Source organism: Nycticebus coucang, chromosome 23 (genome assembly GCF_027406575.1).
Source record: "Nycticebus coucang isolate mNycCou1 chromosome 23, mNycCou1.pri, whole genome shotgun sequence".
NCBI lineage: Eukaryota > Metazoa > Chordata > Mammalia > Primates > Lorisidae > Nycticebus > Nycticebus coucang.
Genome location: NC_069802.1, coordinates 11,445,001 through 11,498,596, shown reverse-complemented (window position 1 = coordinate 11,498,596; position 53,596 = coordinate 11,445,001). Strand labels below are relative to the sequence as shown.

Sequence of the window (53,596 nt, the reverse complement as noted above, 5' to 3'; positions counted from 1 at the left end):
GAGTCTCACTCTTGTTCAGGCTTGTCTCCAACTCCTCAGCTCAGGCAATCCACCTGCCTTGGCCTCTCAGAGTGCTGGAATTATGAGTCACCTTGCCCAACCACCTGCCTTGGTCTCTCAGAGTGCTGGGATTACGAGTCACCTTGCCCGACCTTGGGTCATCACTGTCATTTTTCATGATGTCCTTTGGAGCACAATAATTTTTCATTTGTTAAAATCTTTTTTTTTTTTTGGAGACAGGGCATCAGGCTGTCACCTTGGGTAGAGTGCTGTGGCATCACAGCTCACAGCAACCTCCAACTCCTGGGCTCAAGTGATTCTCCTGCCTCAGCCTCCCAAGTAGCTAGGACTACAGGCGCCCTCCACAACGCCCAGCTATTTTTTTGGTTGCAGCCGTCGTTGTTTGGCGGGCCCGGGCTGGATTCGAACCCGCCAGCTCAGGTGCATGTGGCTGCCGCCTTAGCGGCTTGAGCCACAGGCGCTGAGCCCATTTGTTGAAATCTTATTTTTCTTTTGTTGCTTAAGCTTTTGGTGTTATATTGAAGAAAAACCGAGATCATAAATATTTATTCATGTTTTAAGAGTTTTATAGTGTTAGCTATTGAGAATGTCCTGTTGTCCCAACACCATTTGCTGAAAAGATTTTTTTTTTTTTGAACAACAGCTCACCTCAAGCTGTTGCATTAAGTAGATGCTGTGGCATCACAGCTCAGAGAAACCTCCACTCCTGGGCTTAAACGATTCTTTTGCCTCAGCCTCCCAAGTACCTGGGACTACAGGCACCAGCCACAATGCCCAGGTATTTTTGGGTTGTAGTTGTCGTCGTTGTTTGGCAGGTCGGGGCTGGATACAAACCTGCCAGCCAGATCTGGTGTATGCGGCTGGCGCCTTGGCTGCTTGAGCTACAGGCACCCAGCCAGAATTTTTTTTTTTTTTTGGAGACAAGACTCCCACTCTGCTGCTCTGGCTAAAGGGCAGTGGCATCATCATAACTCACTGCAACCTCAAACTTGTGCACTTAAGTGATCCTCCTGTCTCAGCCTTCTCCTCCACATGCCACCAGGCCTAGCTGATTTTCCTAATTGTTTCTTTTTGGTAGAGATGAGGTCTTGCTCTTACTCAGGCCAGTCTTGAACTCCTGAGTTCAAGTGATCCTCCAGCATGAGTCAACATGCCCAGTTGAAAGTCTTTTCTCCATTAAATTGTCTTGGCAGCTTTGTAAATAATCAATTGTCTGGCTTGGTGCCTGCAGCTCAGCAGCTAGGGTGCCAGCCACATACACTAGAGCTGGCAGGTTCAAATCCAGCCTAGGCCTGCCAAACAACAATAACTACAACAAAAAAAATAGCCAGGCGTTGTGGCAAGTGCCGGTAGTCCCAGCTACATGGGAGGCTAAGGCAAAAGAATCACTTAAACCCAAGAGTTATAAGTTGCTGTGAGCTGTGACGCTACAGCACTCTACCCAAGGTGATAGCTTGAGACTCTGTGTCAAAAAAAAATCAATTGACCATAAATACAATGTTGGCCATCCTTGCATTTCCCTTTTAATTTTAGGATGACCCTGTCAGTTTTAGCCAGCTGATACTTTGACAAAAATTGCATTGATCCTATAGATCAATTTGGGGATTACTGCCACCTTAATATTAAATCTTTAACTCCGTTACCATGGGTTATCTTTCCCTTATTTGGGTCTTTTAAATTTTTCCAATGATATTTTACAGTTTTCAGTGTACATGCTGGACACTTACTTTATTTTATTCCTAAGTATTTTATTTCTTCTGATGTTATTATAAATGGAATTTTTTTTTTGTGTGGTTTTTGGCCGGGGCTGGGTTTGAACCCGCCACCTCCGGCATATGGGACCGGCGTCCTACTCCTTGAGCCACAGGTGCCCCCCTGTAAATGTAATTTTTTTAAATCATTTTCAAACTGGGCAGCGCCTGTAGCTCAAGGAGTAGGGCGCCGGTCCCATATGCCGGAGGTGGCGGGTTCAAACCCAGCCATGGCCCCCCCAAAAAAAAATCATTTTCAGACTATTGCTGGCGCATAGAAATATAGTTAATTTCTGTATATTAATCTTATATCTTGAATCGGGGCCCCATAGCTCAGCAGTTAGGGCACTGGCCACATACACCAGAGATGATGGGTTCAAACCCAGCCTGGGTCAGCTAAACAACAACTGCAACAAAAAAATAGCTGGGCATTATGGCAGGTGCCTGTAGTCCCAGCTACGTGGGAGGCTGAGGCAAGAGAATCACTTAAGCCCAAGAGTCAGAGGTTGCTGTGAGCTGTGATGCTATAGCACTTTCAAGGGCAACATAGTTAAACTGTCTCAAATAAAAAAATCTTTGATCCTGTAGCCTGGCTGAAATTGTTTCTAATACTTTGATTGGCTAACTTTACTTTTCTATGCCTTACTACAAAACATCCAACAGCTCAATTAACTGAATAATCCTTTTAATGCTTTTGAATAATAAAATAACTTTAATTTATATTCCAATTAACAAAATCATTTGGACTGAAGCAAAATTATTTGTTTTTTCCATCCAAAGGCTAAAACTTTGCTTCTAGGGCAGAAATTAGACACCTTTATATTTTTCCCAAAATGAAAACCATGTGTGTTTATCTTATTTTCCCTGGGTCAGGTTTATGAAGTAATATTTATTCAATTTTACTGTTCCATAATGATGTCAGATCTCATGTAATAGGAGGAGGAGGCCACAACGATGTCACTTTAGCCATACCTATTTTGCTTTTTGTACTCAGATCTGTTCAAAATCCATAAACAGTTATCAGCTCATTTTTTAAGGTCATGAGTAGTGATAAGCTTTTGTTTTTCCCCATGGTACTGTGACAAGGAAGCACATGTTTTTTTGTATCACTTTGTCACCCTCGGTAGAGTGCCCTGGTGTCACACAACTCACAGCAACCTCCAACTCCTGGGCTTAGGCGATTCTCTTGCCTCAGCCTCCCGAGTAGCTGCGACTACAGGCGCCCGCCACAACGCCCGGCTATTTTTTGGTTGCTGTTGTTGTAGTTCGGCCAGGGCCAGGTTTGAACCTGCCACCCTCGGTATATGGGGCCGGATCCCTACCCACTGAGCCACAGCACATGTGTTTGATGTGTGAATGTATCAAGTTTTGGACAGAAATCCTCTTGGACTATACAAGAGGCTGGCTGCCCATTCACCAGGTCAAATGAATTTTGGGATGATTTCGGGTCACTCCCCTGACATACCAGAGTATCTCTTATTTGGGATTAAGCAAAAATATTTTTCCTCCCTGCCCTCCCCACCCAAAGCCAGAAAAGTTCTTACAATAAATTGGAAAGATACAAAAAGTGAAAACACTTAACAGAGACTTGACATTTATTGTGCAATTTTATCTCCAACAGAACACGTGGCATTCTAGAGGCATATGAGGTAATAAAATCAATACTCCAGTTAGAACACCTAAAATAACTGGCTCTAGTAACAAATGTCTTTTATAATTAAAAATATTGAATGTTTAAAAAACTCTTGTAACATTTTCAGTTCCTAAAAGAAATGAACCTAACACTTAAAGAACAACTTTCTCTTCTATATAAACTGCTCACCAAAAAATCTTGCTATTCTATATTATACTATGCATTTGTAGTTTTCTTAACATATCCCCAGTGGGTATGAACTCTACACAGTACAATCAAATAGAAATTATTCATAGAGAATCAACAAGACTCCAACAATAAAAATATCAGGATCAATGGGTTTATCACAGTTTCGCCACAAGTATTCATCATAGAAAAGAGAATAAAGGCAAGTTGGCCCCAGGGTTAGGCTGCTACATGAAGCTCCGGAGAGACAGAAAGGCAATGCTTAAACTGGGCAGGGTCGGGCTGGACAGTGACCTTCAAAGTTTGATAACCCACCTCTGGCACGCCCTGTTCCCAAGAAGCACAAGCCAGGCCCCTCATGCATGGCCTTGGCATGTTTTTGAACTTAAACACAGCCAAAGGGATGTTAAAGCCCAAAACTATAGGAAAGGATCAACAGGTTATTGTGTTTTCCTACAAAATTTTCACAAAACAGGTCTCACAGTGACATCAGAAATTAAAAACTCTTCCAAGTCAGATGCATCACCTCTAAGGCTACAAAAGACAACCAATGTGAGACGTGAATGCGACATTGGCTCACGGAGGCCCAATGCCATTTCCAACATCTAGGGGTTCCCCAAGACACTCACTTCACTGAGTTCGAATTTTTGCTTTTGTCCCTGCACTTTTGTACTGGGAATCAATGAAATAAATGTGAATCACTGAGCACTTTTAATTTACCCACTTTAAAAAGTTTCATGATCTAATCATAGGATCTTCCGTGGCCCAAGCCTCATGCAGTAATGTGAGCAGTTCCCAGAGGGTGTGTGTGTGCGCATATATATGTAGGTTTTTATGCTCCTACTTCAGTGTCAACAAACTTTAGTAGTTTTTAGTAACACAAATGTCAACTTTTCTTTTATGGCATACATAAAACCACAAATCCACCCCCAAAGTATTGACGGGTTTTGAGAACTGTGCTTTGATGACTAGGGAAAAACGAACTTCATTCTGCTTAGTAAACCCAAAGTGATCATCTCGTTAGCTGAGCACCCTGGGGCTGTTTCCTTATTGACACATGAGGTTAATAAGAGTAACAGCTTCATAGGTAGTTGTGAGGACTTACAATAGGAGGATGCCTTAAAGTGCTTATCACAAGAACTCAAGTATCAGCTATAGTTACTACTGTACAACTAAGTGGTTCTGAATGGGCCAAAGTAGTTTTCCAGTGTGGCCATGACATATACGGACACTTGTACTGGTGCAATTATTCTGAGAATGAAAAAGTTTTGAATGAGTTACCAGCAGATGCATTTTTCATTGTAATTTGGGGGAATTATGATTTACTAAAAACATAGCCCTTGTATCAGCCAGCTATGGATAGATAAGAGGAAAATTAATCTAGTCACCACTAGTGCACAGATTTGGTAATTTGGTGGCTTCAAAAGTCAAACCGGCCAATCTGGCATTATTAGATGACAGAAGTTACCTGCAATTGACACACACTGTGCGGGGGTCAAGGTCGTCTCTCATGTGTACACAGCTTAAAGTTTTATTATATGTTACACTTAGAATGCAAATATAGATAGGTTATTATTTTTGCATTTCATGGTGTCTGAAATCAGTTCTTCATTCTCCTTAAAAAAAATAAATAAGAGGACTAATGCTATCAGCGGTGTGGCATTTCCCTTTGTGGCTCCAAGTGAGGTGATCATTTTTATCCAGCACTTACGTGACTGAAAGCAGCCATCACTATGTTTATAAAAATACATCCTAATGATACATACACTGCTGTTTAGACATGTTTACATTAGCGCTCTGACTCACGTGTTCTATCTGACATGTCTTGCCAAACAGTTTTGGCAAGTGTTGCCACATTAAACACACACCAGCAAGATCTGCACCGTATGTGCAAAATCACTTTCTATTCCAGTTCTAAAAATTTGTACACAGCACTGTCAAGAATTAACACTGATCTGTACTGTGAAACGACATAGCACTGAATGAGAAAGTTATACATTTAAATCTCTTCTAAAAATGAAGCTATGGAAGAATGAAATGTTTTAAAGATTATTAAACCCTAAGAAGAGACTCAGGAAGTAGTCAGTGGGTATTAGGTTTAGATTCCAGGGCCTATGTTGAAGGATGGGTTCCCCATGAGACGTGTTGGCTTTTTTGAACACGTTTCACCTTAATGATGCTCTGACCCTTTTCTGAGAGCAACAGAAGGGAGGCACAAGCCATTAGGAAATGGAGATATAACGAACCTGTAGAGTCCCAAAGTTCGGCTTATTGTCAGATTTGGGGTAAACATCTATATCACAGGATTTAAAAAGCTATTCTATCAACATCAGTTACCATCATTAGCACCTGCTGACGTCTCAAGGAGGAGCTGGATCACATCATAGATTGTTGTAATTTGTATTTCCTGTAATCACGATGAAGGAGTTGCTTATGTCAACGTGTTTATTACAGATTAAGGAATAGGAACAACTCCAACACAAAGTCACTGACTGCGTACTGCTGAGATGTATGCCTCAATTCCTCTACCAAAGGGGGGACAGCAAATTCCCAAAAATGCTCTAACACTGATTATGGTCCTAGTGAAGCTTTATAGAACACAAATGGGGCGGCGCCTGTGGCTCAAGGAGTAGGGCGCCGGTCCCATATGCCAGAGGTGGTGGGTTTAAACCCAGCCCCGGCCAAAAACCAAAAAAAAAAAAAAAAAAAACACAAATGGTGATGGTAAACTCAATGCTGCAGTGGAATAGGGAACACCCACAAAGTGATGCTCAGGTTCATGGGCATGAGGAAACATTTTCAAGGAAAAAAAAAAAAACCATTTTCTTTGAAAGCATTTAACACTGCTTATACCATGAGATTTTGCATAAACTTTTTAAAACGGACAGCGAGAAACAGAACTTTAGTAATTGCTTCCAGGTTATTGTCCTCTCAACAGGCTGCTGTCCTGGCCTGTCTTCCAAAACAGATCAATGCAAGGTCATCCTGAGCCTGGCCAGAAGTGAACTGGGGCTTCCACTCTCTGTGAAAAGCAGGCATGATCTTTGTAATGTGATTTTAATCTGGAAAACATAGGACACACCCCAACACTGTCACTTTGGGTAGGTACAGACTCTCCTGACAGCCGGGATTATGGACCACACCTAGTCCACTGACAAAACTGCCAAGTGCAGACTTTGTTGTCAGGTCAGCCCTGAGACGCCTCTAGCCAATAAAACAGAGCAGCTATATCTTGAGCTGTTCTAATTCAATCTGTTTTATACCAACGCTCACATGACTCAGGGAGGAGTCTAAAAGCTGATAGGAAGCTAAGTTTCTCATCATGAAAGCAAATTTGTCCATTTGCCAATTAAAGACTTACAAAAATCAAGAAAATAAGCGACGTCTTCGCGTCACCAAAGAGATCAACTGAAAGGCTTACAGAACAACGGCAGTCTCCAGTCTCCATTCCCAGTGGTAAGTATTTAACCCCGGAGGCTGCTTGGGCCTTACCCGAAGTAAGTGAATATCTTTTGTAGCCCCTAATTTAAAAATCAAGTGATCATCCAAGCAACCACTGTGAACCAGGAAATCACCAGGCTGAAAAGTGAAGTTGAGAGGGACACGTCCTAAGGACAGGAGCAGCACAGCCCCTGAGCTGATGCTGTGAGAGCTGAAGTGGCTGTGAGCACCGAGGCCAGGGGGCAGGGGGCAGGCTCAGCTAGAGGAAGCCAGGGGTTATACAAACCATCTGCCTGGAGGGTGGGGTCTGAGACCCTACCCCAGGACAGGGATCAGACACGGTGTGTGATACTGAGCACATCATCTGTGTTCCCTCATGAGCAAAAGAAATGGTCAACAATGTCCAGTATTCAGGATTGGTGACTTACAGCTGGAGAAATAATTCACCTGGAATTATGTGAGAAAGAGTCTCACTCCATGGCCCTAGGTAGAGAGGGAGGAAGAGACCCAGTGTGTGCCTTTGGAACAAAGGTGGTGTACGGCCTCACACAGCAGCCTTCTCCAGCTGTGATAATGACATCTAAACCATGGGTTCCGGGTCCCCTCCCGCACAGCAAAAGGGCAGAAGTTATAGCTGAGACCACGGAGGATGGGTATAGACCTCAGGGATGACCAGCACGAAACAGGGCTCAGATGACACTGAGATGTGGAGACACGCAGAGCCACGGCACATTCAGGAAATCAGTAAAGACTCCAAGTTTGTTTTTCTTAGAAGCACTGGTTAATTATTGCTACCATAGAAAAAAAGGACAGTGCACGGTTTTGTGATTAAGGACAACTAATGGCCGATGTAAAAGTAAAAAACGGTAGAAATGAAAAGACAGATGAGGCCAGGGTGGTGTTTTTCTTCTGGCAATGATTTCTTGTCATCAAAAAAAATCTTACAAGACATTCATTTCACAGACCTTCAACAATGCTCCAAGAAGTACCTTTCTTCCTTCAATAGCCAAAGATGTTCACGGTTGCCACAAGCAACATCACATTTGCCCGTATCATTTTTTTCCTTCCAAATTTTAGTTAATTTGCCCCAAACAGAATTGAAATATTAGTTGTTCCCATATTATTAAACAGATCTGGCAAATGACCATCTCCTTAAACATTAAACTGTTCAATGCATGAAAGCTAATAATAATCATAACATAAGTTTCAGAAAGACTGGTTTCTAGGACTTTTGCACTAAATACTGAATGTAAGCCCGGGCCCAATGGCTCACACCTGAAATCCTAGCACTCTGAGAAGCTGAGGCCAGAGTTCAAGACCAGCCTGAGCAAGAGGGAAACCCGTGTCTACTAAAAACAGAAAAACTATCTGGGCATGGTGGCAGGTGCCTGTAGCTCCAGCTACACAGGTGGGCTAAGACAGGAAGATCCCTTCAGCCCAGGAGTTTGAGGTTTCTGGGTAGCTCCGATGACACCACCGTACTCTACCTAGGGCCACAGAGTGAAACTGTCTCAAACAAACACACAAAAAAACAGAATGTAAAGAATTTATGATTTTATATAGACAAAAAATGGCAAATAAATCCCCCCATTCTAAAAGGGATGCTCACAAATGTGAAATGAAATCTCCATCTAATTTTCAAAACTTTTAAGTCGTGTCTGTAGATGACATTAGTAGCTGTCAATAAACACCATCCATTTAAGCCCTTTGCTCTACCAAGAAGGTGACAATCTGGACTAGTTTGGTAAAGAAAGCCTCTCCGGACACCAAACCCAAAGCCCTCAGAGAGGAAGAATCCAGCACCTCGACATTGCTGGCAAGGAAAACTTCCAAAGATACCACAAATTTCACATGTGGAGCTCAACCTATTAAACGGAACGTGGGTGGGTGTGGCACCATGTTAACTTAGCCAGAAACGTGTAGTTCAGGGGAATTTGTGGGGAAGGGAGGCACACACAGCCGGGAGGAAACACGTTCAACAACAAAGGGAAATAAGTTCCATACAAATTCTAAAAATCAACTCAGCAGAGAGAGGCTCTCAAACTTCAGAGAAATTCCTGACAAGTCCATTGCATAGTCGTCGGAACGTATACAAAGCCAGAACATCCTATCAATTCAGGGGACGCCTTCCATCAGCCACCCTACTGTTCTGGTCCTCAGAGCTCCAAACAACTAACTGAAATTTCCTTGTTCAGCCCAGCACTTTGGCATTGTGTCAACAAAGCCCAATTTAAGGCTATGGAAACTGTGGATCTATGAACCTACAAAATTGCGCATCTTGAAAATGGTTTTGGATCTTTGGATGTTTCTTGACTCACACAGTGAAAAACTATGACTGTTTGTAAACTCCAGAGATGAACTAGTGCCTCCCTGATCAACACAGTGGAGAACAGCTGACCTCCAATTAATCACTGCCTGTCTGGTGGCCTCTGCTCTCTGGTTTCTTTTTCATAATAGACTCTGTTAATGTAGAGACAGCACATGGTGTCATCTGTCATCTACCCTATGTCTCTGCCAACAACTATGAATTCAAGTCTTTGGAAAACGTAAAGACAACTCACTTGAATTAAAGTAAGAGAAAGCTTGCCCTCTGTCCCTTAAAATAACTCCACGTCTCTACCTTTTGCCATGGGCAGGAAAGTTAACCCAACCTTCCTTGGGGACCAGCTCTGCCCAGGAAGCAGAGCTTAAACATTTCCGACAGGTGATCAGGAGCTCACCTGTTTTTTTCACCTTCACCATGTAACTAGCAATCATTTAAAATCACATGTAGCTTTTTCCTTTTATAATACAATATTCCAAAATCTGTTACAGGCGCCACCAACTTCCCAAACAACCCTAAAATGGATTTCTATTTGGGAACTGTGGCATCTGAGAATGTATGAAGTATGACAGAATGACACGCTTTGGACTCTCAGGTGACGGTAACAAGACATTTCACAACTGGAATTCTTTTCCAAGCTGCTACAGTGGTCAGTTTTGTCCACTAATCCCCAGATCCATCCTGGGAACCTTTATTGAAGACTTCATCCTGCGAAGCTGGGTGATCGATCCCTTCATAAAACGAGCCACCGTTGTGCAGGAAAGTCCCCACGGCCCGCCCCTGCCGGGCATGGCCCACAGCGTCGCTGAACACTTTGTTTATCTGCTCCTCGGAGGGCATCCACCAGTCGGGGTTGGAGGTGCAATGCATCCTAATGAATTCTGTAGGGACACACACAACAATAGAGAGACAACAGCTGGTTTTTGCAGAAGATGATAGCGCAGGTTCCTTAACCTTTTCAACAGAAGCTCTATCAGAAATGCTTTATAGGAGATCCCATGCAATGCCATGATGATGTCACTTGTTCAACCCAACTTACTCTGTACCAGTTTTCTTCTCATGCACAAAAGTAAAAATTGCCTAAGTGAGAGTAGTCCCTCTAAGGAACGGTTACCATCAAAATGAAAGGTACATTTGATGCACCTTGTAAGTTAAAGGGTAGATTTCAAAACCCATGTTGTGACCTCTCACATCTGAGAATGTGAGCTCTCTCCAGAAGCATGCTAAATACCATTAGCACAGTATTCTTCAACCGGCTACTAATCTAAAGACTGGGTGCAGTAAAGAAACAGCGTCTCAGTGAGTGAGAAGGAGTCTTAGTGTTAGTTCAGAAAAGCTACTACCCATGTCCTTAAAATGTTGCGTGCCAGCCTATGCTTGTTTCTTCTGTTATTTCCATACGAGGTACCGGCAAATACTTTATAATGCAATCTCTAAATATTTAGCTTCACCAGAAAGTAATTAGCATGCCTGAAGAGGGAATAGTTTCAGCTGCATGGATTCTCCACCTAAAGGCTAAATGGAGGCCCATGGTGAGTTGTGGCCCCCAGGGAGAACCCAGCTGGGGACTGCAGTGTCTGGGTGGGCAGCTCGGGTCTGCTTTAGGTATAAGTGTGACGGTGGCTCCAGCAGTGTTCCCAAGGCAGTGGCACTGGTTCTTTGGGATGCATTTTAATCCCTCGGCTTCACTGACTTGCTATTAAAATGTAAAATGTTGAGTAAAAATGTCTAGAACATGATACTTGTGAGACCCCTTATCTTGGCTCCTTTATAAACCTAAGGGCAACTTCCCTGCATGTGCACAGCAAGCTCAGTCAGGCCTCAAGTTCAACGCTGCCTCTTTGTGAGTAACTCCATAATCTCTAATGATGTTGGGGACACAAAAAGAGTCTGGCTAAGACAGACCCTGGAAATTTCCACCACTGTCACTGAAGATGTGAGATGTTCAAGCTGTCAAGTAGGAGGTGCTCTGGGACACTTGGGCCTAGTGAATAATGGCACTCTTGTTTCAGGTGGTTTCCTCAATGTTGGCCACTTGTCCGGTGGTCCTGACGTGCCTCCCCATCCCTGCTGGTTCAGACTCTATGGGGGTGAGACTGGGAATCTCAGCTGCTAACAAATACCACATATGCAGCTCAGGTACGCAACGTGCAGATACAATGTGGGCACCCCAGGAGGGAGTACGGAATGAGAGCAGCCTTTCCAACAACCAAGTTCTTATCGGTGATGATTTTTTTTTTTTTTGTAGAGACAGAGTTTCACTTTATCGCCCTCGGTAAGAGTGCTGTGGCGTCACACAGCTCACAGAAACCTCCAACTCCTGGGCTTAGGCAATTCTCCTGCCTCAGCCTCCCTAGTAGCTGGGACTATAGGTGCCCGCCACAACGGCCGGCTATTTTTTTTTTGTTGTTGCAGTTTGGCCGGGGCTGGGTTTGAACCCACCACCGGTATATGGGGCCGGTGCCCTGCTCACTGAGCCACAGGCGCCGCCCTGTTTTTGTTTTTATTTTAATGTCATTTCCTCACCAGGAAAAGTTTTGATCGCTACCCAGAGTAAATCAATATTAAGTCTTTCCAACCAATAAAATTGTTCTCGAGCCATATAGGTTAAAATTTGAGCTTTGTGATATGCATTTCTCACACACGGCCCTGTCATGTTTCTGCTTGTCTAAGCCAGCGCTTCTTTGCCCCTACGGAACCAGTCCCCACCTCCTGATGTCCCCTCCCCACCCTCCAGCTGGCCTACAGCCATGCAGATCAGATGCAAAGTCCAAGCAGTATTTTAAATGCAGAAATGTTTTTTTTTAGACCAAAAGAGAAAGGTTTTACTGGGCAAGATACATTTTAGGCACTAAGGAAAATTCTTCCTAAACAAATGTAAGGAGTTGGAGCGAGTATTCTTTTTTTTTTGTAGAGACAGTCTCACTGTACCGCCCTCGGGTAGAGTGCCCTGGCGTCACACGGCTCACAGCAACCTCTAACTCTTGGGCTTACGCGATTCCCTTGCCTCAGCCTCCCGAGTAGCTGGGACTACAGGCGCCCGCCACAACGCCCGGCTATTTTTTTGTTGCAGTTTGGCCGGGGCTGGGTTTGAACCCGCCACCCTCGGCATATGGGGCCGGCGCCCTGCTCACTGAGCCACAGGCGCCGCCCTGGAGCGAGTATTCTTAAGAAGGTATCTAGATGGGGGCACAGGCTACAAGTGGAAATGAGATATCACTGTACCGATTAAAAAAAATAATAACTTCCACATCCTCCCTTCCTCTGTGTGTCCCCCCACGCTCCAGTTTCTCTGGAAGTGGCCTTCTCCGGCAGCAAAGAAATTCCGAATTTAAAGCGTGAAACATGAGGTGCTAGCAATGCTTATGTACCATCAAGTGAGAACAAGGTTAAAGCAAACGAAGGTTTTTAAAGAGAGCTTCTCAATACCGAATAAATGGGGCACATGGAGCCTAAAAGTTCTCAGCGGAAAGAAATCAAAAAGGCAGAGAGGCTGAACACTCATACGGGGAGCCACAGCCAATGCGGTGAAATGAGATCACAATGGCGGACACTGAGCGGAAGGATGCAGTACCTCGGAGGCATGTTACTTTAACTGGATCCAGAGGGCGTCTTTCGGGACCTGTCTCTCCTGACTGCACTGACCTTTTCCTTTTTCCAAGGCCGCATGAGTACTTAAGCTCATCGGTCGTGAAAACAAATCTGATGAGGTATCGAAGGAGCCGTCTTCCATCCTTCTTTGAAGAGTTTACAGCCTCGTCCCACTGTTTGCTGGTTATGTGGACAGGATAGTTGTTCAACAGCTGCTTGCTCCCCTGGAAAAGGGAAATATTTCCGCATTACCTACTGTGCCAGCCAGTTAGAAGCCAAAACGACCTCTATTTCAAAGGCAAACATGCTTTTTAACCCAGTGGCTGCCAATGGACCAGGAATGGAAGAAAACACTGCTCACCCTCCCTGAAACAGAAGGCGCACTTTTCAAACGATATTTGCATTTTCTATCACGAGAGCCAATGAGGTATCATGAACACCTTTGAAAGAGGATCTATTTATAACTTGCATTTTAACAGGTAGGTTAAAATGTGTCAAGATCCAATGACAGAGAACATGATTTAAATATAACCCGTAATGTTCCTTTTCAATCTATTAAAATATGCAGAAGTGACTTTGAAGAGTGTGATCAAACAGGTCTCTCTTCCTTCTGTGGTTACTTTCAAGCACTTTTAGAAATGATGCTGGTGGTCTATTTTAGGAAGATGGTCCTCATGCTTAACACTCCCAACACCTGAGAGTCACTGCATTACAATGGAAACAAGACTAAAAAAGCAAATTTTAAAAATGCGGAATTGTGGAAAACTGGGAAAGCAAAATTAATAATCATGCAAAGCAGGTTCCCTCAAATTATAGCTTCTACAAATGCCACTACGTCAACTCAAGATTTTTCTTACTTTTCACCTACATAATTTATGTCTGCTATAAAATTCCCAGGCTAAATAGCTGCAGTGGGACTAATTATGGGAATTTCTGTAACATTTATAAGCCATGTTTAATCAATTGCACCTACACAACCATTACTTTTAGTTCTGGTTATCCATAAAATCCTACAGTCCAGGACAAATTAATTAACCCGTGGTCTCTCAGTTTTAATGTACTTCTTCCCCAGTAATTAAGGTGTACAAAACAAAGGAGGAGAAACCCATTCAGCTTTACAACTCTGCAAATTTATGGCAGGTTATAAATTTGGCACCATTTGGGTCTGATACAGTTTTATTTCAAAAAGTGCTCTGTTTATCTAAACACCAAGTAGGGTAAATGGCATAGGAGCCAACAGGAAAGGGACAGCCCAATCTGGCCGGGAAAACTGTCCCGGAGTGGTGCACGTGGACCCTCACTCACCTCAACAGCGTTTATGCTTTCTTGAACTAGCAATAGTGTGATTTGGTTTCCTTTTCTGAGGGTGGCAGGCACGTGGTTTGTGCTTTGAACTGAGAGTCGGGCTGGGTTCAAAATAAATGTTGATTCTGTCTCTTATTAGACAGATGAACTTGGGTGAGTTACCTTAAGTTATTAGACCAAAGTTCCCACCTGTAAAATACAAAAAACTAAACTATCATGGGATGACAGAGGCAGGGTATGAACTGGGGTGAGTCTGCAGCAGGCGAAAGCTAGAAGGGGCCAGGCACCCAACGCAGCAGGCCAGGTGGGAAAATGTGGGGGCAGGATGATTCCTGGATAAGACAGCAGGTATTTCACAAAGGTAGGAAACAGAAACTCTGGCTGGGAGGCAGAAGGCAGCATCAGGGAAAAGGATGCCATTGTGTCCCATGCACCGGGAGGGAAGGGCATCGGAGGGTCAATCCCTCAGCTGTCACGGCAGACAATGGGGCCTGAGGCCAGAGGACCCTGAGCTGGCTGCCTCAGGACCACTCACTGTCAAAAGTTCTTTTGAATAAGAACCTAAATAGGGTAGTGCCTGTGGCTTAGTGGGTAGGGTGCGGCCCCATATACCGAGGGTGGTGGGTTCAAACCTGGCCCCGGGCAAACTGCAACAAAAACAGCCGAGCATCGTGGCAGGTGCCTGTGGAGCCACCGGAGGTTGCTGTGGGCTGAGATGCCACAGCATTCTACCGAGGGCAATAAAATGAGACTGTCTCTACCAAAAAAAAAAAAGAACCTAAATAATAACTGTCACCATTTCACCCAGATTGACCACCAACCCAGATGCCTGCTGCAAGCGCTGTGCACACCAGCCCCCTTTCTCCTCACCCCTGAGGGATCCGTACGATCTCAGAGCTGGGCTCTGGGTTCAGACTCGGACAGATGACTTCTCATCCCGGCTTGTAGGTTAGTGGTGAGGAGTCCACCATCTCCTACCATAAAGAGAAGCTCCTTAGGGTCAGGAATTTTTTTTTCTTTGAGACAGAGCCTCAAACTGTCACCCTGGGTAGAGTGCTGTGGCATTATACCTCACAGCAACCTCCAACTCCTGGGCTCAAGCGATTCTCTTGCCTCTGCCTCCCAAGTAGCTGAGACCACAGGCACCCGCCACAACACCCGGCTATTTTTTGGTTGCAGCCGTCATTGTTGTTTGGTGGGCCCAGGCTGGATTTGAACCTGCCAGCTCAGGTGTTATGTGGCTGGCGCCTTAGCCGCTTGAGCCACAGACGCCGAGCCAGGGCCAGGATTTTTATCTGTGTTATTCCGTGCCCCACTGTGGGCCCGACACCGGACACAATGCAGATGCAGTACACAACTGTCCCCTGACACACAGGCAGGGTGACACCTACCACTGTGGCACTGGAATACTTGGAAGAGTTTGCAATACATATCAATTGGCAAAGCTACAGAGCTTTTAAGAGAACCACAGATGGGAGAATTACAAAGCAATGTCCACCACCCTTAATTTAAAATCATCCTGTTAACTATGAACCCTGAAGTACCCCTTCTTAGAAAAGAAATTATCGGGCGGCACCTGTGGCTCAATCGGTAAGGCGCCGGCCCCATACACCGAGGGTGGCGGGTTCAAACCCGGCCCCAGCCGAACTGCAACAACAACAAAAAAATAGCCAGGTGTTGTGGCGAGCGCCTGTAGTCCCAGTTACTCGGGAGGCTGAGGCAAGAGAATTGCTTGAGCCCAGGAGTTGGAGGTTGCTGTGAGCTGTGTGATGCCATGGCACTCTACCGAGGGCCATAAAGTGAAACTCTGTCTCTACAAAAAAAAAAGAAAAAGAAATTATCTAGCTAGTTTTTAAGTTTTGGGGTTTTTTTGTTTGTTTTGGCCAGGGCTGAGTTTGAACCCACCACCTCTGGCATATGGGGCCCGTGCCCTACTCCTTTGAGCCACAGCCACCGCCCAGTTTTTAAGTTTTTTTTTTTTTTTTTTGAAATAGAGTCTCACTTTGTCACCCTCAGTAGAGTGTTGTGGCTTGATAACTCACAGCAACCTCACATTCATGTGCTGAAGTGATCCTCTCACTTCAGCCTCTCATGTAGCTGGGACTACAGGCACCCACCACCACACCGGCTATTTTTAGAGACCGGGTCTCACTCTTGCTCAGGTTGGTCTTTAACTCCTGAGTTCAAACAATCCACTGCCTTGGCCTCCCAGAGTGCTAGGATTACAGGCATAGCGCCCAGCCTTTTAAGCTGTTTCATTTATTTAAAGATGGCCAGGTGCTATAGCTCACGCCTATAAATCCAAGCACTCTGGGAGGCTGACGCAGGTAGATTGCTTGAGCTCACCTATTCAAGACCAACCCAAGAAAAAGCAAGACAAGAGGATTGCTTGAGCCCAAGAGTTGGAGGTTGCTGTAAGCCATGATGCCACAGCACTCTACGCAGGGCAACAGCTTGAGACTGTCTCGGGGGAAAAAAAAACAGAAAAAAACTTTCTGGGGTACCGCCTGTGACTCAAGGAGTTGGGTGCTGGCTCCATATACTGGAGGTGGCAGGTTCAAACCCGGTCCCAGCCAAAAACTGCAAAAAAAAATAAAAAAACTTTCTGTTTCCCTCGGGTGTGTGAGCTTACCTGGTAAGCCAGGGTTATGGCTATTTTACCAAGGAGCTTCACTCATTTTCCATGGTCTCACAACTCAAAGGAACAGAGCTGGGGAACCCGGACCCTGAGTTCAGGGTTCACCCCACATGTGACACTGTGCTGTGTCCCTAAAGTTGGTCTAGTTCAAGACGTGGGGTTCTTACGAGTAGAGAACGGACAAGTCAAGAAAGGAGCTTCTTCAAAACCCTTGAAAAATTCCACTCAATGTCGAAGCTTTACATAAAATGTTGGTCTCATAAAATATAGAAATACCATTTGAAGGTAATTTTCATCAAGAAAGAGAAAAAAGGAGAAAAATGTAATTTACAGCCTAAAATACAACCCAAAATGCTCTCTGGGCTATGGATGAGATTTCTAATCCTGTTTTAGCAGTTAATAGAAATACGACAAATAATAAAAGTGAGAAAATGCTCATGTGCCTGAAATGACAATAAAAATAGTACAGTAATAATGATGATGGTGGGCAATAAAGATTTAATCAGTCTCCTATCCAGAGGAAATGTAGATATTTCCCTTATTTTTGTGGAATTCTGATTGCAGTCTCTTTAAATAGCCACTCACAGGTTATTAAACTCTGAACTTCGGTTTAGTCACTTAAAAGAAAGGAAGAGGAATAGCCCACATTTAACATCCTCACAGACTTAAAATCCAAGGGAAGGCATAGATGTCCCTTTCCAGTTGAATAAGGTTGCTGGGGCTCAGCCAGACCCATGACAACAAAACAGAGTGGCAATCCGAGAGGGCTTCCTGGAGGAAGCTGACTTTTTCAGCTGTATTTTTGTCTGACAGAAATATCAGGTTAAGGTGAGCTTAATTCTAGAGAGCAAAGGATTTCAAGCATATGACATTTAGTTTGGATCTGTAATTCAGAGAAGAAACTTTCCAGCGTGGAGAATGGAGAAAAAAGAATCAGCTGCAACAATTCAGGTGGAAAGTGATGAGAGCAGACCAGGGAGAAGAGACAGCTCACCGTGGAACTGAGTTATCAGATGCACGAAAGGAGGAGGCGGAAGGAGTCTGTGATGTGTTGGAAACTTCCACCTGAGGATGGTGGGACCTTTATTAGAGAGAAAACAGGAGTGGGGATGGGTATGCAGAGCAGTGTGGTGAGACGGAGGGGTAAGCGGACAACCATCTCTCGGCCAGGCAGCAGTCACAGGGGCCTGTAGTTGAGTCGAGGGGACTGGCGCTCTACATATACACTTGGGACTTGTGCAGCATTTTATGAGAAGGAATATAATTGGCCAGAGGAAGACGCAGAGAAGGAAAGGAGATGATGAAGAAAGAAACTCTGGGGAACAGTGGAAGGGAAATTCATGAAAGCATAATGAGAACGTGGAACGGGAAGACGGTGCTGACACTAAGGCCCAGGGCCCAAGGGAGCGCGAAGGCCGGGTGAGCGCCTGGGCCAAACCAGGTGGGAAAGGCAGCAGGGGCCTCCTGCAGACATCTTGGTGAATGGTGGAAGTGGAGCCAGATTACAGGGTGGGACAGCTGATTAAACATGGGCAGTGCCCGTAGCTCAGTGGTTAAGGCACCGGCCACATACACCGAGGTTAGCAGGGTTCGAACCCGGCCTGGGCCAGCTAAAACGACGACAATTGCACAAAAAATTGCCGGTTGTGGCAGGCGCCTGTAGTCCCAGCTACTCGGGAGGCCGAGGCAAGAGAATCACTTAAGCCCACGAGTTTGACGTTGCTGTGAGCTGTGACACCACAGCACTCTACCCAGGGCGAGATAGTGAGACTGTCTCCCCTCTCGCCCCCCCGCCCAAAAAAAACATTAAAACACGAGGCCACCATTCATCAAGTGTGAAATGAGCGGCTACTACAACGGGCCTTGGTATGCTGCTGGGAAGGGGACCTGGGCCCATCTCTGAGGAGCAAGGTGCGTCCTGGTGTGGAATGGAAAGTGCTGGCAGAGGACTTGGGAGGATGCCATGACGGGAGGAGAAGGAAAGGGCAGCGACTGAGGAAGGGGACTCCCAGGAAGGCTAGTTGTCAGGGTGGGGAAGACAAGAGTGTCTGCACTCATGGCAATGGCCCAAAGGTTCCCAAGTCCATGACATGAAAACGACTATACCATGTATCAGAAACTAAGCCTTGAACATCTTGTAAAAATGTACCACGCTGGGGCCAATGCCTGGGGCTCAGTGGGTAGGGCGCCGGCCCCATATACCGAGGGTGGCAGGTTTAAACCCGGCCCCGACCAAAATGAAACAAAAAACATAGCCAGGTGCCTGCAGTCCCAGCTACTCGGGAAACTGAGGCAAGAGAATCGCCTAAGCCCACGAGTTGGAGGTTGCTGTGAGCTGTGACGCCACAGCACTCTGCCGAGGGCCATAAAGTGAGACCCTGTCTCTGAAAAACAAAAATGTACCATGTTTAAATTGTCATCCATTACCATCAAAACACATCATTTCCGGTGCATCTTAGAATGGGTACAGGCGAAACTTACTAAACACAGAATACAAATGCCTACATACAGTAACCAAAAAAATGCCATGAAGGCTACGTTAAAAAGTTTGATGAGAATATTCCAGATTGTATATGAAACCCGCACATTGTACCCCTTGATTGCACTAATGTACACAGCTATGATTTAACAATAAAAATAAATTAAAAAAATAAAAGAATTTTATCACTCCTGGCACACACACACACACACACACAAAAAAAAAACACGTCATTTCTCCTACATGGTGGAACAGGTTGTTCTCTCCCATTTCAGGCCTCTCTGTGCCAAAAAATGGTGGAAGAATTGCCCATGCTATTTAAACCACCCTTTTCTCTTTCTTTTGCCCCCCAGAATAAAGTTGGATCTCCGTGAGTTAAATACATGCATGATCTTTCTTTGTTTTTTTGTTTTTTTTTTTTTTAATTTGGCCGGGGCTGGGTTTGAACCCGCCACCTCCGGCATATGGGACCGGCGCCGTACCCCCTGAGCCACAGGCGCCGCCCTACATGCATGATCTTTCTACACTGATCATGTACGTACAGGTAATAGATCCAAAAATCACAGACATTCAAAAATCTATTTTGCTACCCAATTTGTTCTGGTACAAAAGTTATCAAGTGGCTTCCTCCAAAGAAATCTAAGGGGAACATCATTTATCCTTTTACTAGAGGCCTACCTCAGTCGGCTGGTCAGCTGGCTGTGGCATCAGGAGTTGGTTGTGGTGCTGCAGAACCGTCTTCAAGTAATCTAAAACCGTCTGGCAGGGCACTGGGTGGAAGAAATTGCAACGATTGCACATTAGCTATTCCATGACATGAAAATAAAAAACTTTACAGTCTAAAAAGATTTTTGATGTAAACTTCTAAAAAAAAAAAAAAAAAGATTTATTTCTCTAAAGGAAATAGAATCCTCTTTCATTTGACATCCGTAGTTATTTCAGTTTGTAAATACAGAACAGATGCCACAATTTGGGGAGAATTTTTAGGCTCAGCACAATTTACAAGAACTTTCAAGTTGAACTTGAAGATGAATTTGGGTCAACAATAATGATCAGGAACAACTCACAGAAGACACATGCCTTGTTTTATCTGACTCAGGTTGTAGCCATTAGCCATTAGGGAGAAAAAAGTATGCTTTTTTTTTTTTTTTGAAACAGAGTCTTACTTTGTCACCCTCAGTAGAGTGCCGTGGTGTCACAGCTCACAGCAACCTCAAACTCATGGGCTTAAGTGATTCTCTTGCCTCAGCATCCTAAGTAGCAGGTACAACAGGTGCCCGCCACAACACCTGGCTATTTTGTGTGTATGTGTGGTTGTTGTTGTAGTTGTCGTTGTTGTTTAGCAGGCCTGGGCAGGGTTCAAACTCGCCAGCCCCAGTGGATGTGCCGGCGCCCTAACCACTGAGCAGTAAGCGCCGAGCCTAGACATGCTTCTCAACATGACTTCCCCTAGCCCCATGGTTCTTACTCTAAGCCTCTCATTTTCTCACTTCTTAAGGGGCTTGTTTTGTTTTGTAGAGACAGAGTTTCACTTCATGGCCCTCGGTAGAGTGCCGTGGCATCATCACACAGCTCTCAGCAACCTCCATCTCCTGGGCTTAAGCGATTCTCTTGCCTTAGCCTCCTGAGTAGCTGCACCCGGCTATTTTGTTGTTGCAGTTCAGCTGGGGCCGGGTTTGAACCTGCCACCCTCGGTATATGGGGCCAGCGCCCTACTGACTGAGCCACAGGTGCCGCCCCAAGGGGCTTGTTTTTTTTACTCTTGGGCTTAAGCTATTCTCTTGTCTCAGCCTCCCAAGTACCTGAAACTACAGTCTGCCAAAACATCCAGCTGTTTTTTTGTTGTTGCCATTGTCATTGTTGTTTAGCAGGCCTGGGCTGGGTTCGAACCCGCCAGCCTCAGTGCATGTAGCTGGCACCATAACCACTGTGCTACGAGTGCCGGGCATTAAGATGCTTAATTGACTTGGTCTTTTTGGTTACATATTTCATTAACTACTACACTATTTTTTTGAGGCTTAGTATTACTGACTCATCAAATAATTAGAATAAAATAAGTAAATATTAATCTGGCATAGAGCAAATACCTACATGTATTTTTTAGATTTTTCATAGAGACAAATCTCACTATACTGGCTCAAACTCCTGACCTCAAGCAATCTTCCCACTTCAGTCTGTCTCCCAAAATATTTGGCTTCGGGTGGTGCCTTTGGCTCAAAGGAGTAGGGCGCTGGCCCCATATGCTGGAGGTGGTGGGTTCAAACCCAGCCCTGGCCAAAAATTGCAAAATAAATAAATGAATAAAAATTAAAAAAAATTGGTCATGAGCACTCTCAAAAATTTCTAATAAAAAAATATATATATATTTGGCTTCCAGGCATGAGCCACTGCGCCTGTCTTATGTCATAAGATGTATGTAAGAGTCCTCTGAGAAGTTAAACTAATTACTTGTAAAGATCTTGATAAAAATCACTATCTTAGCTGCATTTATTTTTTCTCTCTCTCTCTCTTTCTTTTTGAGACAAGAACCTCAAACTGTCGCCCTGGGTAGAATGCTGAGGCAAGAGAATCATCTAACCCCAGGAGGTTACTGTGAGCTGTGATGCCAAGGCTCTCTACTGCGAGTGACAGCTGAGGTTCTGTCTCTCTCTCTCTCTCTCACACACACACACATCAAAAACTACATCAACATCCTTTTGAAGAATGTGAATGACAAGAAGTAGAAGTAAGTAGTTCTGGGCGGCGCCTGTGGCTCAGTCGGTAAGGCGCCGGCCCCATATACCGAGGGTGGCGGGTTCAAACCCGGCCCCGGCCAAACTGCAACCAAAAATAGCCAGGCTTTGTGGCTGGCTCCTGTAGTCCCAGCTACTCAGGAGGCTGAGGCAAGAGAATCACTTAAGCCCAGGAGTTGGAGGTTGCTGTGAGCTGTGTGAGGCCACGGCACTCTACCGAGGGCCATAAAGTGACACTCTGTCTCTACAGAAAAAAAAAGTAAGTAGTTCTGGAAAAAAAAAAATTTTTTTTTTTAGACAGAGTCTATGTCACCCTTAGTAGAGTGCTGTGCTGTCACAACTTACAGCAGCCTCAAACACTTGGGCTCAAGTGATCACCCTGTCTAAGCCTCCAAGTAACTGGGACTACAGGTGCCCACCACAATACCTGGCTGTTTTTAGAGATGAGGTCCAGCTCTTTGTCTAGCTGGTCTCCATCTCCTGAGCTCAGGCAATCTACCCGCCTTGGCCTCCCAGAGTGGTGGGATTACAGGTGTGAGCCAGTACAAGGCCTAACTCTGGAATTCTTTTTTTGTTTGTTTTGTTTGGTTTTGGGTTTTTTTGTGGTTTTTGGCCGGGACTGGGTTTGAACCCGCCACCTCCGGCATATGGGACCGGCGCCGCCTGGAATTCTTTTTGTTGTTGTTGCAGTGAACCCGCCACCCTTGGTATTCTCTGGGCCACAGGTGCCGCCCCACTCTGGAATTCTTCATCTACTTAACATTCAGGCAGTGGTGCTAAACTATGATCAAAGACAGATGATTTAGGCTGGGTGAGATGGCTCACGCCTGTAGCACTCTAGGAGGCCCAGGAAGGTGGATCCCTTGAGCTTGAGAGTTCTCAGACCAGCCTGAGCAGAAAAGATACCCTGTCTCTACTAAAAATAGAAAAACTCAACTCAGCATCCATCGCACAGTGTGTACAGCGCCAGCCACATACACCGAGGCTAGTACGTTCGAACCCAGACCAGGACAGCTAAACAATGACAACCGCAACAAAAAATAGCCCGGGATCGTGGTGGGCATGTGTAGTCCCAGCTACTTGATAGGCTGAGGCAAGAGAATCACTTAAGCCCAAGAGTTAGACTGATGTAGGACAGGGGGTGCCCAGCCAGCTAGGGAGAGCTGAGGGGCAGACCTGCTGCCTCTGCCTTGGCGGTGTTGGTGCGGTGACAGTAAACAGAGGAACCAGCAGGCTGGAGGGGCCAGTTAACTGCTTGGGGGGACACCAACACCCTAGGTCTCCCTCCCCCTGCACTTGCAGCTGAACAGGGAGCCCTTATTTCCTAGGCCTGGTCAATTTCATGTAAGTTTCATGGGCCTGAGAATGAAAAGGATCCTAGCCATTCACTTGCTACCTACCAAGTCCTGCTAAATGTAACTACAGAAGACCCATGCACACCAAATGTAACCACCAAGTCCCACAGAGGACCTGTGCACGCTAAATGTAACCACCGAGTCCCAATGAATGTAACTACAGAGTCCTGCTAAATGTAACTACAGAGGACCCCTGCACGCTGAATGTAAGGAATGTAACTACAGAGTCCCACTAAATGTAACTACAGAGGACCCATGCAGGCTAAAAGTAACCACCAAGTCCCACTAAAAGTAACCACGGAGGACCCAGGTGCACTAAATCTAACTACAGAGGACCCTATGTGACTATACCCCTGGAAAAACCCTGAGTCAGAGAAGAGAGTTGCCTTTTTTCCCCAAATTTGGGTTTTCTCTCTCTGCCAGGCGCTTTGGTGTTTTTTCTATTCTTTTCCGTCTTATCACTGATAAATCCTATCTTACCACTGATCTGTGGTCTGTGGATTCATTCTTGGAATCACAGAGACCAAGAACCTACTGAAGATGAAATTCTGGTATCAAGAGGTTGCTGTGAGCTATGATGTCACTGCACCCTAAGAGGGTGACATATAGACTGTCTCAAAAAACAAAATTAAAAAGAAAAAGAAAAACTAGGTGTGTGTGGTGTCGGGCACCAGTAGTCCAGCTACTCAGAAGGCTGAGGCAGGACGATCAGAATCCAATGAGCCCATGAGTTTGAGGTTGCTGTGAGCTATGAAGTCACAGCACTCTACACAGGGCACAGAGTGAGACTGTCTCCCCCCCCCCCGCAAAAAAAAGCCAGATGATTCATGTGTGTTGGAAGAAAATAGTGTTCTGTGTCATTTGTGAGTTGTAGGAGACTCTACTTAAGGCAGTAGGTCTGGTAAGTTGATATCTGAGCACAGGCTTCTGATCAGGACTGAGGACAATGCTCACATTTGCTCAATTGTTAAACCCGAAACCTCCTCGTCCCAGAGCTCTGAGTACCCTCCTCTCTTCAGTCCCTCCCCTAAAGACCTCCCTGCCCATCCTTACAAGGCCCCTCACTAGCCCAGGGTTCCCATTAAGGATTTGGAACCTCTGTCTTGACCAGCGGCTCTTTGACAGTTGCCTAGATTTACACAGGGAAACTGTGGAAGGAATCAAGTGAAATATTTTCTGTTAAAAAAAAAATCAGTCGGGCAGTGCCTGTGGCTCAGTCGGTAAGGCACCAGCCCCATATACCAAGGGTGGCGGGTTCAAACCCAGCCCCGGCCAAACTGCAACCAAAAAATAGCCGGGCGTTGTGGCGGGCGCCTGTAGTCCCAGCTGCTCGGGAGGCTGAGGCAAGAGAATCGCTTAAGCCCAGGAGTTGGAGGTTGCTGTGAGCTGTGTGACACCACGGCACTCTACAAAGGGCCATAAAGTGAGACTCTGTCTCTACAAAAAAAAAAAAAAAAAAAATCAGTCAACCTGGAAAGTGGACATAGTGTCTATGAAAGCAGAAGTGAAATGTATCACCCTGACCCACAGCTAAGCCACGCTACCTGCCCAGAGAAGCACTGAAAAGGGCATCATGGGGTGGCGCCTGTGGCTCAAGGAGTAGGGCGCCGGTCCCATATGCGGGAGGTGGTGGGTTCAAACCCAGCCCTGGCCCAAAAAAAAAAAAAAAAAGAAAAGAAAAGGGCATCATGGTAAAACCTCCTGTCCTTGGGTCCCTTTGTCCTGGTCACCTACCATTCTGTGGCCACTGGGATTTCCGTGAGGACTGGCCTCCACAGATGGCTAGGGGGCCAGTGCTCCATGTGCTGCGCTGGGCGACCCAGGCCACCACATGCCCCCACTGGTCTAAAGAAGAGACTGTGGCATCAGACTCACTGCCCCAGAGGTCTTCACGTCTAATTGCCTTTCCATGCAAATTATGAATATTAAACCAGTCACGCTCACTAATGGAGAAACTACTACCTCATTCACTTGTTCATTCTGCAAAACAAGCCAGACGAATACAGTAGGTTTAATGAGAAAATGAATGAGGAACCAAAAATGTAGAAATTTCTATTAAAGGACTGGGTGATGTAATCCCAGCACTTATGGGAGGCTGAGGTGGGACATCTGCAGGAGGCCAGGAGTTCAAGACCAGTCTAGTCAACATAGTGAGTGAGACGCACCCCACCCCAATCTCTAGAAAAAGTTATAAAGGTACGCAAAACATACCTAGTACATACGAGGTATGGACCCTGTTTACCCGAAAATAAGACAGTGTCTTATTTTAAAGTGTGCTCCCAAAGATGTGCTAGGTCTTATTTTCAGGGAACGTCTTATCTTTCCTGTAAGTAGGTCTTATTTTCGGAGGATGTCTTATTTTCGGGGAAACGGGGTATCAACATTTCTGATATTGGTATTTCTTTTTTTCTTTTTCAGTTTTTGGCCAGGGCTGGGTTTGAACCCGCCACCTCAGGCATATGGGGCCGGCGCCCTACTCCTTTGAGCCACAGGTGCCACCCATTCTTTTTTTTTTTTTTTTTTTTTTTGAGACAAAGTCTCGGGCGGTGCCTGTGGCTCAGTCGGTAAGGCGCCGGCCCCATATACTGAGGGTGGTGGGTTCAAACTTGGCCCTGGCTGAACTGCAACAAAAAAATAGCCGAGTGTTGTGGTGGGCGCCTGTAGTCCCAGCTACTTGGGAGGCTGAGGCAGGATAATCACTTAAACCCAGGAGTTGGAGGTTGCTGTGAGCTGTGTGATGCCATGGCACTGTACCAAGGCCATAAAGTGAAACTCTGTCTCTACAAAAAAAAAAAAGAGAGACAAAGTCTCACTATGTCACCCTCTGTAGAGTGCTATGCTGTCACAGGTCACAGCAACCTCGAACTCCTGGGCTTAAACAATTCCCTTGCCTCCGCCTCCCAAGTAGCTACAAGCGCCCACCACAACGCCCGGCTATCTTTTGTTGTTGTTTAGCAGGCCCGGGCTGGGTTTGAACCTGTTAGCCCCAGTGTATGTGGCTAGTGCTCTAACCACTGAGCAACGGGCGCCAAGCCATATTGTTATTTCTAATGCCTTCCTCTTAATGTAACAGATTTTTGTTTTCTTTTTTAGACAGTCTTGCTCTGTCACCTACAAGTAAAGCACAGTGGCATCATTATAGCTCATTGCAACCTCAAACTCCTGGCCTCAAGAGATCCTCTGTCTCAGCCCATCCTAAGTAGCACCACCACACTTGGCTAATTTTTCTATTTTTTAGTAGAGCCAGAGTCTTGCTCTTGCTCCAACTTGTCTTGAACTCCTCAGCTCAAGTGATTTCCCCACCTCTCCCTCCCAAAGTGCTAGAATTATAGGTGTGAGCCACTGCGCCCAGCCTGTAACAGAATTATTAAATGTATATCAGATAATCCCAGAAAGAGTAAAATACCTGGTGAAGGAAAAATAATAAAATAAGACCTTTTGTGTCAACAAAGTAAAAACTGGCTCGGCACCTGTAGCTTAGTGGTTAGGGAGCTAGCCACATATACCAGGGCTGGTGGGTTCAAGCCCAGCCCGGGCCAGCGCAACAATGACAACAACCACCACCAAAAAATAGCCAGGCAGGGCAGCGCCTGTGGCTCAGTCAGTAAGGCGCCAGCTCCATATACCGAGGGTGGCAGGTTCAAACCCGGCCCCGGCCAAACTGCAACCAAAAAATAGCCAGGCATTGTGGCAGGCACCTGTAGTCCCAGCTACTCGGGAGGCTGAGGCAAGAGAATCGCTTAAGCCCAGGAGTTGGAGGTTGCTGTGAGCTGTGTGATGCCACGGCACTCTACCAAGGGCCATAAAGTGAAACTGTCTCTACAAAAAAAAAAAAAAAAATAGCCAGGCATTGTGGCAGGTGCCTGTAGTCCCAGCTACTAGGGAGGCTGAGCCAAGAGAATCACTTGAGCCCAAGAGTTTGAGGTTGCTGTGAGCTATGATGCTATGGCACTCTACCAAGAGTCATGTAGTGAGACGGTCTCAAAAAAAAAAAAATCTAGAAATAAACGATGAGCTTTAAAAGTTGTGCCTCAGCCCACTAATGGCTACACTGTTAATGATGACTATGCCCTATTTCCCTGTAGTTGAATTCCACTAACATGTGTAGACACTGTAACGTGCCTGGTGGTCGGCTAGGAATCGGGATAGGAAAATGACTCTGCCTGAGACTCTGTCCTCAGGGCCCTTCCGCACACTTTGTCCTTCCAGAGTGCTGGGGTTACAGGCGTGAGCCACCACCCCAGGCCCGTCTTTAATATTCTTACTTAGAAAACGAACAAGGGTGCATGAACAGAATCAGAACTACATAAACCAAGGTTGGTTCTCTAGCTTGTAGTCTCCTAAGTTATCCTCATTACTCACAGGTTTGGTATTTGTAAATATGTCTACTTCTGGGTGGCGCCTGTGGCTCAAAGGAGTAGGGCGCTGGCCCCATATGCCAGAGGTGGCAGGTTCAAACCCAGCCCCGGCCAAAAAAAAAAAACAAAAAATGTCTATTTTTTTTTTTTTTGTAGAGACAGAGTTTCACTTTATTGCCCTCGGTAGAGTGCTGGGGCGTCACACAGCTCACAGCAACCTCCAACTCCTGGGCTTAGGTGATTCTCCTGCCTCAGCCTCCCGAGTAGCTGGGACTACAGGCGCCTGCCACAACGCCCGGCTATTTCTTTGTTGCAGTTTGGCCGGGGCTGGGTTTGAACCCGCCACCCTCGGTGTATGGGGCCGGCGCCCTGCTCACTGAGCTACAAGCACCGCCCTAAATATGCCTACTTCTAAAAATGCATTTGTAACCCCAAATCAGCATTCGTTTGCTTTACCAGTGATTAACAGACACATGCACAGGATCAAAAAATGTTTGTCACCTGACAGTCACACCATTCCTGGCTGGGGTTGCACACGGTGACTATGTTTGTGTCAGCTCTTCCACTATAAATGGGTGTCCCCATTACGGCCTGTTTAGTGCCATGTGCTTTTGTATTTTTGTGATTTTTGCTGGTGACTTTTATGGTTTAAAATGGCCCCAACTGTGGCATTGAAGTGCTGTCTAGTAAGTGGAAAAAGGTTGCCATGTGCCTTAAAGAGTGTTAGCTAAGCTTCGTTCAGGTATGCTGTTGGTTGTGAGTTCACTGTTAATCAACCAGTAACAAATACCAAATAAGGTCTCGTTAAACAAACACACATAAAATAAGATTATATGTTTTAAATCGATGAAAATGTGAACAGAGGCTCTCAGGAGCCTAGCTCTGTACTTCCTTCCCCTAGGAGTCATGTTTCAATATTCACTAACGCAGTGTTCATAGTGACTTTACAGAACACAGGTACAGTGAATAATGATCAGCTGTATTCTGAGGGGCAAGGTAACCAGCTAGATATAAAGTCAGAGGGCAGCTCGGTGCCTGCAGCATAGTGGTTACGGCGCCAGCCACATACACTGAGGCTAGTGGATTCGAACCTGGCCGGGGCCAACTGCAACAAAAACATAGCTGGGTGTTGTGGTGAGCATCTGTAGTCCCAGCTATTGGGAGGCTGAGGCAAGGAATCACGTAAGCCCAGGGGTGTGAGGTTGCTGTGAGCTATGATGCCACAGCACTCTACCAAAGACGACATAGTGAGAGTCTATCTATAAAAGTCAGAAGGCTTGAATTGTAATCCTAGGTTCCTAGGTCTGACCTCACCTTGCCGGGTCTCCATCTCCTAATCTATACCACATTAATATCATGAGTATAGTAGAACCTCTATGGTGACCACCCCCCTACACTGACCACCTTAAGATGACTGGACATGCCTCACATGTACATATCAGTACAGTAGGCCCAGCTCCTTACAGACACCTCTGACTGGTTTGTTTAGGTCAACTTACAGAGGTTCTACTGTATTTGTTGTGTCACCATGGGGTTAGGAGAATAAACTGAGATGACCAAAAATGTGCTTTTTAGAAAACAGAAAGTCCTACAAAAATTTCAACAATGTCCTTCAATTAATAGTATGGGAAATATGGATTTTCACTTACAAAGAATGAAATTAGACCCTTATCTTATACCATATGCAAAAATCAATTCAAAATAGATGAAAGACCTAAGTGTAAAACCAGAAACTGGGTAACATTCCTGGAAGAGAACACCAATGTCTTGGACATTGGCCCTGACAATAATTACTCGGGTATCACACCAAAAGCTCAAGCCGAAAAAGCAAAAATAAATGGAACTGCATCAAACAGAAAAGCTTCTGTACAGAAATCAACAAAATGAAACAGCAGATGGTTAAATAGTATGTTCAAACCATATATCTCACAATAAATGGGTTAATATCCAAAGAATATAAAGAATAATCCTTGCACTCTGGGAGTCTGAGGGTGGATTGCCTGAGCTCAGGAGTTCGAGACCAGCCTGAACCAGAGCGAGACCTCTTCTCTAAAAAAATAGCCGGTGTTGTGGCAGGTGCCTGTAGTCCCAGCTACTTGGGAGGCTGAAGCAAGAGAATCACTTAAGCTTAGGAGTTTGAGGTTGCTGTGAGCTGTGACACCATAGCACTCTACCAAGGATGACAAAGTGAAACTATCTAAAAAATAAAGTAAAATAAAATTGTATGAGATCTTCATGACTTCTTACATAGTAGAAAAACAAACTCAATTAAAAAATAGGCAACAGGCCTGAATAGCTATTTCTCCAAAGATAACAGAAAAATCGCAAAATCAGAAAATTGCAAATCAAAAACACTATGAAATACCACCTCATGGGTGGCGCCTGTGGCTCAGTGAGTAGGGCACCGGCCCCATATGCCGAGGGTGGCGGGTTCAAGCCCAGCCCCGGCCAAACTGCAACAAAAAAAATAGCCGGGCGTTGTGGCGGGCGCCTGTAGTCCCAGCTGCTTGGGAGGCTGAGGCAAGAGAATCGCGTAAGCCCAAGAGTTAGAGGCTGCTGTGAACCGTGTGACGCCACGTGGTACAGTGAGACTCTGTCTCTACAAAAAAAAAAAAAAAAAAGAAAGAAATACCACCTCACACCCATCAGGATGGCTGTCATCGAAATTCAAAAGCTAACAAATGATTTCAAAGGCGTGAAAAAAAGGGAACTCTTGTTCACTGTTGGTGGGAATGTAGACTGATACAAGCCATATGGAAAATGGTACAAAATCTTCTTAAAAAATTAAAAATAGGGGCAGCGCCTGTGGCTCAACAGAGTAGGGCGCTGGCCCCAAATGCCGGAGGTGGTTGGTTCAAACCAGCCCTGGCCAAAAACTGCAAAAAAAAAAAAAAAAAAAAAAAAAAAAAATTAAAAATAGAACTCCCATACCAGTTATCCTTCTTTAGGGTACATACCCAAAGGAAATAAAATCACTACCCTATAAAGATTATCCGCCCTTCTATTTTCATTGCAGTATTATTCAAAACAGCCAAGATGTGGAAACAACCTAAGTGTCCATTGTCCATTAACAGGCAGATGAATAGAGAAATGGGCTGTACAGCTGCATATCCAATGAAACGTTAGTGAGCCCTAAAAAAAAGAATGAGATCTTGCCACAGACACACGGATGAGCCTGGATGACATTATGTTCAGTCAAATAAGCCAGACATAGAAAAGAGAAAAAAATCTCAAGGCCTCACTGATATGCACAGTCTAAAAAATAAAAAATACCAAATATATACAGAGACAGAACAAACCAGCGCCTACCAGGGTGGTAGGAGTGGAGATGGGGAGATACAGATCTAAGTGAGGGTGCAAAGTGACAGATATGTAGGGTAAACAAGAGCTCATGTTCAACCTAAGGATTCTACGTCATAAAACTATATGTATTTAGGGTGCAGACTTAAAGGAGTAGTTTTTAGCTACTCCTCTTATAAAAACAGATAGTAAAAAGGTTACTGGAGAGAACTAACTGATCTATCCATATATGCACGTCAATTAGCGTCACTCTAGTAACCTTTTTACTATCTACATATCCTACATCATGTTGTGTACTTTAAATTAAAAAAATGAAACTTATTAAAAAGATTAATAATAAATACATTCTTCCCTATTTTTGGTACTTAGAAAATGTCAAGGTATTTTAATGTGTTATAATTATTTTACTTTAGAAATTTGAACAATTAGGCTGGCACCTGTGGCTCAAGCTGGTAAGGCGCCAGCCACATACACCAGAGCTGGTGGGAAGGCGCCAGCCACATACACCAGAGCTGGTGGGGTCGAATTCAGCCCCGGCTTGCCAAACGATGACAACTACAACCAAAAAATAGCCGGGCATTGTGGTAGGCGCCTGTAGTCCCAGCTACCTGGGAGGCTGAGGCAAGAGAATCACTTAAGGGCGGCGCCTGTGGCTCAGTGAGTAGGGCACCAGCCCCATATGCAGAGGGTGGCGGGTTCAAACCCAGCCCGGGCCAAACTGCAACCAAAAAATAGCCGGGCGTTGTGGCGGGCGCCTGTAGTCCCAGCTGCTTGGGAGGCTGAGGTAAGAGAATCACGTAAGCCCAAGAGTTAAGAGGTTGTTGTGAGCCGTGTGACACCACGGCACTCTTTTGTAGACTCTGTCTCTACAAAAAAAAAAAAAAGAGAGAATCACTTAAGCCCAGGAGGTGGAGGTTGCTGTGAGCTGTGATGCCACAGCACTCTACCCAGGGCTACATCCTGAGGCTCTGTCTCAAAAAAAAAAAGGGGGGGGGGAGGGAACGGCGCCTGTGGCTCAATGAGTAGGGCACTGCCCCCATATACCAAGGGTGGTGGGTTTGAACCTGGCCCCAGCCCAACTGCAACAAAAATATAGCCGGGTGTTGTAGCCGGCGCCTGTAGTCCCAACTACTCGGGAGGCTGAGGCAAGAGAATAGCCTAAGCCCAAGAGTTGGAGGTTGCTGCGAGCTGTGACACCAAAGCACTCTACGAAGTGTGTGCTTCGTAAAGATCTTGCCATGATCTTTAAAAAAAAAAAAAAAAAAAAAAAGGGGCGGCACCTGTGGCTCAAAGGAGTAGGATGCTGGCCCCATATGCTGGAGGTGGTGGGTTCAAATCCAGCCCTGGCCAAAAACTGCACCAAAAAAAAAAAAAAAAATAGCCGGGTGTTGTGGCGGGTGCCTGTAGTCCCAGCTACTGGGGAGGCTGAGGCAAGAGAATCGCCTAAGCCCAGGAGTTAGAGGTTGCTGTGAGCTGTGTGAGGCCACGGCACTCTACCGAGGGCCATAAAGTGAGACTGTCTCTACAAAAAAATAAAAAGAAAAAAAAAAAAAGAAAAAAAGAAATTCAAACAATTTACTCCATTTTATGAAGCTAAGACAGTTTTTCATCTTTTTTCTTTCTTTTTTTTTTTTGTAGAGACAGAGTCTCACTGTATGGCCCTGGGGTAGAGTGCCGTGGCGTCACACAGCTCACAGCAACCTCTAACTCTTGGGCTTACGCGATTCTCTTGCCTCAGCCTCCCGAGCAGCTGGGACTACAGGCGCCCGCCACAACACCTGGGTTTTTTTTTTTTGTTGCAGTTTGGCCAGGGCTGGGTTTGAACCCGCCACCCTCGGCATATGGGACCGGCGCCCTACTCACTGAGCCACAGGTGCCGCCCTCTTTTTTTTTTTTTTTTTGGTAGAGACAGAGTCTCAAGCTGTTGCCCTGGGTAGAGTGCTGTGACGTCACAACTCAACAGTTAACCTCCAGTTCCTAGGCTTAGGCGATTCTCTTGCCTCGGCCTCCTGAGTAGCTGGGACTTACAGGCACCCGCCACAACGCCCAGCTATTTTTTCGTTGCAATTTGGCTGGGGCCAGGTTTGAACCAGCTACCCTCGTTATATGGGTCCGGTGCCCTAACCACTGAGCCACAGGCACCACCCACTGTTTCGTATTTTAATATAAAACATGTTTCATATCATGTGTTTATGGATAAGATAATGGGGGAATTGTGATTTCCTCTTAGCAACTTGGGTAAGTTTTACCTTCATTGACATCTCAGATTAGATGAGATATGCTATTTTATAACTACTATCCTTTAGGAGTTCTTTTAACTTAAGCATTGGCCACAGGTGACTTTCCAAACAAATGTGACTATTCTGACTTAACTCTCTCTCCCATTGTTTTCCTTCCTTTAATAATCTCTCAGCCATTGAATTGCCTAAGCCCAAGAGTTTGAGGTTGCTATAAGCTAAGACACCACAGCACCCTACCGAGGGTGACACAGTGAGACTCTGTCTCGAAAAAAAATCTCTCAGCCCTTCATATTCCTGATCCAAGTTGACTTTTTGCTTTTGTGTCTTTTTCCTTTCCTTTTTTTTTTTTTGTTTTTTTATTGTTGTTGTTGACATAGAGCCTCACTCTGTGTCCTGGGTAGAGTGCTGTGGTGTCACAGCTCACAGCAACCTCAATCTCTTGGGCTCAAGTGATCCTCTCACTTCAGCCTCCTCAGTAGCTGGGACTACAGGCGCCTGCCACTATGCCTGCCTAGTCTATTTTTAGTAGAGAGGAGGTATCACTCTTTTTTTTTTTTTTTTTTGGTTTTTGGCCGGGGCTGGGTTTTAACCTGCCACCTCTGGCACATGGGACCGGCACCCTACTCCTTGAGCCACAGGCACCGCCCGGAGGTATCACTCTTATTCAGGCTGGTCTTGAACTCCTGAGTTCAGGTGATCCACTGACCTCAGCCTCCCAGAATGCTAGGATTCCAGGCGTGAGCCACCACACCTGGCCTATAGGTTAGATTCTACCAGGAAAGCCCCAGGTCCTTCCATGGTAATGGACTGACCTTTAGAACAAGGGGGGCCTACTGGAACCACTGAGTGACCCTGCTTAAGGAAAATCTACCCCCACTTAGGACCATTACTATGTGGGAAAATACTCTTATTACGTGCAAAACTCGTGTGCCCCTCACTATACTTTTCTTCAAATTAGTGTCCAAAACTTACATCTTCCGCCACTCAAAATACGTAGCTAACAGTATGAAAAGTGGATGTTGGGGTGAATTCAGAGATAAAAGTGAAATCAGTGCTTTTCTAAACAGCGGGAAAAAATGACTCTGCAACCTAGAGAAGGTCTTGCCATAAAAATGTCTTCATTGCTCTCAAAATCTAGGGTTCTCTATAAGAGACAGGAAATGCCTCTTTTTTTTTTGAGACAGAGCCTCAAGCTGTTGCCTTGGGTAGGGTGCTGTGCCATCACAGCTCACAGCAACCTCCAACTCCTGGGCTCAGGCAAGTCTCCTGCCTCCACCTCCCAAGTAACTGGGACTACAGGCACCCGCCACAACGCCTGGCTATTTTTTTGGTTGCAGTCGTCATTGTTGTTTGGCGGGCTCAGGCTGGATTCAAACCTCCCAGCTCAGGTGAATGTGGCTGGTGCCTTAGCTGCTTGAGCCACAGGCGCCGAACCAGGAAATGCCTCTTGTTTAGCCAGGGACACAAATAGTTTGGAGCCAGCTTTATTACTGGTCTGTCTTTGACCTACGAGGTTTACTTTATAGGTTTTCAATACGTTTTAAGGGGAATCTGCGCATTTAAAAGAGGCTATGAGCAGCACCAATGGCTCAAGGAGTAGGGCGCCAGCTCCATAAACCAGAGGTGGTGGGTTCAAACCCAGCCCCAGCCAAAAACTGCAACAACAACAACAACAAGAACAACAACAAAAGGCTATGCCTTTTGAAACTTACCAAGAAAGGTGAGGGAAATTTTTTTTTTTTTTTTGAGACAATCTCAAGCTGTCGGCCTGGGTAGAATGCTGTGGCATCATAGTTCATAGCAACTTCCAGCTCAGACTCAAGTGATCCTCTGGCCTCAGTTTTTCTATTTTTAGTAGAGATGATGATGGTAGAATCTACTTTTCTCTGGCTGATCTCGAACTCATGAGCTCAAGTAATCCACCCGCCTCGGCCTCTCAGAGGGTAGGATTACAGGCATGAGCCATCGTGCCCAGCCAAGGTGAGCGAAATGAATGGAACAGAAGAGACCGTTCCTATGTTCACCTACTTCAGTGCTACTTGAGTCCTGCCTCTGAAATATCATTTCATTTTCATTTCTATCCCTGACCAACAAAACGCATACATCAACGTTTTAGAAATACAAAAGCCACTTTAAAGGAACAAGACCACTTTCTGAAAGAAAGTCAAGCTCTTATCACTTGATCTCATTCAATGTGGAAGCTAGGAATTACTTTTGTAATGATAAAGACATCTTTTGATGGGAGTATAGTCTCCACAGCTACCTAAGAACACCATAGCTGACACAGGGCAGGCTAAAAGCTTGTCCTGACATTTCTGTTTAGCACCAGGACTTCTGTGCATACCTGTCTTTCCGATCTTTCTACATGGCTGCCCGAAAAAAAATTAGGCACGTAAATATAGGCACACATACGTACGGACAGACGGACGGACAACAGAGAGGAATGAGTTGCAGGTGTTTTGCAAGTAGTACGGCAGGATACCTGGGATGCTCTCCAGCTTCCTTCTGAGCTCTTCGTTTTCTTGCTGTAGTGAAATAACCTCCTGCTCCAGCTCTTGGCATCGAGGACAGTAGCCTTCCTCTTCCTCCTCCTCCTCCTCTTCCGGCAGTGTAGATGAGGACGGGTGACCGTGGGATTCAGATGTTGCTGGGGAGGTCCAACCTCCCAGCGTATGCACAGGGGAGGTTGACAGAGGATCCACGTCGGCCAGGTGGCCATACTCACTGACGGAGGAGGTGTTTGGAGTCGGAAAGCTCCCTGAGAGCAGGTAATTTTGTAGCGAGTCAGTGAAAACCCTCAGAAAGGCCGAGGTCTGTTGCTTCCTCTGCACATACTGCGTCTCCACGTCTACGCTGTCTAAGGTCTGACTGGGGACCCCTTTCCCAATGTGACACTGTTCCTGTCTTTCATTATAACTTGAGCCTTCCTGCTTTACGCAAGAAATCATGGACTGAGAGTGGTTGGAGTCCAGAAGTTTACCTCCACAATTCAAGAGGCTGAGAACTCGACTGCACTGCTGGGCAAAGGCATCCAAGATCATGCGACTCTCTGAAACAAACAAAAGGACACGTCAGTGACCCACAGCCAAAGGCCAGAGATCAATTAAGGGCCTCAATTTGGAATTTAACATTCAAACATGTTAAAAATATGTATTTCTACTCCCTGTCTTAAGCCAAGATGACACAGTGATTCCACTATTATTAGAACACATAGCTTCCTGCTGTTCTGCAACTGGTGGGCTGCCTGATGAGTCACCCCTGTCCCCTCACTCTGGGAAATGGCTGGGCTGCAACTCTGGGCCCATACAGAGATGTCCCCCTCTATGGCATCGCCGGCTTGCACAGGTCCGAGGAGCTCACACCTTTGGTTTCATTAATATCTTTCCTCTAATGAATTGAGCCAGCCACAGCAGACTCAATTCCTCATTGATAGGAGGGCTTAAAGCAATCATTACTTCTATTTCTGGAGTGCCCTTACGCCCTTGCTATTAATCAGCTGATACAATCCCTGCTGAGAGTACATAGCTCCCAGATGCAAACTGGAGGAGAAAGATAAGTCTTTCTGAAGAGCTCACTAGAAATCTAATGTAAAGCAAAGAGTGGGCCTATGGGCAAAGGATGAGCACAAAACATATCCAACATCTGCGCGCACTATTCTTTCATTTACCTACTAACTTGGATTTCTTGTCAAGGCCAATGTTTAGGCTGACCTTGATCAATTTCATTTAAGAATCAGAGATGCCTCTTCTCAAGACCTCTTCATTAGATTGACAGGCCTCCTAAAATGGCACGTGGCGTGTGCGCCTCTGAGCCCCCCCACACCAATTCTAAAGCAGATTGTCAAGCAGTGAAAAACAAAAAGCAAACAGAAAGCAACCAAACTGCGGAAACAAACAAAGGAGGAAAAAAATAAACCCCAAATTGTGAAAATGTGATTTAATGTTGTCAGGGTAAGGGTCCTGAAAATTCACCCTAAAGATAAAAGACACGGGGCAAATTTTCTTCTTTCCTGACTGCCACCCAGCATGGGCGAGTTACAAACATAGAGAGGAATTTTCTTTATTTTTTCTTTTTTTTTAGAGACAAAGTCTCACTTTATCGCCCTCAATAGAGTGCCCTAACATCACAGCTCACAGCAACAACCTCCAGCTTTTGGGCTTAAGCGATTCTCTTGCCTCAGCCTATAGGCGCCCGCCACAATGCCTGGCTACTTTTTGTTGTAGTTTGGCCGGGGCTGGGTTTGAACCCGCCACCCTCAGTACATGGGGCGGGCGCCCTACCCACTGAGCCACAGGCGTCGCCCACAGAGAGCAATTTTCTAGGGCTTACAAAGTGGTATGAGGATGCCTCTTCTTCCTGCCCTGCCACAGCCATAATAATGGCAACAAACAAAACACTGGCAATTTTAGATGCCAAATAAATATTGTTTATGATAGAAATGTAACTAGCTACTTGCTGACCATTTTGCTTTGTCTTTTTTCTGGAGAAAAAAGAAACTTTTAAAATAAAAAATAGTGAAGTGCTCAAGGGAACAATGAGCCAACACAGATATCATGTTCTTTTTCCTGACTGTTCTTTTTTTTTTTGGTTTTTGGCCAGGGCTAGGTTAGAACCTCTGGCATATGAGACCGGCGCCCTACTCCTTGAGCCACAGGCGCCGCCCTTCCCGACTGTTCTTTCAGGAAGTAACTAAGATAGGGAGGGGAGATGGAGCAAAGCATACTTTTCCAGCTTTTTGGTTAGATAAAAATATGTAAAGCCCCAGCACTGGCACAGCGGAAGCATCCCTGCCATCTCCCAAATCTCTAAAATGCTACTGCTCCCAAATGCCTTGAAAACTCTAAGTCAAAACACAGAGGCCACGTTTTTTCTACCAGGAGGGGACCACAGACGGCACTGGACTGTGAGGGCCAGCATGGTCTCTGAACAATGGCAGGGACTCTTGCAAATACACAGAGCATTTCAGATTGGACAGCATTTGCAAATCTACTTGACTGGGTAGGGGATAGCAAGACCACCCTAGGCAGGCTGAGTCTACAGACTGTGCTTTTGTTTTTTTTGTAGAGACAGAGTTTCACTTTATTGCCTCGGTAGAGTGCCGCGGCATCACACAGCTCACAGCAATCTCCAACTCCTGGGCTTAAGCGATTCTCTTGCCTCAGCCTCCCGAGCAGCTGGGACTACAGGCGCCCGCCACAACGCCCAGCTATTTTTTTGTTGCAGTTTGGCAGGGGCTGGGTTTGAACCCTCCACCCTCGGCATATGGGGCCGGCGCCCTACCCACTGAGCCACAGGCGCCACCCAGACTGTGCTTTTCTTGAGCGGGATGGCACTTCCTAGAGCAGTCCTGCCATCAGACAAAGGTCCTCCTGGACCTCTACCTAAACCTACCACAGCCCATCCTCTCCCCAGAAGTGAGGGACCCAAGATCCAGGAATGTCTCCTGGATCATTGAGGACTCATGCTGGTCTCTTCCCTGAGCCATCAACCCAAAGACAGACCGTGGTGCCAAGCCTGGAAGTCTGGATGGAGCATCCACACGTGGGCATTTGAGACCGTCCTGGTGGAAGATGAAGCTGGGGGTGGGCTTCGTGGGTTGGCTATAAATTCCAAAGTCAACCTGTTCATTACGATGGTACATTTGTCAGGGTAGGTGGATGAATCCTCTCATCTGACAATCTGTTAGCTTGATTTATCCTTTTTAATTATTTGATAAATGAGGTTAAGCCTACATTTGACTCTCATTCTGAATCCCACAAATATTTGGGGGTGTCACTTCTTTACAGTGACCAAAATCAAACAAGAAAGTAAATAGTGGAACCATCCAAATGGGAGTTTTAAGATGTTGTATTCTCGGGCGGCACCTGTGGCTTAGTCGGTAAGGCGCCGGCCCCATATACCGAGGGTGGCGGGTTCAAACCCGGCCCCGGCTGAACTGCAACCAAAAAATAGCTGGGCGTTGTGGCGGGCGCCTGTAGTCCCGGCTACTGGGGAGGCTGAGGCAAGAGAATCGCTTAAGCCCAGGAGTTGGAGGTTGCTGTGAGCTGTATGATGCCATGGCACTCTACTGAGGGCCATAAAGTGAGACTCTGTCTCTACAAAAAAAAAAAAAAAATGTTGTTGTATTCTAGGCTCTGCGGCTGTAGCACAGTGGTTACAACGTCAACCACATACACTGAGGGTGGCAACGTTCGAACCCGGCCTGGGCCTGCTCATCAACAATGACAACTGCAACAAAAAATAGCCAGGCATTGTGGTGGGTGCCTGTAGTCCCAGTTACTTGGGAGGGTGAGGCAGGAGAATTGCTTGAGCCCAAGAGTTTCAGGTTACTACGAACAGCTCTACCAAGGGCGACATAGTGAGACTGTTTAAAAAAAAAAAAAGTTGTACTCATTTCTTCTCTTGGTTTTTGTTCTTCTATTAGTAAAATCAAAGGATGATATTGATTGGGAATTTTCAATTCTAGCACAACAGCAGTTCCCATTCATTTTAATCCTATAATCCCATTCTAGACCTGGAGTTGTATTTACTGTTTGCATTTTAATCAGCATAGTCCCAATTGATTTACAGCCTATACACCTCTAATATAACCTTGATGAAAGGGACAAAATATGAAAGGAAAGGCTAACATAGACTTGCCTGGAAAGAACTGCTCCAATATTATTTGTTCAATGTCCTACAATACACTCAGTTATTTTAATCATATTGATAAATCACATTAAAGCATAGATTTTTAAGGGGAAAAAAAATCTGACTTAGGGAGACAAGTGTGATTTGTTTACTTAATTGAAGGATAAACTCGTGACATGCTGAGAAAAAATCATTATGTGATATACTACATTATGAAGATAATCTATTAAAGTGCGCTCAGAGTATGAGTGAATAGCTATAATCATAGAACAGTTCTTGCCTGCAGTTTTTAAAAATGCTTCATCCTGAGTTTGCTCTCAGAATTGATATACACAAAAATAGCAACTGTAACCCTCAAAGTTGAATATTTTTCTCTTTTCGCCCTACTCCTTTGAGCCACAGGCACTGTCCTGTTTGAGTAGTATTTTAACACTGATACACAAAAAAATACTACCATGACCCTTGAAAACAGCCAATCTTTCCTTTTAATACATATTGCAGCCAGCAATCCTTTAGCTTTCTAGACAGAATATAATTAGAAACGCAAGTATTGTGTGATGCCCATTATCACCAAGAAATAGAGGAAGGTTCTGTTTTCATATGAACACAGTTGAAAGGCTATTAATCCATGTTAACTGAGCAAAGTGCAAACATGTATTTTGATTTAACTGTTTTGTTGTTGTTTTTTTGTTTTTTAGTTATCATAGATTGCCCCACTCAAGCGATGGCAGGGAAATACAGAGTTTACAGATGGGCTTTAAAACTATCTACTTTAGGCGCGCCTGTGGCTCAAAGGAGTGGGGGGCCGGCTCCATATGCTGGAGGTGGAGGGTTCAAACTCAGCCTTGGCCAAAAACTGAAAAAAAAAAAAAAAAACAACCATCTACTTTATTCCTAACTTCTCTAAAATTAAACACCACCAACTGTTTATAAATCACAATCACAAAACATTCTAAAATGACCATTTCTAATTTATTTTGCTTTATTGTGCAGTCTATTGGGGGAGAACATCGCACTGCAAATTGTGCCCAGTCTGATTCCAAAATCTAAACCCATGATTATTTTTTTAATTAAAAAATTCATTTCTTGAAATTCTTCTAAATTTAAGTGGTTTAATCCATCCTTAATCTGATAAGTGAATAAGAGGAGGGATGGAAGTAGGCAATCAGTCTCTCACTTTACTGCTGTTCTTTGTAAGTAAAGCCTTGAATGGAATTTGCCCATCACAGCGGATCCCCAAGAGAATTCTGTTTCTATGAAGGAGATCACAGTAGTCGAGATTAGTGGTAACCTTTTGATTTTAGCCCAGCAAAGGGCGAAATATATTAATATTAAAAATGCAGAAGTAGGAATTTTTCTTAGTGACCTACTATCATAGAGCCATATATTATATGTACCAAAGGATTTCTAACTTGTTCAACATACATGGTTTCCTTAAACATTAATTTAACTTCTTTTTAAGAGAGGACTTCATGACATAGAATATAGGACTTAGAAAATGAAAGCATCTTTGAAAGCATCACCCTTGTCTTAAATCAGTGAACTATGTGTTTTAAAAAAATGCCATCCAATTTTTTTTTCTCATAATGGCAAACATCAACACAGCAAAACAGGATGCAATTTTTCTAAATAAAAAAATCAATGATGTGTCAAAAATTAACAGATGAGTTAATATACTTGGTGCTATCAAAACCAGATGGTGCTTCCTAATATTCATCCTGCTCAGTCAATCCCTGAATATTTTCTGGACCACCGGTATATAAAATAGGATGCTGCTATTTGTGATGGCAAACAAAAGCAATCACGCCTGCCAAGCACATACTATAACAGGCAGCATTTCAGCTCTGCTAGACAGAAAGTAATTAGAATGCTTTTAATGTCCAAAAGAATGATGCTGATAGGCTGCCACAGATGTGTAGATTTATGAATATTTATATGGTGGTTTGTAGCTGACACTTTTATCAGTTGAAGAAGATAAAATATCTGCCTGACTCAAAAGCTTGACAGTCAGGTTAATAAAATCTCATTAAAGAGAATGACCTATGCAATTATATAGGATTTATTGTAATTCATTTTTGATTGTACTCTGCTTAAAGATGCAATTTCCCATTTCCTGATGCCAAATTTAGGCTGCATATCAAGATCTACGTGGGTTTTAACTCTAAGCCTCCCACAGAGGAAAAATACGCTTTTAAAACCATGGTGTATTACCCCTTTTAAGGAAAATTATACTCTTCATGAGATTTTATAAGAATGCTGAAAAAAAATCTATTTTTAATCATATATTTCTCTTCTCAGTAGTTTATGGCCTTACTGGCAAAGAAGACTCACTTCAATCCTTTCATCTTTTCACTGCCATTTACTCTGGACACTCAGTTAAGGATCTTCCACCCTTGGCTCATTTCATCACAGCCCTGTTTTGACTATTATTTAGTTTACAAGGTGGCCTGAGACACTGCAATTAGACTTTTGTGAGAGTGTAACAAGCAGGGTGCCACCCCACCCAGTACGCTTAAATAGCCATGGGTCTATTTGCGCACTCTTGCTCATTGGTTCAAAGTGGAACCACTAGTTTCTCAAAGAACCAATCAGCTCTTCAGACGGCTGTCCCTCTGATGGCCACTCACATGACTGTGCCTGTTAAGAGATGGCTTTGTCCATCAGTGATTAATATTACTGACCACAATTCAAGATGTCTAGTTCTGTGGCTTTTTTTTTTTTTTGCCCTGGTGCTATTTTCCCTACTCCATGGAGGAAACCTACTAGCTAATTAATTCTTTCCCATCTTTCCAACAAGCACTAGGCATCCAGCCCTCAGTGCCATACAGCTCACCCCTTTTAACAACAAGAAATAGCCTTGAAAATAAAAGGAAATATAGGGAAGTTGGAGGGGCATCAAAAAGCCTCCTTTTGGTCCTTTAGAGTCAATGATGTGCGTTTTCATCTGGGGACAGAGACAAAATAAACAGGACATTAGAAGAAACGCTGAAAGAGAACATATAGAAAAAAAAAAATGGAGGGGTGGGGGGGAACCCTTCACATGAATGAAAGCTAGCAGAGAACTGCCAGGAAGGAGAAAGGAACGCAGGAAAAGGATAAGCAAGAACCCGGTGCAGATAAAAAAGAAACAATACAGGTGATAGGGCAGGATAAAACTATGGGAAACAGAAATTTGAGGGTGCAGATTTATAGTGCATAAAGGGAAGTCAAAGATTAAGAGTCAGCAAGACTGAAAGGAGAAGCAAGAGATCAAAGGCAGCCCAGAGCAGATAAAGAGAAAGGAAAAAACCTCAGAGGACACGGTAGAACTAAGGTTATGCAAAGGAGTAAGCAAAATATAGAAAACGCAGAAGGGACGCGAATGGCTAGAAATCAACATAAACTATAAAGACAAAGCTAATCTTGGGAATAAACACTGGCGTGATCAAGGAGTTCAGGAGAAAATAAGACCCTGAACCCAGAAAGAGCAGGAAGTTCAGTAAGGGGGGGGAAACAGAAGAACTGTAAGGAAGAAAATGGAGAGGTTGAGCAGCCTACCAGAGAATATGAAAACACAATGGAATACTGGGCCAGAACAGCTGGGAAAAAAAAAAAAAAAAACCCACCCCACAGGCGACAAAAGAAGCCTACTGGGCCAGGAACAACTGAAAAAAACACCCCACAGGAGACCAGCACTCAAATCCTTCAGCACCTAACACATCAGTGAGGAATGTAACGTACCAAATCTTCACCACAACCTGTGATTGGATTTTCTTTCTCAAAACCGATCCTTCACGTGTCAAAATATTGACAAACAACAAAATATTAGCAGAGATATCTATAACTCGTTTATAGAAATGGTCTATTTTCCTAGGGGAAAAAGTCTTAAGATTCACTAATATGCAGCATGGGGTGGGGGGTGGGGGGCTGCAAAGTGCCATAAAAGACCAGAACAGGAACTTTTAGTTCTGATGAACCGATAAACGTGGCTGCGCCCTGGAGGAGTGCAGAGCGTCCTTGGGCACAGGCCCCAGACTGTGACCTCTCCACCAGCCCATCTCCCTCACTGCAGGCGGGCAGCGAGTTGCACATTGGGGGGGTGGGGGGGGATTTAGGGGATGGGGTACTGCAGACTCAGGAGAAAGAAGGACTCTTGGGAGGGGGCTCCCCACAAGGCATTTAGGCAAGGTTCGGTAGGAGATGAACGCGAGCGACACGACCCCGCCGCGGGGTAATAGCCAGTGTCCCATGGACCGGAATAGGGAAAGGTGACTACGTGGGAGGAGGGGACCCGAGTGTCCCGGCTCTAGGAGTTAAGGGGAGGGGGTTGGATGTAGCTATCCCAGCCTGAAGACCATTACTGAGGCGAGTGCCAGTCCCACGGCGTGGCGCAGAGGGGACTGGTGTAGTGCGCCCACCAGCTGGGACGATGGGGTGGTGGGGAAAGGGCTGAGAAAAGCACAGAGGCGGCGCGCGCACCAAGATCACAAGCGCACAGAAAAGAAAAAGAAACAGGGACCCCGAGAGCCCAACCGGCGTGGTCCGTGACCGCGTGAGAGCGCATCAGAGAGGTGGAGGAGAGGAGGACCAGGCAAAGGAGCAGGGAGAAGGAAAACCAAATGGAGAAAAGCGGGATGGGAAAGGGAAGAAGTGGAAGGAAGAGTGAAGCAGCCATGAGGGAGAGGAGGCGGAGCCGCAGAGGCGCCTCAGCAGCTGCAGGTTCTCCCGAGCGTCTGCGACTGTCACCCTAAGTCCTGGTCCCGACCCTCAACCCTCGGTCGGGCGATCCCTGCCGCGGACCGGCCCCCGCCAGCGTCCCGGGCGCCGAGTCCGCGCCGCGGAGCCACCTGTTAGGCGCGAGCGCCGTCGGAGGCCGGGACGCGGCGGCGGGGGGAGCCTCTACAAGTGGCCGTCCGCGCGTGGGGCGACTCCGGGTGCGCCCGACACCCGCACTGTCCTCCGCCGGCTGTGCCGGGTAGGGGTCGGCGGCCCCGGCTTCTGCTTCCCGGGTCCCCTCCCCCCCCAGTAGTGGCGGGAAGGAAAGTTGCGCCCAAGAGTTGGTACCTGCGCTGAGCTCCAGGCTGGCGCCGTCGCTACTGTTGTTGCTGCTGCTGCTGCTGCTGCTGCTGCTGCCCGCGGCCGCCGCCGGGCCTGGGCCGTACCTGACGACGGCGGCGAAGGACGACGACGACGACGCGGCGGGAGCGGCCGGCAGCGCCGGGGTCCTCAGGGGGCCCTGGGGCGCGCCGGGCGTGCAGGACGGCGACGACGACGAGGCGGCGGCGGCGGCCCGGCCGGGCCCGGGGGGGAAGGAGGTCTGCGCCTGGAACGGCGGCGGCGGCGGCTGCTCGCTGCTGCTGATGGAGGCGGCGGCGTGTGGCGCGAAGGGCGGCGGGGGCGGCGGGGGCGCCCGCACGTGCGGCAGCTCCACCAGGGTGGGTCTCTCGTAGCGCTTGGCCAGCGCCGGTCTCTTGCTGGGGAACGTCTTGAGCACGCTGTAGGGGCTGCGCTGCTTGTAGATTTTGGGGACGCTGGGCCCCTCCTCCGCCGGCTGCATCTCCCCCTCCATCCCGCGCCTGTGGGCCAGTCTCCCGGGGCACGTCCTCTCCTCGCTGGGCGCGCAGCTCCGAGGCTGCCTCCGCCGCCTGCCCGCCGGCTCGGTCCCCGTGCGCGCCGGTGGGAGGGTGTGTGTCTGTGCCTTGGCCGCCGCCGCAGCCGCCGCCTGTCGCTAAGGCTGGCATCTCCGAGCCCCCGCGCGGGGGGCTGCCGCCCGAGCACTGATTGACAGGCCGCCTCGCCAATGCCTGGAGGGAGAAAGGAGGTAAAGAGCAAGTGTTTAGGGTAATATCTGCTAATGATAATGGGGGCGGAGGCGGGGCCTGGCGCCGCCGGGTCGGTGGCTCGGACGCCGGGAGGGAAGAGCCGAGCTAGGCCCTGGAGGGCGCTCTGGTAACAGGTGAAAAAGGTGGGGACGGGGCTTCTGACCAGGGCGAGTATTCGGAGCTCCAGACGTGGATCCAGGCTGCTGCTGCTGCTGCTGCAGGTGGGGTCCAGCTTCAGGGACGAGATCCTGGGAGTCCCTCTCGCAGGACGCCAAACTCTGGATGTTGCAGAGGGGTGGTAGGAGTTGAGACAGGGTCGCTAGAGTTCGTGAATTACAGCAAGTTTTTCTACCAATGGGGAATTACTCCCCCAACCTCCTAAAAAGAACCTCTTGAACCCGAGGGTGTTTGTGTGACCCTGGGGATTTGCTCTGAGCTTGTGGTCTCAGAGGTCAGGCTGAACATAAACGCCCACAGGACTTGAAACTTTTACATTGTTTCATTTGTTCCCCACAGGAGCCCCGAGGAAGTGCTTGACACCATCACTACCCCCTATTCTACAGATGAGAAAACTGAGCCTTTGTGAGGTTGAAAGAAATTAGTTGTCCAGAGTCCAGCACGCAGGAGTGTTTGCCTGGGTTGCGCTGATGCGTCTAGGTCATTTGATTTCTCGTCCTCAATTCTCATAGCAGCTGGGCTCAGTGCTATTGAGGGGAGGAAATGACCTGACACCTCCATTTAGGATGGCGATTTATTTCAAAAATGCCTTTTTATGGGGTGGCGCTTGTGGCTTAAAGAAATAAGGCGCTGGCCCCATATCCTGCAGGTGGCAGGTTCAAACCCAGCCCCGGACAAAAACTTGGGGGGGAAAAAAAGCCTTTTTATGTACAGTAGAACCTCTGTAAATTGGTCACCTGAGGGACTGTAACTGGTCAACATACAGAGGTGGTCAACAGGAGGAACTAGGCCTGCTGTACTGACACCTACATGTGGTGCATGTCTGGTCTATGAGCATTAGGTCAACTAAGGCAATGGTCAACGTAGGGAGTTGGTCAGCTACCGAGGGTCAACTGCATACATATTTGCCCTTGCAGGACCAAGTTAACCTGAGACCTCTGCATTGCCCAATCCCTCACTGCAACTGCTGCCACCAGGCAAGAGTCTCTGGAGAGCACACAGTTTCAGTAGTTGTTTGAATGAGAGAAGATCTCAGTGGTTTGGTTATTATTATTTTTTAAGACATTTATTTATTTACTTTTTGGTGTTGTTGCAGTTTGGCCAGGGCTGGGTTTGAACCCACCATCTTCGGTATATGCGGCCGGCACCCTACTCACTGAGCCACAAGCACCTGGTTTGGTAGAGGATCCCCCATGGGGTACAGATGTCCTGGCCTTTCCCACTTTTTGGAGCAGAAGGTCTACTCCTCTTAACTTCAAATCAGGCCTCCTCTAGGCCATTGCCAATACCAATGTAGTGGCTCTCCAACTGGGTTTCTAGCCTCCATTCTTCATTCTCCAGGTCAGAGCTCTCTGGGTGCTCGTTCCAGTATCCCCATCTCCACTCTCTGAAGTTTGCTTCATTTTCAGAGCTTCCCTTCTGGTCTTGAGGAATCGTGATCCATTTTATTCTTCTGGGGGTTCAGGGGTTTGGCCTCTCCCTTCTCAGATCGCCCTCCTTTGGACTCTTCCTCTCCTTCCTTTACTGGTTCAGCTTCTGTGTTCCTCCACCCTAGATTGTCGCCCTCTCTCCTGCAGCCTCCTCAGATGGTGCTGTGCCCCCCCATCCATTTATTAGAGATGAAATAAATAATGCCATAAATAAAAGTATCTGGGAGTCCAGGAACTGTCAGGGCTGATTAGGGCATAGAGGACATTTTCTTTCTCATTATGCAAAAGCATTTCATGGGGAAATAAAAGAGGTTTCATTGTAACTCATGCATGTCATATTTCAAGGAATTCAAGATATTAATCATATTTAACATTATTTGCAACGTTCCTCCCTGGCTTCTGAAAACTGCTAAATGAGGACACGTGGATCACTAGGAAAAAGGGAGACAAGCAGGAGAGGGACAGTTAAGAAATAATGAAATGCTGGTGGAAGACAGAAAGAATGGAGATGCCAGGAGAGGTGTCTTAAGTACGTAAGTGAGAAATGGGGGAGCTACTTCTGAGACATGAGACAGCTCAAATTGAATGATATACTGGAGGAAATAAATGATAACAAACCTCCCCACACTTTCCTTTCTATAAAGCAGTTCTGAATTTGGCATTGAAATGTTTCCCTCCCACTTTACTCCCAGATAATTTACCAATAAGTCCTGGCTTTTGAAAAGAAATTGGGGTGACGGTGATGTGGGGAAGTCTAGAGGGGAGAAATCCTTCAGTTCTTCTACTGAAGAAGTAATTTCCTGTACCTGGTGGCTTTCTTTTCTGCTTATGTATTTTTTTTTTATGAGAACAGTCTTTTATTTTATTTTATTTTATTTTTTGCAGTTTTTGGCTAGGGCTGGGTTTGAACCGCCACCTCCAGCACATGGGTCCAGTGCCCTACTCCTTTGAGCCACAGGCACCGCCCTGCTTATGTATTTTTTATTTCTATCATCCTCACCACTTAAACACCTTAAGAGTCCGGAAACAATACTTCTGTTCTTTGTTGTTCTTGTTGTTTTGAGACAGTCTCACTTTGTCACCCTGGATACAGTGCTGTGGCATCATAGCTCACAGCAACCTCGAACTCTTGGGCTCAAGTGATCCTTTTGCCTCAGCCTCCCAAGAAGGTGGGACTATACACCCACCATGAAACCTGGTAGTTTTTCTATTTTTTTTTTTGTAGAGACAGAGTCTCACTTTACCGCCTTCAGTAGAGTGCCGTGGCGTCACACGGCTCACAGCAACCTCTAACTCTTGGGCTTCCGCGATTCTCTTGCCTCAGCCTCCAGAGCAGCTGGGACTACAGGCGCCCGCCACAACACCCAGCTATTTTTTGGTTGCAGTTCAGCCGGGGCTGGGTTTGAACCCACCACCCTCGGTGTATGGGGCCGGCACCCTACTCACTGAGCCACAGGCGCCACCCGTTTTTATATTTTTAATATTGACATGCCTCACTCTTGCTCAAGCTGTTCTCAACTTCCTGAGCTCAAGCGATCCACCCACCTTGGCCTCCCAGCGTGCGAGGATTACAGGCATGAGCCCACCGTGCACTGTTGTTATGTTTTAACCAACTGAAAACACCTGCCATCATATATATCCAACAGTGGTTATTTTTTTTTTTTTAAACAGTGGTTATTTTTATAGAACTGAATACTCAAATTAGTGTGTTAGCTAAAAAGAAAAGGGGGTTAAGGTCTCTGAGGAAAAATACTAGACATTTAAAAATGATCAGCATTCAGATCATCCTATGGGCAGTCACCTATGTTTGAGTACATAAAAAAGGAATTACTTAATGATCACTCTTTAGAAAATAAAATGAGCATTTATTCCAGGTGTGGAGTTGAACGCAATTTTAAAACTGTAACTGACCACAAATCCCTGCTGGGAATGTGTTTAACTGAGGATTGTGCATAAATGTAATATACTGAGGTGTTTATAAACTCACTGGTAGTAGTACTCCATGAGCATTTTGCTCTAAATTGTAGTTTAAATTATCAGATGGTGACTTTGCTGATAGTTCTCTTGAGGGGTCTCATAGGAGCTGATAGGATGGTAATTACACCCATGGTTTAAATTTTTTTAGCTATTTACTCTTATCTCAAAAAAAAAATAATAAAGTGAACTTTTAAAAGCCAAGTGGCTATTTATGGACAGTGTGATTTTTTTGACTGGCAGCATGTCAATTCCTTGAGCCATCCAGAACATAGCTTTTAAATAATAACTCTACCATGGGAAATGCTTTTTACTGCACCAATTTCAATGATATTTAATGAGCTTCTGATTGACTGTTTGATCTCCCAATGTTTTGTGCTACTTTTAATTCATTTCGTATAATAGAAAAAAAAAGTAATTGGAATAAAATTTTGTGACAAGATAATGACCTTCCACTTTGAAATTAAATGTCTGATTAGCTTCAACATTTTAATGTTGAGATGATATTGCAGCAGGAGTGTGCATACTATCATTTGGTGGAAAACGAGTGAGGGATATTCCTTTGCTTTTCCCATCGCATAGCAAAAACAGGTGCGGGGGCCAGAGAATCATAGACATGTAAAACAAGCAATGCCCCTAGCCATCTTTTATTCTTGGGATTAAGCCTGTGACCGTGGCTTTTGACAAACCTGTCGAGTGTTTATGCAAGCCTGTCTTAAACACCACCAGTGATGGGTATTTGGCTACCTCCAGACACTTCCTTCACCCAGGTATTTATTCAGCAAATATTTTTTTTTTCTTTTTGTAGAGACAGAGTCTCACTTTACCGCCTTCAGTAGAGTGCCATGATGTCACAGGACTCAAAGCAACCTCTAGCTCTTGGGCTTCAGCGATTCTCCTGCCTCAGCCTCCCTAGCAGCTGGGACTACAGGCGCCCACCACAATGCCTGGCTATTTTTTGGTTGCAGTTCAGCCGGGGCTGGGTTTGAACCCACCACCCTCAGTATGTGGGGCCGGTGCCCTACCCACTGAGCCACAGGTGCCGCCCTCAGCAAATATTGAGTGCCTACTATGTGCCAAGCACTGAGGATATATGGTAAATCAGATTACAAAGTTCTGCCATTATGGAATTGTGGAGGGAGCAGATAAAGAAACGAGCAACTGGGTGGCGCCTGTGGCTCAGTGAGTAGGGCGCCGGCCCCCTATACCGAGGGTGGCAGGTTCAAACCCAGCCCCAGCTGAACTGCAACCAAAACATAGCTGGGTGTTGTGGCGGGCGCCCGTAGTCCCAGCTGCTCGGGAGGCTGAGGCAGGAGAATCGCAGAAGCCCAAGAGCTAGGGGTTGCTGTGAGTCCTGTGACATCATGGTACTCTACCGAAGGCGGTAAAGTGAGCCTCTGTCTCTACAAAAAAGAAAGAAAGAAAGAAAAAGAAACTAGCAACTACCAAAAATATTTCCTAAAAAAAAGAAAAAAATTGCCGGGCGCGGTGGCTCACGCCTGTAATCCCAGCACTGTGGGAGGCTGAGGAGGGAGAATCGCTTGAGCTCAGGAGTTTGAGACTCGCCTGAGCGACAGTGAGACCCCAACTCATGAAAAAAATGGAAAAACCCAGCCGGGCGCCGCGGGGAGCGCCTGTAATCCCAGCGGCTTCCGGAGGCTGAGGCAGCGGGGTGCCCGCAGCCCGAGTCTGAGGTTGTGGTGAGCTACCACGCCCACTGCACTCTGCTCAGGGGCATAGGGTGGGACCCTGTCTCAACAAAAAAAAAAAAAGAAAAAAATTCCAGATAGAAATGCCTAGGATGAGAAAACTAGAGTAGGAGTGTTCGCTTTTGTTAGAGTATCTAGGAAGGCCTATTCTACCCCTCTGAGGTGGAACAGTTGAGCTAAGAGTTCACTCATGAGAAAAAGCCATCCATGAGGGTAGGAGTACCACAGGTTGCGAGACCACACCTGCTGGGATGGCTGGTAGGCAGGGCGCCCTGCGGGGCAGCGTGGGAGATGAGGCCCCAGAGATGGCTGGTAGGCAGGGTGCCCTGGGGAGCAGGGTGGGAGATGAGGCCCCAGAGATGGCTGGTAGGCAGGGCGCCCTGGGGAGCAGGGTGGGAGATGAGGCCCCAGAGATGGCTGGTAGGCAGGGCGCCCTGGGGGGCAGGGTGGGAGATGAGGCCCCAGAGATGGCTGGTAGGCAGGGTGCCCTGGGGAGCAGGGTGGGAGATGAGGCCCCAGAGATGGCTGGTAGGCAGGGCGCCCTGGGGAGCAGGGTGGGAGATGAGGCCCCAGAGATGGCTGGTAGGCAGGGCGCCCTGGGGAGCAGGGTGGGAGATGAGGCCCCAGAGATGGCTGGTAGGCAGGGCGCCCTGGGGAGCAGGGTGGGAGATGAGGCCCCAGAGATGGCTGGTAGGCAGGGCGCCCTGGGGAGCAGGGTGGGAGATGAGGCCCCAGAGATGGCTGGTAGGCAGGGCGCCCTGGGGAGCAGGGTGGGAGATGAGGCCCCAGAGATGGCTGGTAGGCAGGGCGCCCTGGGGAGCAGGGTGGGAGATGAGGCCCCAGAGATGGCTGGTAGGCAGGGCGCCCTGGGGAGCAGGGTGGGAGATGAGGCCCCAGAGATGGCTGGTAGGCAGGGCGCCCTGGGGGGCAGGGTGGGAGATGAGGCCCCAGAGATGGCTGGTAGGCAGGGCGCCCTGGGGGGCAGGGTGGGAGATGAGGCCCCAGAGATGGCTGGTAGGCAGGGCGCCCTGGGGGGCAGGGTGGGAGATGAGGCCCCAGAGATGGCTGGTAGGCAGGGCGCCCTGGGGGACAGGGTGGGAGATGAGGCCCCAGAGATGGCTGGTAGGCAGGGCGCCCTGGGGAGCAGGGTGGGAGATGAGGCTCACAGAGATGGCTGGTAGGCAGGGTGCCCTGGGGAGCAGGGTGGGAGATGAGGCCCCAGAGATGGCTGGTAGGCAGGTCGCCCTGGGGGGCAGGGTGGGAGATGAGGCCACAGAGATGGCTGGTAGGGTGCCCTGGGGGGCAGGGTGGGAGATGAGGCCCCAGAGATGGCTGGTAGGCAGGGCGCCCTGGGGCGGGCAGGGTGGGAGATGAGGCCCCAGAGATGGCTGGTAGGCAGGGCGCCCTGGGGGGCAGGGTGGGAGATGAGGCCCCAGAGATGGCTGGTAGGCGTGGCACCCTGGGGGGGGCAGGGTGGGAGATGAGGCCCCAGAGATGGCTGGTAGGCATGGCGCCCTGCGGGGCAGGGTGGGAGATGAGGCCCCAGAGATGGCTGGTAGGCAGGGCGCCCTGCGGGGCAGGGTGGGAGATGAGGCCCCAGAGATGGCTGGTAGGCAGGGCGCCCTGGGGGGCAGGGTGGGAGATGAGGCCCCAGAGATGGCTGGTAGGCAGGGTGCCCTGGGGGGCAGGGTGGGAGATGAGGCCCCAGAGATGGCTGGTAGGCAGGGTGCCCTGGGGAGCAGGGTGGGAGATGAGGCTCACAGAGATGGCTGGTAGGCAGGGTGCCCTGGGGAGCAGGGTGGGAGATGAGGCCCCAGAGATGGCTGGTAGGCAGGGCGCCCTGGGGGGCAGGGTGGGAGATGAGGCCACAGAGATGGCTGGTAGGCAGGGCGCCCTGGGGGGCAGGGTGGGAGATGAGGCTCACAGAGATGGCTGGTAGGCAGGGTGCCCTGGGGGGCAGGGTGGGAGATGAGGCCCCAGAGATGGCTGGTAGGCAGGGTGCCCTGGGGAGCAGGGTGGGAGATGAGGCTCACAGAGATGGCTGGTAGGCAGGGTGCCCTGGGGAGCAGGGTGGGAGATGAGGCCCCAGAGATGGCTGGTAGGCAGGGCGCCCTGGGGGGCAGGATGGGAGATGAGACCCCAGAGATGGCTGGTAGGCAGGGCGCCCTGGGGTGCAGGGTGGGAGATGAGACCCCAGAGATGGCTGGTAGGCAGGGCGCCCTGCGGGGCAGGGTGGGAGATGAGGCCCCAGAGATGGCTGGTAGGCAGGGCGCCCTGGGGAGCAGGGTGGGAGATGAGACCCCAGAGATGGCTGGTAGGCAGGGTGCCCTGGGGTGCAGGTTGGGAGATGAGGCCCCAGAGATGGCTGGTAGGCACAGTGCCCTGGGGTGCAGGGTGGGAGATGAGGCCCGGCCCCAGAGATGGCTGGTAGGCAGAGCGCCCTGCGGGGCAGGGTGGGAGATGAGACCCCAGAGATGGCTGGTAGGCACGGTGCCCTGGGGGAGCAGGGTGGGAGATGAGGC

General features: G+C 46.9%; 1 protein-coding gene across 1 annotated transcript; it reads right to left on the bottom strand.

The window, feature by feature from the left end:
* Positions 1-10,018: 10,018 nt before the first annotated feature.
* On the bottom strand, positions 10,019-45,549 carry BEND4 (BEN domain containing 4). Its single transcript, XM_053577825.1, has 5 exons — positions 45,027-45,549; positions 35,836-36,402; positions 20,047-20,138; positions 12,930-13,170; positions 10,019-10,236 (listed from the first exon to the last, which is right to left on the bottom strand). The coding sequence occupies exons 1-5, from the start codon at positions 45,529-45,531 to the stop codon at positions 10,019-10,021; spliced, it is 1,623 nt and encodes a 540-aa protein (XP_053433800.1). The 5' UTR covers positions 45,532-45,549.
* Between the last annotated feature and the right edge of the window lie 8,047 nt (positions 45,550-53,596).

Excerpts from the sequence above, each read along its gene's own strand:
- BEND4 (XM_053577825.1), bottom strand. The coding sequence starts at position 45,531 with ATGGAGGGGGAGATGCAGCCGGCGGAGGAGGGGCCCAGCGTCCCCAAA. Across the intron at positions 36,403-45,026 it reads CAGCCTGGAGCTCAGCGCAG|AGAGTCGCATGATCTTGGAT; the intron begins GTACCAACTCTT and ends TGTTTGTTTCAG. Across the intron at positions 20,139-35,835 it reads GAAGCTGGAGAGCATCCCAG|TGCCCTGCCAGACGGTTTTA; the intron begins GTATCCTGCCGT and ends TCTTCCACCCAG.